This window comes from Centropristis striata, chromosome 19 (assembly GCF_030273125.1).
Source record: "Centropristis striata isolate RG_2023a ecotype Rhode Island chromosome 19, C.striata_1.0, whole genome shotgun sequence".
NCBI lineage: Eukaryota > Metazoa > Chordata > Actinopteri > Perciformes > Serranidae > Centropristis > Centropristis striata.
Window position 1 is genome coordinate 24065661 of NC_081535.1, and position 72089 is coordinate 24137749.

Below are 72089 nucleotides of genomic sequence, written 5' to 3' on the forward strand. Positions count from 1 at the left end.
TAACTCAATTTTGGCCAAACATGTAGTTACTGCAGTTAGACTTTGTAGGGCAGCATACACACCACTAAAAAAATAAATTGATGGAGTAAAATTACTTTTTTCTAATTTCACTTCATTGTCACATTTTACATATCAGGTTTCATCTAAATATAATTCAATTTACCAGTATATAACATTCAACATGAAACTGTTTCTTCAGGATCAGGATACAAAAAACAACCAAAGATAAAAACATGTAGGCTACAAATAAAAAACCTGATTGCAATAAAAGCCTAAAAGGGAATCGTCACTTCAAATGAGCTATTCTCTCTCAAAGCCAGAAACCATAGAAGTAACTTGTGATGTCATCAAGTATAATATGGAGCTAGGATGACTTTGGTACCTGTTCTATTATAGTGAATGAATCTAACCCAGGGATGGGCAACTGGAGGCCCGGGGGCCGCATACAGCCCGCAGCCTCCCTTGAAGTGGCCCTCAGTACAACAACATGCATTTGAGCATGAAATCTTAAGTGCTGTGTAAAAATGCACAAAATTACTTCTTGTAATTAATGTTGGTCTGCTGTTCTTGCACTGGAAAAAAAAAAAGAAATCACAGAAAGTGGTTATTTTTTATTTGTTTCAAATCTTTTGTATTCCTATTTATACTGTTATACACGCATTTGAGCATGAAATATGTGAAGTTACTGCACTGTAAACATATTTAGAATTGCAGTTTCATCATATCTGGTTAAGTGCACGGTCCTATATGTGGCCCTGTGGTAGTGTCCATGAAAAATTGTGGCCCCCTGCATCATTTAAGTTGCCCATCCCTGATCTAACCCATCATATCTGTGTTGTTTGCTTACATGGTCAACAGGCTGGAACATGGTACTGTCTGGCCTGGAACAAACCTTCTAAAGCTAAAAAAAATAAAGGAAAACAGCTTAGTTGATTCTTATTATGAAGATTAGATTAAACTTTTTTTGTCATGTCACATGTACATGTACAAGGACAACGGAAACAGAGAAAGCAACAAGGTTTATTTACAAACAATAAGCAGGCCAAGTGGTAAGTTATAAATGTCCAGGCTAGAAGTCCTTGGTTTAGTCTAAATGAGCTTTATTCATTTGTGGTGTTAATGTACACTTACTCAGAACATTCCCCTGGACGCTCCCACACTGTAAAAAAAAGAAATCAGTTAAATTTACGGTAAAATACCGGCAGCTGTGATTGCCAGAACTTTGCCGTAAAAAAAATACAGTGAGTGGGTTTTCTACCGTAAATTTAAATGTAAATATTATCAAAAACTGTACTTTTGACTGAATAGTCCCTTTATATTAAGGGTAATTGTGTCCTTGTGACAATATGGTATTTCTCCTTTAATTTTACATGAAAGAAACTGTGTTTCTACAGTTTAAAAGTGTTGTACTATTTCTTAAGTTATGGTAATTACAAGCATCTACTACGGTGATACTCAATTTTTAATTTTACGTCTACACTGTAAAAAAAAATCTGTTTAATTTATGGTAAAATACCAGCAGCTGTGGTTGCTAGAACTTTGTCGTAAAAAAATACAGTGAGGGGGTTTTCTACTGTAAATTTAAATGCAAATATTATCAAAAACTGTTATTTAGACTGAGTAGTCCCTTTATTTTTACGGTAATTGTGTCCTTGTGACAATATGGTATTTCTCTATTAATTTTACATGAACATTTTTATATTTTTACTGTAAAACTGTGTGTTTTCAAAGTTTTTCAAAAGTTTTGTACTATTCCTTGATTTATGGTAATTTAAGTGTCTATTATGGTGATATGCAATTTTTTATTTACGCCCTATTTCTCATGCAATTTGACAGTGTTTTACTGTAATTTCTACAAATATTTTTTACAGTGCAGTGTTGTCTCTCACACCTTCCTAAAATCACTGTCTATGGAGTATTTCAAGGTTTTATACTTGCGTTTAAGTTTTTGGATTTGGGAGAGAGTTGTTCATGTTTATTGATATTTTTGGACAGTCTGAGACCATAGGAATGACATATATGGCCGTTGAACTCAACAAAATGCACATATTCTGGAGCGAAACCCCCCCCAAAAAACATCTTTATTACTACAAAAAATGTGGTGACTTATATGTGTATGTTTGTGCTGAGTGGGTGTATGGGAACTCTCACCTGGACTACATGTTTATTATAGCAGGGGCTCATAGCTCATTGGCGACTGACTTCATGGTGTTAAAAGTAATGACATGTAATTAATCCCTAAAACCAAAGATATGATTGTTTGGTAACACTTTACAATAACCATCATTTATACATGGTAAACAGATAGTTTATTAATGTTTAATCATCATTTATATACCATATATAGGCTATTTAGAATGGTAAATACATCATTTATTAATGTTTAACTGACTATATAATTTATAAATGGCAAATAGATGGTTTATTAATGTAAGTTTATAGTTACTTTACCATTAACAAACAATTAAATTATAATTAATAGTTTATAAATAGTTTTAGTTGCAGTCATTTTAACGTTTTAACACCATATTAAGTATCCTAATGATTTTGAAATGATTCATATACCTTTAAGAAATTGGTTAAACATTTCAAGACTAAATATGTATAGCACTTTGTAAATGGTTAATAATTGGTCTATAAACCATCTATAAACATCACTTAGTTGGTTATTGTAAAGTGTTACCGATTTTAATTTGATAGTACAAAAATACTTATTCAAGTGTAAAAGAGGATGGGACGAGGCAGGCGTGGCATTTTGTAAAAATGGAAAAAAGGGTCCAATCATCTTACACTGTTCCTATGAATAAACATGTTTTTATGGTCATTTCTTCTGTATAGTTTTATGATATTTTAATTTTACTTTTATATGTTCATATTTGCAACCCATGTTTACATTTTTAAGGTCCGAAACATTTGAGCATATTTGTGATTTTTATTGTCATAAATAGTATACTTTTATTTCAGATTTCATGACTTTTGTGTATTTTCTGGCTCAATATGTTAATAAAGTGAAAAAATAATTGTCAGGTCATGTTGAAGTTGTGCTGAGAAAATACCAAATACCATATAACACAGAATATATTAACAACAAGATATTGTTGATATTTTGAAATACTCCCAACCCCAAACAACTTTTCTGTCACTTTTAAGTGTTATTTAATTGTTAAGTACCTTCTTTGGGTACAGGGTCAATTGGGGTAAGAGTGAATTAATGCTTGTAAAATTAGAAGACTATGATTGGCTCAAATCACTTCCCTTTAAAGTGGCAATGTATAAATTCACCTATCTGGGGATTGTAGTTACGGACAAGTATAACTCCTAAACATTCAGTTCTAGAGGACTCTTCCAATTTCATTGAGGGCAGGGTAAATATCATCAAGATGGTCTTCCTTCCCAATTGCGCCATGATTCTCAAAATATACCAACATTTCTGACTAAATCTTTTTTTTCTTTTAAAGAAATTAGACTCAGTCATTCTCCCATTTGTATGGAATTATAAATCTCACACGGTAAAGAGAGATCATCTCTGTTGGCACAACTTACATGGAGGAGTTGCTTTACTTCATTTTATATACTACTATTGGGCTGTCACTATACCTTCTTTTGCCTCCATCATAGACGACACTGCTTTGCTTCCTAGTGGGCTAGAGATGGGGTGGGAAGACTGCCATACTCTATAGCAAATCATTCTATAACAACCCCACACTTCATAGAACAATGTACCACCATTGGCCAGTAGTGATGGTGAGTGTAGAGTGGACCAGGAGAGGAGCATTCCCATCTGGGGCCCAACAAGATCCACAGCAGTGAGACCAGCAGGAGTGATGCCGAGCAGGACCACAGCTCCACACCCTGTGAAAGAGAGAGCAAAGAAAAGTGCGAGTAGTCTGAGAAAGTACAAGCTTGTGACATGTATTATTGGGACATCAGAGAGAGAGGAAAAAAGAGGGACCCGGTGTATCATGTCCCCCAACACATTGGGCCTATAGCGGCATAACTAGGGGCTGGTCCAAGGCCTCAGCCAGCCTTAACTATAGGCTTTGTCAAAAAGGAAAGTTTTAAGTTTACTCTTAAATAAAAAGAGGGTGTCTGCCTGCCGTACTGAGACTGGGAGATAATTCCACAAGAGAGGAGCTTGATAACTGAAGGCTCTGGCTCCCAATCTAGTTTTAAGGACTTTAGGAACCACAAGTAACATAGAATTTTGTGAGCGTAGTGCTCTAGAAGGGTAATATGGCACTATGAGGTCTTTAAGATATGATGGTGCCTGACCATTTAGAGCTTTGTAAGTAAGAAGGATTTTAAACTAAATTCTGGATTTTACAGGGAGCTAGTGCAACAAAGCTAGAACAGGAGAAATATGATCTCTTTTCTTGGTTCTTGTCAGTACACGAGCCGCAGCATTCTGGACCAACTGAAGAGTTTTAAGGGATTTATTGGCGCAGCCTGACAGTAAGGAACTAGAAAATTTCCTCTGGGGAAATTCTGAAAGGGTCACGGAGGCTACTGCCGGTGTGTGTACACTATGATGAGATTCTTCAGAGATTTCAAACTATGCCCTTTAACCTGTAAAGGGCGAAAATCACATAAAGTTACCTGTGTGTGTGTTTGAAGCATGTATGCGTGTGTGCGTGTGTATCTGTAACTGTAATCACATCAAAGATCAAAAGCAATCAACAGAATTAACTGCCACCTTTTCCGGCATAGTGACAGCAGAGGTAGACAGACTGGAATTTCTGGCCTCGAACAGAAAGCATTTTTGGCAAAACCATAATAAATATCATTGATCCGACTTCACTTTGAGCGTCCTGAGTTCTTCCTGAACGTCTACATATGGGGTTTTTTTTAAGAAAAATGAAAAAATAGCTTTGTTAGTGATCTAAAAAATCGAATGTTTTCTAATGATATTACCTAGAGGGAGCATATAAAGGGTGAATAAAATAAAATATGTACATGTACACCTTCCTCAGTTTAAGACTGCAGGACCAGATAGGTTAGATGAATGTTTCATCAGGCCTTCAGGGTCTGTCCATGCAATTTTATACATTGCATTCCCTTCAGGGAATTAGTAGCCCAACTACAACCACCATAAAGACAAATGGGAGAAATAGCTAGGCATTGAGAGACATGATGACATAGAATGAAAGTCTATATTATATACATGCACTGTTTAATTGAATTTAAAACCATGAACAGATTACAATATTCCAAAGAAAATACATATTATATACAATATTTCCAGAACTCTCTCCATTGTATGAAAAATGTGATACAGCAGAGAGTAATTGTCTTTATTCAAAAATAAAACACGACTGGAAGGATATCTTAGCATTTCTGTCAATTGCAATGGGTGTTCAGTTAGACCCTGACCTGGTTTTAATAATTCTGGGGGGAAGACTGTACCCTATATTCTACTAAAGAATTAGAAGTGATAGCTTTTACCTCAGTTATTGCTAAACGTCACCTCCTTCTGAATTGGAAATCCACAACAGCTCCTTCCGGCACGCAGTGGGTTAAAGAGGCTACGTCCTTTTTAAAAGTAGAGAAAATTAGATATTCAAGAAGGGGAAACTTGAGCAAATTCTACAATCAATGGCAACTGTTTATGGACTTTTTTGTGACGAAGTAACAAACCCCCCCCCCCCCCCCCCCCCCCCCACACACACACACACACACACTCCTTTGTCTAAATATCTAAATTTTGTATAGTTTATTTGGTTTCATTTCATGTGACCGTTGTTTGTTCTTAAAATTATACAAATTTAAATCTAAGGATGTGTACAACATGTTTAATGTCGACACCAATGTACCCTGTTATAGGTATGTCCCTCTGTTGTTATGTATACACATCAATTAAAATATGAAACACAATAATTCTGGGGATATCCAGCGATATAGGAAAACAGTCACAACAACCCTTTCTGCCATAAAAACGTATTACTGCTTAAAAAACTACTACTATTTTTTATTTTTACTAAAACGAAAGAAGTTTGAAACTATGGCTCTCTGAACTGGTGAATATACTACGTGAGGATAGCATGGGCGGGGTAGCGGGTAACTAAAAATTAACCCCTTGATGTCTGTTTTATCTTGACATGACGTGACAAAGTAAGATTTTGATTTTCAAATTTGAAATTTAAGATTTCAATTTTGCTTTATTTCAGAGAAATGTAATTACACTTACCACGGTCTGCTTTGGATATATATACTAATTTAAACATAAAAATAATAGATTAATAAATTATATGTTTATTTGAAAGGCAAATTATTATCTAGATAGTGATTAAGTAAAAAAGTGAGATAAAATTATATTAAGACTAAAATATAACATTTCTTTATAATATTAAGTCTAAAATACAAAAATCTTTGAATATAGTTGTTAAACATTTATAATAAAAAAACATACATTTATAACAAAATCAATTTGAAAATGTTTATTCACTGAAAACAAAATATAAAAGCTGAAAGAAGACGACAACATTGCTGTTACTGCACTCTGTTTTTGCATTATCATTAGAACCTTTTACAGCAAAATCAGAGTGCAGTAACTACATTTTTGGGGGTCAAAGGTAAAATAAATCATCATGATTTTGAGCAAAAAAATGAAATCATCAATACATGTAGAAATAAGTGTCATATCACTTACCTACCTATAACCCATTTGGCTGGCCAGTTAAAACACGTTAAAAAACTTTAACGCAGTTTTTCTCAGTTTTACCTTTTGCGTAGTTACTGCAGTTAGACTTTGCAGGGCAGTGTAATGAATATTAAAAAAAGAAGTGCAGTTTAACATACAGGTTATTGCAATTAAAATTAAAATGGCACAAAACACACAGTGTACATCTGACACAGACAGAGTAATTAGCAGCAATACAGGGTATTTAGCAGCATATATTTGTGCAGGTTGGTGAGTGATTGGGGTGATAGTGGTGGTTGGGAGGGATTCATAGGTAGATGTAATTGTCTGAGGGGATGAAACTGTTGAGTCTGGTGGAGGGTGCACAGATGATGAAGTGGATGTGGGAGGGGTGGCTGGGATCCTTCACGATGCTGAGGGCTGAGGTGCACCTTGCATCATAGATGACCTGGATGTAGGGATTTGCAGTCTGAGGCCTTGCAGGTCCCGTCCCAGATGATGCTGCTGCTGGTCAGGATGCTCTCTTAGGTGCCAATGCAGAATGTGGTGAGGACGGGTTGTGGAAGACTTACATTTACATTTACATTTTAGTCATTTAGCAGACGCTTTTATCCTCTGAAGAGCTGGGTCTTCAGGAGGTTTTTTGCCTTCTTCAGGCGCCGAGGCTTCTTGGACAGCGCAGTGACATGCGAGGACCAGGAGAGATCCTTTGTGATGTCATACCCTAGAAATACGTGCTGCTGGCTCTCTCCATGTCCATATTATCCATGGACAGGGGGAAGGGTTGGCACCAGTCTTTCAATCAATCAATCAATCAATCAATCAATCAATCAATGATGACCGCCTTGGTCTTCTTTATGTTAAGGGATAGGTTGATGAGCTTGCACCATGCTGTCAGTTGGTCTACCTCCTCTATCTACTGTAGTGTCAGCATACTTTATGATGAGTTCAGAAGTGGACTATGCTGTGCAGTCATTGGCCAGCATGGTGAAGAGCAGTGGACAGGTCATCATTAACCCTTGAGGCACCTTCAGGACCAAACATGTACATTCAGCTAATTATATGATTTTGATTCTTAATATTGGTCAGTTCAAAGGCTAATTGTATGAAACTTGGCCAGGGTTTGTTTTTTATTATAATTTTAAATAAATCCCAATCCCTCTTTTACAAGGTGAATAGAATAGGAGATACGCATGGCACTCACACTTTGACCCTTCGGGCCCGTTTTGGTCCCATTGACTCCCGTTATAAACACATATTTTTGATAAACTGTAATCCTGACATAATAGAATGCCTTTCCCATGAATACCTAATAAATCTAAGCTTCTCCCTTCAAAATACATGGAAAATGGGTTTTAGGTTTGATGACCCCCCTCAAACCACCAGGGTCAGCAGAGCTAAATCACATACAGTTTTAATGGAGGCCTGGTTCACTTACCATGCAAAATGCATGGCAATTAAAACACCTTAAAATGGTCTTGGTGTGTCGGGATTAATATAAAAGTAGTTATCAATTATTAACCTAGTCAAGGCTGTAATAACCTCACCCCAAATATTCCACTTTATTCCACCATATTTTTGAAAATATTGCATATTTTGTGTTTTTACACTTGAGAGAATCAGGGGTTCTTATGACAAAAAGGGCATTAAAAATAAAAAATAAAAATAAAAACATTTTTATATCTATGGTTAGATCGGAAGCTGCTTAAAGGTTTGATGCGGTGAAAGTGAAAACAAATATTTATACATCACATTTTTATGACACTTGTATTAGAGGAACCGTTTAGGGACCGGGTGTAAAGTGTAAGGTAATTTTAAAGAGGCCTTGAGGGTTAAGGGGGGGTAGTCTATTCCACCGGCACCTGGTTCAGTCTCTCAAACCTTGCTTAGCAGTCATCACAGGACTAGGGGGGTGGTTAGGGTTAGGGAGTGGGTGAGGGCCTGTATGCCCTTCCACAGGCGCTGTGTGTCTTTGCTGTCAGTGCATTGCTAGGTCCTCCACAGCTCTGACTTCTGTTGTTAGACATGGCTTCTGGTTGGTCCAAGAAGAGATGATTTTGATGACTGTGACGTCATCCATGCACTTTCTGGAGGCTCTGTGAATTCCTCAAAGTTGATGTGCTCACCAGGAGGAGGCTACCACTTAGAACATGCCCCAGTTAGTGCTTTTAAAGCAGTCCTGAAGAGCTAAGACAGACCAACCTGACCAGACTTCAATCTGTTTCAGAAATGGCCTGTATGCTGGAATTAGCTTAATGGTGATGTGGTCTGAGTTTCCAAAATGGGGGTGGGGCAATGCCGTGTATGCTTTTTTTCTCAGTGTAGACATAGTGTCAAAAGTGTGGAGAACTGCCTTTTACTGGATATTTTCTCTTTTTTTCAGACAATTCTCTGTAACCCTTAGATGATTGTGCATGAAAATGCCAGTAGTTCAGCAGTTTTTTTCTAAACACTGAGAACAGCCCGTCTGGCACCAACAGCCATGCCACTTCAAAGTCACTTAAATCACTTTCTTCCCCATTCTGATGCTCACTTTTAACTTCAAAAGGTCGTCTTCGCCATGTCTACATGCTTTAATGCTTAATGCATTGAGTTGCTGGCATGTGATTGGTTTTATATATATGTAATACATATAAAAAACAATATCATAATATAATATATAAAAACAATCTCCAGTCAGTCTAGCCCTCAACTCCAGCTCCTACGCAAATGTACAAAAGTATATTATAGAACATTAAAGTATAACGGTTGATTTAAGGTTAGCGAACATACACAAGCAAAAATGCAGCTTACCTCTCCCATTAACAGTGACAAAAGGAGAGAGGTCAGCGCGACAGCCCAATATATATTATATATATACAGTAGACAGACACACAAAAATGACGTGGGTTACAGGAGCTTAATGTAAAACATTCCACAAGCAGACTAAGTAAGAATAACATGTCAGGTAAGAACTATACAGATTTTGGTTAATTACAATACAAAAATCACAACTAAATAATTATTCTCTTATTTGCATTACTTCTTCACAATTAGCCTTGTTACACACACACACACATATATCATATATATATATATATATATATGATATGATATGAAAAAAGTTTTAAGCCCTTTTGTGTCAGACTGGGGTTGTGGTAGATGTTCAGGGGAGGATTTCATCAAATCCTAGTACTGCCCCTGCTTTAATAGGCTCAATAACTTGATGTAACACATTTCTTCCAATAGCTACCCCCATTCCCAATAGCTCGCCACCATCTCCCTTGTCCTATTGCACGGGTAGGCAATCTGAGGCTCCAGAGCCACACTTCAGGCTGTCCTCAGTGGCTCCCTGTGGCAAAATGAAATGTTTATTTCTTTACATTTTAAATTTAATTTAGCATTGGTGTAGGCCCAAAGCATTTTGTATTCTTCAAATGTAAAAATGTGTATATTATAATGGCAGTTAAAATGTTTTAAAAACATTTTAGTCCACTAATATGTGCATCATAGCTCTGGCCGGCACCTTAACCTCTAAATTTAGCCAACTTCAAGTTGAGTTTTCCTTGCTCTCCTGAGATATTTCTTCGGTTTCCAGCCTCTCATCTGCATTCTGACAAAATCATATGAATAAATGCTCATTATGACCTATTATTAATGTTAATCTAGACTTAGTTTTATGTCCATTCTAAGACTCAAAATAAGGTTTGTGGCTCCATTCCGACTGTTTTCTCCTATTTTGGCAGACAATGGCTCTTTTGTTAGTAAAGGTTGCCGACCCCTGGTCTATTGGGACTGAAGTATACATAGACTATCAAAGGAGACTCTAAATGTGATATTTGTTTTAATTTAAGATGATCTAACTTGTGTGCACACAAAATAAAAAAACATCTTACAGGAATTGTGGGATTGTCTTAATATCATTGTATTATTCCATGTGTTAATGTGCTCTGTAGAAGTATTGTTGTGTACCTGTATCGCTGCCAGATGTTCGCTGCTGATGCAGTGTCAAGAGGCGCACAGTCGTGACGTCACCGTCGGGGTTTCCTAGTGAAGTGAACCTACGGCGTCATGGCGGAGGCCGGTTGTCGGCTTGAAATGAAGCTTTCTACAATCGCAGTTTGACCAACGAGCACTTGACTTTGCTTACATCTAAATCGGGAAAGGGGAAGTACTTATTTTTGGAGGGAGAGGACCATTAACATTAGAAAAACTCCACCGAGCTGAAGCGTCCAGGGCTGCTCTCCCTCACTGGGAGATAGCTGCTAGCGTCAGGTAGCTAGCGCTAGCTATCGCAGCTGCTAGCTCGCTAGTTAAATAAAAGAAGAAAGAAGCTCTGGAGTGGAAAGGCGGATTTAAGCACCGAGTTCATTGGAGTTTGTCAGGTAATAAAAAAACCCAGGTTACATGCTGTGTGGTGTTACTTGTTCCCTAGTTGTCAGAGAGTAAAGTAAAGTGAGCTAAGGCTGCATGTTGATGTGGTAAAAGCCGCGAGAAGTGAGCGGAATGAAAACAAGATGGAAGAGGCTGAAGTTAGGTTAGCTCATTTGGCTTTGTGGCTTTTAATAATGAATACTAATATGGCTTAGCACTTCACTCTGGTTCACTGCTTGCATAAATATTTGCATTGGTAAATATTGTTGACTGCTGATGACTCAATATGGGCTCCAACCGGGAAGGTAACCTCCAGCGGCCCCTGCTAACACCAACTACCAACTACCGCTAGCGCAAAGTTTTCTCATTTGTTAGCTTCCGTGCTAGCCTCGTGCTTCATAACGTGAGCTAACGCTGCTTTCCTTGGCAACCTCAGTAAACTCTGTATGGGCTAACCTTATCACCACATCATTAACATAATCACATCCATGTAAAACAGAAAATACATGGCACTGTATTCACCTTTGATCCCACTGGATTGTGGAACATTTGGTAGAATTCTAACGCCGACTGGTGCTTTTATTGTTTTACTAGTCTTGTCTGGTGTGTCATAATACTAGCACAACACACACGAGCTAAAGTTAGCAAACACTAACTGATTATACATAGGGGGCACTTATTATCCTGTCCCAATAAAGTGGGCAGCATTTATAAAACCGGCGATGGTATTAGGATAATAGTGGTTGTTGTGTGATCTGAATAAAAAGTGTGTGCATACATTAGTCTTGTACCCCGCCAAGCGTTAGCCAATTTAGCCTCATTAGCCGGTGTTAGCTGGCTAGTTAGCTACAAGCCTAACTGGCTACATGAAGACTACACCTACAAGTATGACACATGACCGGTTACTATAAAACGTGTTTGGGGCTTGGCTAAGGTTAACGTGGTTATTGTAGTGATTGGAGTGGCCGTGGATCTTTGTGTGGATGTTGAAACACGCTGTTGCTGCTGCAGGCCTGATAGGCCTCTGCGGTGAGGAACAAATACAGCCAAGTTAACAGTAATGTAGCTGCAGACATCCGCACATCTCCTTCTGTTCTCCTTCAACATGATCTATTCCTAAACCAAGTGCTTAGGTTAACAATGGAGACGGGTAACCATTCTTAAACCATATATGACTATTAACTTGTATTATCGTTAAAGTATAATTGTGCAAGTGTATTGACAGCTTCACAAGGACAGTTGATTGGTTGAACTTGGATGCTGTAGCTAAAGTTGGCCAGGGCTGTTATTCAATAATAATAATAATATAATAATAATAATAATAATACATTTTATTTGTAAAGCACTTTTCATAAAGAAATCTCAAAGTGCTATAGAAACCAGAAACAAAATAAACAAGACCAAGAGCAATATCACACACGATCAAATCAGCAGTAGATAAATAAAACACAGGTAATAAAGTACATTAAGAAAACAGCTAATGGAGGAGATTATGGTGCAGAGACAATAATAAAAACATCTAGGGACAACCTAAAGATGCCTGCCTGAACAAAAAAGTTTTAAGCCCTTTTGTGTCAGACTGGGGTTGTGGTAGATGTTCAGGGGAGGAGTTCCAGATGTAGGAGGCAGCGGAGCAGAAGGCTCCGTCTCCCATGGTGCCGAGTCGTGTGCGGGGCTGATGGAGGAGGTTTATACTTGGGACTGGAGGTTACGGGTGGATGAGTGAGGGCTAAGGAGGTCTTTGAGGTATTGCGGGGCGTTGCTCTCGATGCAAATGTGGGTGATGAGGGCAATCTTGTATTGAATTCTTGAGGTTATGGGAAGCCAGTGTAGGTTCTGAAGAATGGGGGTGGTGTGGTCGTATTTGCGAGTTTTCATCAGAGTTCGGGCAGCACAGTTCTGAATGAATTGAAGTTTCTAAAGGTGTTTGTTGGATAAACCGATGAGCAGGCTGTTACAGTAATCAAGCCTAGAGGAGATACAGAGCTGCAAATGCATTTAAAAGCATGAAGATTTGTACCTGAAGTGTGTTTCTTTGCCATGTTATGCCGGATTTTGACAAGCACAGGTTTATTAGATCATCTTTTTACATACTGCAAGGAATGTTTAATGTTTTTGGAATTAGTCAGCTTTGATGTACACACAATCTAAGCATTTCCCAGACAGTATTTCTAATATTGTTAATGTGTATCTTCTGTATAGGTTAACAACGTGGAATATAATACAACAAATTGTCAGGGGGAAGTCTATATTTTGGACTTCAACATGGCGGAACGCAGTGAGGATGAAAGTGTAAGCAACAGCAGTGGAGAATCAAGGTAAATCAACTGATCATCAAAATCTTTTCTTTTTGTTGAAGTGTCATATCTGATGACACAGTTGATTATATAATGATAATAGTAACTGTATATTGCACCGTTGTGTTTACACATTAAGCTGGAGCAGAATACTTTCATATCTCACAGATGCGTTGGGTTGCATTGTGCAAGATTAACCTTTATTTTATACCATTCATCCCTTCCAAAGTTGTCTCATTGAAATAAATGATAAAGCAATCTATCATTGTCTAAATAGATAAGCTGTAAGCATGCAATACTTGCACAAAAATCGGTAAAGTTTTCCTTTAAGTGTCCATGTGCCAACATGTTTATCCGTGCACAAAGCCAGAATTAATGTTAATAAAGTTATGTTTTAAAAGAGTCCAGTTTGTGTAACTGATTTGCTTTGTTGATTATTCATGTATAAATTACTAATGTCCACATATGTGCTTTTATTATTATCTCTTCATGTGTGATAAAAAGTAATTCCGATGATGAATCCGGTTCTGGATCGGGCTCAGCATCAGGGTCTGCCTCAGGCTCCAGTTCCAGCTCCTCCAGCAGCAGCAGCCAATCAGGGAGCAGTGACTCAGGTAGTGGCTCGGACTCTGGTAGTCCGTCAGACTCTGACACAGAGAAATCAAAGGAGAAGATGGAACCGCCAAATAAGTCAAACATCGATGGAGCTGAGGTAAAGTAATGCAATTACAAAGAACTTTGCATAGATGGGCTCCTATCTTTTACTTGAACTGGGCATGTGGAAAAATGTGGATTAATTATTCTGACAAGAAAATACTCAATCATTAGGTGTTACCTAGAAAGCAGCTGTTATATAATCTGCATCAAAATGGACTCAACCTTTCCTTTTATCTCTGTAGCAACACGACATCTAATGTAGATAGAGTTCATATGGTTTGACCTTTGACCTTCAACCATGATTCAAAAAAGTTGGGACACTAAAACATGAATATAAAAGGAATGCGTGCAAATTCAGAGTGTATAGTTACAAAAACAAAAGTTAATCACGTTGAACATAAAATATACTGTCTTGGTAGAGTTTTCATATAATATTTTATATCACATTTCACAAAGGATTAGTAAACTCTCACATTTAGTGTTATTTAGGTTTTAGCTACATGGTTCTTTTGGGGTGTTTAACACGGTGATCAACTCTTGTCATGTGAAAGCTTTTTAAACTGTTAACACATTTTTGTGTTTTGTACTCTACTTCACTCATTGATTGCAGTTCTGGAAGTCCAACCCAAGTATCCTTGCAGTGCAAAGATCTGCTATGCTCAGGAAACAACAACAACAGCAGCAGCAGCAGAGACAAGGCTCTTCAAATAGTGGATCTGATGAGGTTTGTTTTGCATCTCCAATACACTTTTTCTGTGCTGTTGTACTGGAAACTAATCAACACAATTAGAAGATGTCATTACTTTACTTAACTGGACCGTCTGTATTTGGTGATGGACACAGAATTGAGATTCATTGTCTTGAATCTGATTACACGTGACCTTTCTATCTTTGATCTCTTTTAGGACTCGTCAAGCAGCGATGGATCGGACTCATCAAGTGAATCCAAAAAAAGAAGAAATTCAGGATCCTCTGACTCTGCATCTGGTTCTGGATCTGGAAGTGGTTCTGGATCGGACTCGTCAGCAGAAAACAACAGTGACGAAACAGCATCAGACTATGAGCCTAGTCACAAGATCAAAAGCAGAAAGCCTCCAACCAAGTAAGTCCTTAATAGATTCCTGGATAAATACTTTTTTACACTTTTGTAATAGTCACTCAATATGGCAACTGAGAATTTGGCTTTTTTTTTGTTGTCATATCTCAGGATGAATTTTCGAAATGGGAAGAAAAGCAACACTCAAAGAAAGAAATCCCAGAATTGTTCTTCTTCTGAGGATGAGAACGATAACTACAAGAAAGTGGCCTCAGCGGGGCCGCGGCGGCAGGCCACAGTCAACATCAGCTATAAGGAGGACGAGGAGCTGAAGACTGATTCAGATGACCTGGTGGAAGTTCTGGGTGAAGATGTCCCACAGCCTGAGGAAGACGAGTTTGAAACACTGGAGAGAGTGATGGACTGCAGGATAGGAAGGAAAAGAGGTAAGGAACATGGTGCTGAGATTAATGGTTGAACTGTGACTATGGACAGGTATTTATCCAGGTATGCATTGTCTGTGTTAGGAAGACAGGATTTACCAGGAAGACTGCTTAGAACTTTGTAACAATCACAGCTTGAACATTCTGTTTCTCTGTACAGTTCACCTTCAGAACAAAAACAATATTTTAACCCCGCTCTAAGGATGAATACAGAAAAAATGTATTTTTATTTTTTTGCTTTATTTTTTTCCCAAACAGCAACAGGAAGTGTAACCACTGTATACGCTGTAGAAGCAGACGGCGACCCCAATGCCAACTTCAGTTCCAACAAAGAGGCGGGTGAGATCCAGTATTTGATAAAGTGGAAGAACTGGGCTCATATCCACAACACATGGGAGACGGAGGAAACACTCAAGTTACAGAACGTTAAGGGCATGAAGAAACTGGACAATTTCAAGAAGAAAGACCAGGACAAAAAGAGATGGTGAGAGCTTTTTTTTTTTTTAAACAAAGAGCTTTTACTTCATTAAACTTGATCACAATATTACAAACCGTTTTACATACAGGAAAGCTGCCCCCCTCCTCTACTGAACAGGACAAATCTGGTGAAAAACTACATAACAGACAAAAGTAATCAAAGTCTTAGGCCCCGTTTACACGAGGACGCTTGCGGGTAAAAACGACAAAAATATTTTATGGGAAGTGTTTTTCATTTAGACGGTGACGGCGTTTTTGGGGCTTAAAAACACAAAAATCTAAAGCCACCCTCCAGAGTGTAAAACTGTAATCCGCTCCGCCGTAGCGTGTCCGTCTACACTGCCAAGACAATAAAACTCAGATCTGCTCACGTCACGTACACGTTTACGTCACATACATGCTCCAGTACAGGGAAATAAACAAACATGTGGGATTATTTCCATGCATGGGACCTTCAAGCTGCTCTGGCAGCTCTAATAAACTTCCAGGAGTCTTTCCACCAAATGTACAGGATATGTACACACACACACACTTTTGTGTCACCGTATGCATGCAGATTTCCTCCTGAAAACGCTCTTCTAAATGCGGAATACAAAGTGAAGACACAACGCCACTTTTGCGTCTTCTGTTCAGACCGTCATCATGTTAACGTAGCCTTAGTGGCCAGTCGTCCAATTGAGCTTATATTCAGTATGACTGGCATTGTAACTCATTGACGTTACCACCATGCCACAAGACCCCATGAACCTCTTTGTAAATAAAAATGGAATGGCCTAGTCTCTCCCCTTCTGAGGGACGACCATGGGACCTTATTTGGTAAAAAAGAAATGTATGGTAGATTGTGGCGAGAGACTTCTTTTTAATTCTTTGAATCCCTTCGAATTGCACCTGAACGTTTCAGTCACGGCACTGATACCTGGGCTTTGGCTAACAAAGTAATCAAAAACTAATATAAATTATTTGTCTCTTGCTGTTGGCTGCAGCACTTTTTTCCCCAATATAAGGTCTCATGAAGGATACCGGAATGGGGGACTTATCCTCTCTCTAGCCCTCAGCCCCTTGTTAGTGATGACATTGGTTAAGATGTTAATCACATTTGGTCCTGTAGTGTTTCCTGAGCATTTATTTCCACTTTAAACCGGTCATCATCTTGTGCAGATTAGAAATGGATACAGGCATTTGCTTATTATCTAATGCTTTTTGTCCTTTCCCCAGGTTAAAGGCGGCTTCACCAGAGGATATAGAGTATTTCAATTGTCAGGAAGAATTGATGGATGACCTGCACTCTCAGTACCAGCTTGTAGAGCGAATCATAGGTGCGCTTTTTACACACTGTATCCCTTGTTTGTATGAAGCATTTTACTCTGAATAAATTTGACGTCACTAAATTTGTCTAACCAAATATGTCCCTAAAATCCTTTGAGCAGGGCATTCAAACCAGAAGTCAGCGGCTGGTTACCCAGACTACCTTTGCAAGTGGCAGGGTTTACCATACTCGGAGTGCAGCTGGGAAGATGGTGCTCTGATTTCCAAAAAGTTCCAGAAATGCATCGATGACTACATGAGCAGAAATCAGTCTAAGACCATTCCATCCAGAGACTGCAAGGTAATGCAGTTCCCAAACTCTGCCATGCCAAGGACACACATTTAGCATTGGGGACCCCACTGTTACAACATGGTTTAAAGTAACCTCTACATTATGATGTAAATTTAAAAAATCAAACAAACAGCTTTTTAACAATTTCCTTATTTATTAAAAATGAATAATCAGTCTTTTGCTATAAACATTCCTTGTCATTTCTGCCAGTAATGTTATCGGTAAACATATTTTCTTTTAGAATTTTTCTCTTTGAGTCAGGACCCCCACTTTGAAGTACAGTGTATTATGATATATTGATTCTCAAGAAAACTATAGGATATTTGCTGAAATCCCAGTCTGCCATGATACAGTTTTTTGAGGATGCTGCATCCTCGGGTAACTTTCCATATTTCAGAGGCTGTAGCAGAGGTGGAGGGAAAGATGTATCATTACACCCCTTCACTGCAAAAAAGGTGTGTCTAAAAACGAGATAAAAACATTAAATCTGAGGGAAATTATCTTGCTGCATGGACAGATAATTTCACTTGACAAGATTTCTTAAATTAAGATTGTTAAATCTAGAAATAAGCATGTTGTACGTTTAAAATAATACATTAACTCTTAAAACAAGAAATTAAAGCTGAAAGCTGCAAGCAGCGATGAACTGGCTCGAGCAGAGTGCTCTGACAATTATTTATTTCTTACAAGATAAAAAAACTTTAGATATAAAAGAGTTAGATAATTTATCTTGTTTTAAGAGTTAATTTATTCTTTTAAGCGTTCAACATGCTTATTTCTAGATTTAACAATCTTTATTTAAGAAATCTCATCAAATGAAATTATCTGTCCATGCAGCAAGATCATTTCCCTGTTTTTATCTTGTTTTTAGACACACCTTTTTTGCAGTGTAGGCTCTGTTGGCAGCGGCAGTATGTTTGTAATGCGTTTTGAATTTAGTCTAGTTTGGTGTGAGCTCTTCTGTGTCCGTGAGTTTAGACTTAATCACTGAACTCACCTGTTCTTTCCTGCAGGTGCTCAAACAGAGACCCAGGTTCGCGCCTATGAAGAAACAGCCAACTTACATAGGAGGTGATGGACTGGAGCTCCGAGACTACCAGCTGGACAGTTTAAACTGGATGGCCCACTCCTGGTGCAAGTATGATTTAAGCAATACTTTATCCTTGTGTTTTGAATGTCCATTTTGTAATTGGGGGGTGGGGGCGATATCATAGTAATCCAGCATTTCCTGGATCCCAACAAAGCACCATCACTGGGGCTTGAAATGCTGTGTACGTGGGATTTTTAAAATGACATGCACCAAATGTTTTTACTTGCACCTACCTCATTTACTCCCCTGTTTGGTGTATTTGTTCCTGAAACCAAAGTTAAATATCCAATTAAAACTTATTTCATCACAGTGTGTCTGGCTTGACTGCAGTCTTTACATGGTGCTGCTGTTGCACTGTGTTCTATGTTGTTTGTTTGTGGGCTCTCGGTTTCCTCTTTCCATGTCACAATATTAGTACTTCTAAATTTGTTTTTCACTGTGTGACAACATGACAAAATTGTCGTGTGTATGTGACAGCTGATGTGGGAGACTTGGTAGCCCCATACAACGTATTTTCTGTACCATTTAAGGTGCACCGGTGCATGTATTAGTGGAAATTATGTGCACAGCTCCAATTTTATTTACACTTATGAGCATATGCATATTTTGAGCCCTGGCTGTTAGGGCTGCACGATTATGGCCAAAATGATAATCACAAATATTTGGATCAATATTGTAATCACAATTATTAATCATGATTATTCATCATATTAAGGAAATCATCTGTATTTTTATAGCACTACTTTTAAACAAACAATAGGAACAGTTTTTAGTGTGTGTACAGAGTGTCTGGAGCTTGTTGTAAACAAACAGAGATCGCTAAGTGAACACCTCCTGCAGCAGCAGCACATACACACTGTACTGCTACAGAGCTAACTGTTAGCCTGTTAGCAATTTGCAGACTGGATGCTAAGGGGTTAACATCCCCTCCGGCTCTGCAGCTGGGAGAGACTGCTGCAGGAGGACTGTGCCGCTTCGACTCGTTCTTACTCTTCTTAACGAGCCTCCGTCCCCCGTTAAGAGTAAGAACGAGTCTCCAAAAGTCTCCAATAACAGCAGAAAAAGTCGCTGGATTGGTCGCCAGTCGCTTTTTAAAAAAAATTGTTGCTAAGGGCGTCTGAAAAGTTGCTAAATATAGCAACAAACTTGCTAAATTGTCAACACTGCTTCGCCAGCTTTTACAAATGTCGCGTGTTGTTGTGGCGTTGAGTACTACATCACATCCTGCTTATCGCTTGCTCGTTATTTATTTAGGCAGCTACATGAAACCTTACCTATGCGTTCGCCCCCTGGTGGTTGGTGGACTACTGGTGTAGAAAGTGCTTGATTAGATATGCAGGAGAGCCGTATTTTAAAATGGAAATACCACCGAGGATAATTTAATCTTGGCAGCCAAAATCGTGATCACGATTAAAATTAGATTTATTGTGCAGCCCTACTGGCCATCACTCAGCAGTGTGTTGCAGGCCCTTAATCTGAGTTTTTTTTGTTTCTCTCTTTTGCCCTGTCTTCATTCATAGAGGAAACAGCTGTATTCTTGCTGATGAAATGGGTTTAGGGAAGACCATCCAGACAATCGGCTTCCTGAACTACATGTTTAACGAGCACCAGTTGTATGGACCCTTTTTGCTGGTTGTGCCCCTCTCTACACTAACCTCTTGGCAGAGAGAAATCCACCTCTGGACACCTCAGATGAATGTTGTGGTCTACCTGGGAGACATCAGCAGCAGGAACATGGTATGATGGTTCAGACACCTGTAGGGGGACAATCACTTTCTACCATGATATTTTTTACAATTTCCTAAGATTAAGATGTATGAATACAAGCAGAAAAGGCATCAGTTTACTAAGGACTGTCTTCACAGTTTTCATGTTTCCTTTTCCCCTGTCTTCTTATTTAATAGATCAGGACACATGAGTGGATGCATGTCCATAACAAGAGACTGAAATTTAACATCCTTCTCACAACATATGAGATTCTTCTCAAAGACAAGGTAAGCAGCTACTGCCCTTAATCTGCTGTTGCTGTTATTTATCACTTGACTGAACAATGTATTTAACGCACATTTCAAAGGTTAGGAAACCCTGTTGGTTCTAAATCTGTGCAGTATAACATTGCACATGTAAAACTAATAACATGTATGTGTCTCCAGTCATTTTTGGGCAGTGTTAACTGGGCCTTCATCGGTGTGGATGAGGCACACAGACTGAAAAACGATGACTCCCTCCTCTACAAGACCATGATTGACTTCAAGTCCAATCACAGGCTTCTGATTACAGGAACGCCGCTGCAGAACTCTCTGAAAGAGCTTTGGTCCCTGCTGCACTTCATTATGCCAGAGAAGTAGGTCATATCAACTATTATGCTTAAATACTAACTTGTCCTGAATTTCTAATGCTTTGTACAGCTTGGGTCAACTTGTGGTACCAGGTATTTTTCGAAATTTTGTTTTCAGCTGCAGATAGTCCCCCCTCAGTGTAGGTAGGATTCTTACGCGATTGTCATAGTAACACTGCGTAAAACTGCTGTGCATCAAGTTCAGTGTAACACAAACACAGGTTGTTGTCTTGCTGGATCCTTTTTTCTGCAACCAAAAAGGGAAACATCTTTACTTTAATTATATTCATCACAGCGCCTTGTTATTGGCTGCCATTTTTGAAAACCTTGATGGAATGAATAAAGAGGGAGACAGGGATCATATGAGTATGGATTTAAGATTATGAGTATGGATTTTTATTTTTTGAAAGTGACAGCTGACTCATAAATGTATCTAACGGTATTAAGTCTCTTTATAAACCACAATAAACTGCCATCTCACTCCCTCTTCCTCTTCTTGCACAGGGTAGCCACTGGGGTTTAAAAGGTATTAAAAGGTATTAAAAGGTAGAAAGTTAAATTAGCCAAACATAAGGCCATTAAAAAGTAATAAACGTCATTTGAGGAGGTATTACATTTTCGAACCATCCGCCGCAAAGTGCCAGCAGCAGCACCGTCCTAAACACCGCAAAGGGAGCCACACACAGCAAACTCTGTGCGCATCAACATTGGGAGCTGAGGTTCTGGAGTTTCCACTATACTCATTTGGTAGCAGTGACCCGCCACTGCTATATTATACCCTCTGCTACTTCAGAATAGGGGATTCTTTTATTTTTTTAGGTGCCCCTCATAAATTCTAATGTCTCTATTCCATCTTAATCATTGCATAGTTTAATGAATTATTGTAAAAGAGAATAAGGGTTCTGTTTTATTTAAGGCAACATATTTTGACAGTCTCATATCCATGTGCTCTTATTTTCAAAGCTACATGTGTTTGCTTTTATTTTGAGGCAAAAAGTGGAAAACAAGTGGAGAAAGAAACTAGAGTAATACTAACGGAGTGCTCGCACTGTAGCAGTTGTCACGACATATCTAGTGTTTGACGGCAGTGTTTCATCTACTCTTCCCCGCTGTGGGCTGCCACTACTAAATGAATATATCGGAAAGTGCATTAAATGGGTAAACATTAGATTTCTCATATGGTACGTGTCTGCTGAATGACTCAGGGAGGGTTTGCTGAGTGTGTTGTGCAGATTTACTCAACTTTTCTTTAACTGTAGTTGTGCTTGTGGATGTGGAGTCCCAATGTTTCACACATTCATACTCTTTCGTGTGGTTCGTTCCCAAGTGGTGGAACAGATTGTCGTTGAGCTGCTCTTTACAGCCGCAGTTTTTCAGCATATCTTGCAAATAATGTTATTTTGACGGATGTCATTTCTAGGCTAGTGAGGCAGACACGTCTCGCCACTAAATCATCTGGTGAAGTCATTTCTGAGACGTGAGATTCCTATTTCCTCCATGTGAGACTATCCATCATGGTGTTTTCTCTCACACACTGCGTGTGGGAGATCATGTGATCATCACATGACTGAATCCTGCCCACTGATTGGCTTCTGAGGCTCAGATTCAGCAAATGAAGACTTTCATTTCATTTGTTTTCTTTTTGAGATATTATAAATACTTGTCAAATCCCTGCAGAATACCACATTAAGACACCAAGACTTTTAGGACCACTGTAGAAAAATCCATGCTGATTTGAAAATGTACCATGTATGTAAAGAGGATACACATGGGTACCCACAGAACACATTTTTCCTTAGGTCTTTCATCTGTTCCAGTTTAATCAGATATCAATTCCTTCACTGTGATATTAAAACTGAGCCTGCTACATCGCCTGAAAGCCATAAAGTCAGCCGAGGACACAAGCGTCCTCAAGGAGTTGAAGAGGTTAACCCTTTAGTGCTTGCGGAACATTGGAACTTTTTTGCTGACTTTCTTCTTTCAGAGAATTTATATATAATGGCATTTAATTAAATTAGAGGCCAAGTAATCCATTGTTACCAACCATGTCATGATATCTTTTTGGGAAGGGGGTGAATTGTTCCTAAATTTTTATTTTATTTTTGTTTGTTGCTGCTGGAACTCTGGAAATTTTCCTGTTGGGACTAATAAAGAAAATCTTAATCTTAAATGGCAGTCCTAAGTTCGTAACTGCCAGGGACATTTTCGGGGGGGGGGGGGGGGACATGGACCTAGAGTTTTCTCTGAATGAAAATGGGTTCTTTTGGTACAGACGAGTCACCCCTTTACATTACAAGTCCTTTAATGTTAATCCCATTTTGAGGCAAAATCCATTTTGAATGTAGTTTTTCTCATGCAGTACAACTGTGTTTCCCTTGTTTATTGCATTTGATTATTAATTTTTTCTACTCAAGAAATGCCCAGTTTGTTTTCCTTACTGAACTGATTTTTATACAATAAAACGGCATATTAAAAGTCTATACAAAGTGGTTTTCCAATATATGAATATCAATTGCCTTATGATTGGAAAAACACTTTGTACAAAGTAAGAATAATGAAACGTGTAATGCTCCACCAAAACTGATGTGTGCTGTATGTCTCATTTCTCTAGGTTCCACTCTTGGGAGCAGTTTGAGGAGGCGCATGGTAAGGGCAGAGACTCGGGCTACGCCAGTCTGCACAAAGAGCTGGAACCTTTTTTACTACGCCGAGTCAAGAAGGATGTTGAGAAATCTCTTCCTGCTAAAGTGGAGCAGATCCTCAGAGTGGAGATGAGTGCTATCCAAAAACAGTATTACAAGTAAGAGCACTACCTTTTAAAATCAATCATTATTATAATAACACATTTTATTTTTAAATTGCATTTCATAGTACTCAAATACAATTTACAACATCTGAAATTATCAATTAGTTAAAACTAAAAATATATAGTAAAAAGAAAACATTGATCACGCATTAAAGCAATTCTGAAGAGATGAGTTTTGATTGATCACTAATATCTGATGCTGCTTTCTTTTACAACAACAACAAGAGCACAGACGGTTCATCTCAGGTCATTTAGTGAGTAACATGATAGTTAATGAATGATAAAAAAATATGTTGATATATGATGTATTTTCTACATCAGTTTACCTTGTGCCTTATTAAAATGTAGGGGGATCAGGGATATTGTACATCTGAAGAAATTGTTAATCTAATTTTGCTGCTAGAAAGTTTAGGAAGTGAGTTTGCTAGTTTAAATTAGTTTTTATTTTTTGAAAATGCTTAGTTTTAGTTTAGTTTTTATCAGTTTTAGTTTTTTTGTAATGGGGTATTTGTTGGGTGCCAGATTTTTTTTAAAAGTCACAAATGTTTCCTTAATTTCCTTTGTCTGATCCACCTCAGCCCCAATAAGTTTATTAAGTCATAAAACCAGATCGATGAAATAGATTTCATATCAACCAAAAAGGTGTATGTATGAAAAAAGTTGACAAAGATGAAAACGAAGGACATTTTCACTGTAATTTTAGTTAGTTTTAGTTAGTTTTGTAACCACAAAATACAGTTCCAATTAGTTATTTTTTTTATAAAAACTCTCGTTCTTATTTTTATTTCAAACTAAAATGTTTTTTTCAATTCTAGTTTTCGTTATTTCGTTAATTTTCATTTACTATAATAACCTTGGTGTGTGTCTGTGTGTGTCTGTGTGATCGATCAGATGGATCCTGACCAGGAACTACAAGGCTCTGAGTAAAGGTACCAAAGGCAGCACGTCAGGCTTCCTGAACATCATGATGGAGCTCAAAAAATGTTGTAACCACTGTTACCTTATCAAGCCCCCGGAGGACAACGAGTTCCTCAACAGAGCTGAAGCCTTACAGGTCTGTTAAAAGCACAGATTTTTTTGGAGTTGGAGATTTTCCAAATCTGTTTGTGGTGTTGTGAGAAAGGGGAAAACAATTTTTTTTGTCTTGCCTGCCATTATGTCCTTTATGATCCTTCAGAAATAAAGTAATGTTTTGGTCGGACGTGGCCAAAACTTTGCTGGTTCTCACCTTGCTAATGGAACTTTTTACATGTTTAAACATGAATGTACAGTTATCTTCTGCTATTTTGACGAACAGATTGATGCTGTGCTGTTGTTACATTTGTATCAAATCTGCACTAACTGAATCTTTTTATCTTGGCCATTCCGGGATGAGATAAACAAATTGTGAACACATTGAGATATATATATATATAACTTTCATGAAGCTGCTTTAATTTCAGACAATACTATTATTGAATTCTGTGCATGAGGTCACAGAAAAGTGTCTGTCTGTGTTATGCGGTTGTATGTTTGGATGATGGAGAAGGCTTGAATATATTTGTATCTGCAGAAGAAGAGCCTGATTGGTTCCTATTCTTGGAACAAATCACTCGATGTGTGTAGTTAACACCAGCAGTATACAATTTTTTATTGATCCATAATATTTCTTTTAGAGGATAGATCAGTGACCTTCTTTTTCTCCAACAGCATCTAATCCGCAGCAGTGGGAAATTGGTTCTGTTGGACAAGCTGTTGGTGCGTTTGAAGGAGCGAGGCCACAGAGTTCTCATCTTCTCCCAGATGGTACGGATGCTCGATATCCTGGCTGATTACCTGAGGAGCCGACAGTTCCTCTTTCAGGTATGTTCATGCTGTTCTTACAGAACAATTGGAAATACTGAGTTTACATTCAGTTTACATATGCTCCACAAAAGCGAACTATGTTTCTGCTCTAAATTTCTGAATTTGAAATGTTGTATCTTTGTGTAGAGACTAGATGGCTCCATCAAAGGGGAGATGAGGAAGCAGGCACTGGATCATTTTAATGCTGAGGGCTCAGAGGTACGTTTTCTGTTGTGTGTACAGTAAATGACATTGGACGGTATTTGAATATACTAGGACTTTAACATGAAGTTCTCCTTCATTTGTGCGCCCAGGATTTCTGCTTCTTGCTATCAACACGTGCAGGTGGTCTGGGTATCAATCTGGCCTCAGCTGACACCGTGGTCATCTTTGACTCAGACTGGAACCCCCAGAATGATCTCCAGGCCCAGGCAAGAGCCCACAGGATCGGACAGAAAAGACAGGTAAGCCACAACTGTCATGAGCCTCGACCCATTTTTACTTTGTTTGTTGTAATGTATTTTGTGGCAGTATGACAGCTGTTGCCTACAGAAGGCAACATGGAGTAGACAGTAGATATACTAAGCTCTCGTGCTTCGCAATAAATGCCTGACATTAGTTGGCCATTGAACACTGAAATTATGAAACAGTGACTAGAATTTTTTTTTCAGTATTTACGATAACTGCTTTACTCGAGTTAGAAAATGACGATCGAGAACTCATGTTCCACAATACGAACGTAAACCTCAGCACGTAGCATTAGACAGTTTTTTCAAATCAAACCATATACGAGAGGGGCAATATCTAAACTCTATGGAATCATACAGAATGTGAAAAACACATTGTCGGACACATTTAAAGAGGCTTGGGGGAGAGAATTGGATAGGGAAATTTCAGTTGAGATATGGGAGAATTGTATCAAGAATATTAATTCCATGGTAGCTCAATCAATGCAAGACATAATTTGATACAATTCCAGGTAGTACATAGACTACACTATTCTCCCTCCAGATTGCAGAAAATATTTCCGGGTGTCTCACCCCAATGTATTAGGTGTCGAGTGAAGAGGGAACACTGTCCTACTTATTCCTGTCATGTCATAAACTACAACCATTCTGGGGCTCATTGTTTGAGTTCTTCACTAAGGCCCTTAATCATCCATGTAACCAAGACCCATTCACCGTGTTGTTCAGGGTGGCCAATCCAGATGGTGTCAAAAGTAGTTGTGAAGCTATGGCTATCTCCCTTTCAACATTTCTATCCAGAAAGTTAATTTTACAGTCTTGGAAATCTGAAAGGGCTCCTACATTTGAAATGTGGTTGAGAGAGCTGGGAAATGTATTACACTTGGAGAAAATCAGGTACATTATATATGCTAAAGAGGATATCTTTTTAAAAATCTGGCAACCTTTTCTCGATTACATGTCTAAAAACTGAATTAGAGCTATTCTGTTGCTGTGCCATTTATTTTATACCCTTGTTTTGTTTCTCATGTCAAAAACTCTGCACGGTTCTGTGTAGCTCCACCAACTATTTCTAATTTGTATATATTTTTCTGTTATGAAAACAATAAAAATAAATACCCCAAAAAAGAAAATGACGAATGTTATCAGCAATGTCAGCTTATTACAGATGGAAATAATTGTTTGGTTAACATTGCAAGAAGAAGCGCTGTTGACTCTATGACGATATTCATGCAACAAGTAGCTGATGCAAGGCTGATGATAAGCCAGGCCTATAACTGGTTGATCCCGAACAAGCTCATCAACTTTGTAACCCTAGTTGATATAAATGATCTACTTTATCCAAAAGCACTGCCAGAACATGTTTACTATTCCATTGTTACACAAAGTAAACTGTATCTCACACTGTTTGCAGGTGAACATCTACCGTCTGGTCACAAAGAGCTCAGTGGAGGAGGAAATCATTGAGAGGGCAAAAAAGAAAATGGTGCTGGACCACCTTGTCATCCAGAGAATGGACACTACAGGGAAAACTGTCCTCCATACCGGTGCTGCTCCCTCCAGGCAAGCAACACCTACCCTTTCTCCTTTTAACTTTGTCCCTCTTGAACTAAAATTGACTTGAACTTTAATTAAATCCACCTTGTTATTGACAGATGAGTGCAGTTTTTTTTTTAAATCCCTAAAAATAAAATCGAGAGATATCTTTTAAAGCATACCGCGACACTTTTCTGTTATCTCACTTTAGTGTGTTTTATTACATACAGTTCAGCACCATTCAATAAGGAGGAGCTGTCTTCCATCCTGAAGTTCGGTGCTGAGGAGCTTTTCAAAGAGCCAGAGGGTGAGGAGCAGGAGCCTATGGTATGTACTTATGTTTTGTATAACGCACAGACAAATCAAATTTTTTGTTTGAAATACATTGGAGTAGCATGTCATTGCTTTTCTGCTTTGTAGGAAATGGACATTGATGAGATCCTCAAAAGAGCTGAGACCAGAGATAATGACCCCGGGCCCTCCACAGTGGGAGAAGAACTGCTCTCTCAGTTCAAGGTATAGAGTTTAACTTTAATTGAAATCACCTTGGGCCACCAGCCCTAAAAGGGTCTATATACACCACATTTAGAATTACTGCATGTCACACAAGAGCACCAGATTACAAGAAATCTCTGAGCTGAACCAGTGGCGTGGTGGGATGTGGCTCATCAACGAGGTTGTGGTGTCTCTTGCTGCCTTCAAATTAATTCATGAATCTTGGTTGAGATATGGGAAGGCATGTACACACAAGTATTTCAAGTGTGAAAACTCAGTTGCTAGGCCACAGCAAACATTTTCCTCATACATACTGTTAAATTAGGAAACTATGACTAAAATTACAATATTTTTAACTAGGGCCGGGACTTTAACACGTTAATTAAGATGAATTAATTACACAACAATGAACGCATTAAAAAAATTGACGCATTAAATCGCACTTATTTTTGCACCGCGGAACGGTTCTCACTGGATGAGTTTCAGGCGGACCGATTATACTGGAGCACCAACTAGCGTTCATGAGTTCAGACAACAACAAACCACACAGTGAACATGAAGGAAGAAGCTGATGAGAGCGCTTTGGTTGGCCCTGTGGATGATGGGACATTTTGTTACAAAAAACCAACGGATGGAAGCGTCGATAAGAGCATGGTTGTGTTGCTATGCAACAAGGAATTCACATATCACCACAGCACATCCAGCCTCAAGTATCACCTCAATTCAAAACATATAGCAGCTAGCGGCTAGTGTGGTAGCTAGCGTGGATTGTGTTTTACTTTTAAAAAAAAAAGTATTATAGTTTACAGAAGGTCTACCTACCTATAGGCTACCTGAATTTCTGAAATGTACTATATTTCTAAATATGCTATTGCTACACTTAATGGCAAAAATTGCACTGGTCTGTTGGACTTGAACAAAAATAAACAATATTTTTGTTGTTTAAGCTTATGTATTCAGTCATTATTCAATGGTATACTAAAAATCCATGTGAAAAAAATTACTTCTCACTGTTCTCAGGTCAAATATGCGATTAAAATGCGATTTAATTAATTACAAAGCCTCTAATTAATTAGATTAATTTTTTTAATCGAGTCCCGGCCCTATTTTTAACTTATCATACACCAAAAAATCAACATCTTTGCCCTTTGCCATTTCTAAAAACTTGAGCAAACATGTCTCAACTCATGAGTTTTTAATGTCCACTTGTGATGTTGTGAATACCAAAGGGAGGCTTTTGCTCTCTTCTGAACATGACCCGATTTGAAGGCACCATTTGTCCCAGTCCAGTGTGTGTGCAGTGATGGAGACCGTCCAGAGAATCTCGATATTTGGAGTTAAAGGAATCGAACACCTACTATTTTTTGTAATGCTGATGGAGAGCAAGAACATGAGATGGGTCACCTATGTTTACAGTAAAATAGTTCAGATAAGTGTGATAAATGGAGAAATGTGGAATCAAGAGGCTCTTCACAGTTGTTTCTGACCTGTGCAGGTGGCCAACTTCTCCATGATGGACGATGAGGATTTAGACATCGACTCTGAGCGTAGCCAGCGGAGTTGGGACGACATCATTCCTGAGGAGCAGAGGAGGAGGATGGAGGAGGAGGAGAGACAGAAGGAGCTGGAGGAAATCTACTTGCTGCCACGCATGAGGAATTGTGCCAAACAGGTACACAAGCAGTCATGCCAAATATAAGGACTTTAGATTTAATTTTTCTTTCTGGAAAAAATAGTCTCTAGGATCCGTGTGCTATTCAGTGCTACTACGTGTTTTGGGTTGTTAATGAACTTTCAGGCAACTTTCTGTGTTTGTGATAACAGATCAGCTTTAACTCCAGCGAGGGCCGGCAGAGCAGAAACAGGAGGTACTCTGGGTCTGACAGCGACTCGCCCTCAGATCGAAAAAGGCCAAAGAAACGAGGACGGCCTCGTACCATTCCACGAGAAAATATCAAGGGCTTCAGCGATGCTGAGATCCGGAGGTGACTAGTATAAATATTTTTGGGGGTTACTTGAAAAGTGCAATATAAATTGAAGTCATAATTTATACATATGATTTCCTATTGTCACTATCTCCTCCTCCTCACATTTTCCTGTTTCCATCTCCATGAACTACTTATAGGTTTGTCAAGAGTTACAAAAAGTTTGGAGGACCACTGGAAAGGTAAGCTGCATCAAATTTTAATGTTTTAACGATTAAGACTACAACATGGCACATAGTATGCTCAACATACCTTCATCTCTCAGATTGGATGCTATTGCTCGTGATGCTGAACTTGTGGATAAATCTGAACATGACCTGAAGCGACTGGCAGAGACGGTTCACAATGGCTGTGTTAGAACACTGCGAGAAAACCCCTGCGGACCAGAGAAGACTTCAGGTAATTAAACTTTATACTCATTAAAGATTCCATTTACGCATGATGGGAATGTTTTCTTTGTATATGTTCATTTGCTTTTACTAGAGCTGCAACAGTTAGTCAATCATCAGTTGTTGCTCGCATTGCATCACAGGATATTGCTGCATGCTGTAGTGCCACAGCCTAACAGGGAATATGTGAGAGTGGCCTGTAGCCTACATTCAGGCTAGATTACATGCAAAAAAGTGTTTTGCAAGTTTTAAATTAAACTGTACACTCTCTTTTTAAATGACCAATGTTGTGGAAGAATTGTCTAGTGAGTTGTGAGGTTCAAGATGAGTTAATCATTAGAGATTTAGAGTATAACATTTTATATGCAAGAATTTCTGCAACATAAAAGAATACATTAGTCGCACTGAAGCATACGATTATTTTATCAAATGTTTTTCATACATTTATAATTAATCAATTTAGTCAATCAGATAATTGTCAAATTCATAAGTTATCATTTCTCCTAGCCCAAAGGGATGTCTTCAAATTTATTCAATATATAATGATTTCTAACAGAAAAGGTGCGAGTGTCACTTTGAAGGGGGAAAAAAGCCCTTTTTTTTTTTAAATAAATGACTTGAAGAGTGCGGCACTTTACATATAAACACTACATTCAAGCCCTTGCCAAATAAGTTCACACACCGATGATCATCGCCAGGGAAAGCTCTGTATTTCACTGTATACCATGCTGTCTGTGGCGAGTTAATTGTGCTTGCACACCGTAACTTTGTTACTGCTCTTGAACAGGTTGGTATATCTAAAAAAAAAAGTAGGACACAAAACAGGCCGGTTAAAGAAGTATTTGCACAGGAACACCAGAAGAGAGCGCTCTTGGGGCACGGGAGATGCCCTCAAGATGGAAAGTCATGTTCAACACCCTAATATAGGGTTGGAAATTGGCACCTGCCACATGGTTAATGAAAGTAGTGCATTGTGATCTAATCCACAATGCAGACTGAATCGGGGGGGGTGCTTTGGTAGCCAAGCAACCAGGGCCAGGTGGCATCCACCAATCAGAGCAGAGCAATCAACTGCTGCTATGAAGCCAGTGGAAAAGAACGGAAAACAGGTGTAGAGAGTACCCCTCGAACAGAAAGCATTTTCTTTGGCCAAACTTTGGCTTTTATGATTGATCCGACTTCGCTTTGAGCATCCTGAGTTCTTCCTGAACGTTAACATATGTGTTTTGTGAAGAAAAATGAAGAAATGTTTTTTTAGAGCGATCAGAAGAAACTGGTACCTCTGCTTTCCTCCAGAAATTTTCCCTTCTTTTTGCGGCCTTTGACAAATTTTTCTCTCCCTCTGCATCCTAGCGATGATGTCATCACTCTAGCCTCTCCATAGAGTAACATTGGGGGGATTTCTTGGCGTGTTTTTGCCAAATAATTTGAAATCCGTTTGCCGAAACCCTTAGAACAGTCATAGCACACTTGTCATGGCCGAGCCGGTCAATTGATTGATACCTTTTTAGTGAATGGTATATGGTGCGCTTTTTCAAGCATACTCAATAATATTAAAACTGCATTTAAACAAATTAAAAAACAACCTTAAAAGGAGATGGTAGTAAAAGTAGTGACATTAAAACATCTAAATGTTATTCCTGGTTATGTCTCTAACAATTGCTAGAAAATGTAAATGATCCCTGGAAAAGAGTGGGAACCCTGGCAGTGTTGCTGTTTCCCAGACAGCAAATAAACTGGTTGGTACTCATAGCAGTAGGCCTATAATCCGTAGTGAAGTGAAAGATTTCTCAAGTGCTGTGTTTGGCAGCTTTTCTGGCTCAAAGTATGAAACATGGAAGTTCTTTATTGTTGATCTTCAGGGGGCAGAAGAGGAAAGGTGAAGGGCCCAACGTTTAGGATCTCTGGGGTCCAGGTGAATGCCAAGCTCGTTATCTCCCATGAGGAAGAACTGGCTCCACTTCACAAGGCCATTCCTGCTGATCCTGAGGAGAGAAAGAAGTAAGGTTCCCCATACACTCCATACTTTTTTTCTTATCAAGCAACCTTTACTAAGTTTGTCATGAATAAATATATTTAAATGTCTTTCTTATTTAAAGGTATATGATTCCATGCCACTCGAAGGCAGCACACTTTGACATTGAGTGGGGGAAGGAGGACGACTCAAGCCTCCTCATAGGAATCTATGAGTACGGTTATGGCAGCTGGGAGATGATCAAGATGGATCCAGACCTCAATCTCACACATAAGGTGAGTTCAGGCTCACCATATAGGGCTGTTTCCACTACCAGACGATGCCCAAACAATACCTGGAACGAGGCAGGTCTCACTTGCCGAAATGCCCCTAATTTGAATACAAGCAGTCCAGAGCCGGCTTTTGTCGGGACTCTTTTAGTCCCTGTTGAAGAGCAGGGTCTCCCCTGAAAACAGCCTGGTTACTGATTGGATAGATCGCTAAGCGGGATGTGACGTAGTACTCTACAGGGCAACAACACACGCCATTTGTAAAAGCAGACAAAAAATTTAGCAACTTTTCAGACCCCCTTAGGACTATTTTTCAAGAGGCTCGTTAGCGGCTCCTTAAGAAGAGTAAGAAGGAGTCGGCTTGTTAAGAAGAGCCACCGTTGGCGGCAGTTGGCTACAGTTAGCTCTGTAGCAGTACAGTGTGTATGTGCTGCTGCTGCAGGAGGTGTTCACTTAGCGATCTCTGTTTGTTTACAACAAGCACCAGATACTCTGTGCACAGTTAGTGATGTCGTTAACTCACAATCACTATGTTTATGATCAGCGGAGACTCTGTGCATAATTAGCCATGCTGCTTTCAGGTGCTGATGTTGTGCACAGTTAGGGATGGCGAAAACCATACGTCACCTCCAGAGTCTCTAAATCCCTCTGGGGGCTAACTTGTAGTGGAGACACGCAGAGTGAGTGGACTTTTGAGAGGGTGTGGCCTGAGACTTTCCCAGTGGCCACTTTCCCCCCCTAGTCGAAACACGGCTAATGTGTGAGATAAATTTCTCATCTCTGTGTGTATATTGTCCTACAGCCTTGTTCCTAATATGACACGTATGATGAAGTGTTTCCTTTATTCACCTGTATATTTGTGCAGGCCAGCCAGATAGATTTGCCTAAAAATATTTGTGTGATATTTTGTGCATATTTATTCCTTCCAAATATCAATAGAGAAGCAAAGGCAAGCATATGTAAGTGTGTGATGTCATTGTGTGCAGTTATTTATGAAGGTGTTTACCGTGTCCATTGTTGATAGCTCCTTCCAGACGACCCTGACAAGAAGCCACAGGCCAAACAGCTCCAGACCAGAGCAGACTACCTCATCAAGTTGCTAAGCAAGGACCTGGCCAAAAAAGAAGCCCAGAAACAAGCAGGGACAGTAAGTCTCACAGTAGCTCTACACATCAAGCTTCTTCTGCATCACCAACCAGAACGCTTGTGTGTTGTAAATGCTTTCATTTGATATGTGTGTATGTACATATCGGAATCTACCATGTCTCTTTGTATGCTTGCAGGCCAATTCACGGAAGAGGAAGCCAAGAAGTAAAAAGAGCAAAACTCTGAAGCCAGCTAAGACCGAAGAGGTGCTGAAGAGCGCCTCCTCAGATCCCCCTTCGGACAAGAGATCAGATGATGAGGATGACATTGAGGAGGAAAAGGTACCACTTGCACTTCTTTGCTTCAGCATGAAATATATGTTTACTGTTTTCAGTTTGGAGCTGATGCGTCAAGTATTTTGACCTTTTTCAGGAGGTCCCATCAGTGAAGGCAGCGAGCAGACGGGGCCGAGCAGACAGGGTGGTGGTGGTGAAGGAGGAGGAGGAGGAGGAGGAGGAGGACGACGACGACGACCCTGAGCAGGAGGAAGTTTCTTCATCAGGGGAGAGGGAGGTCAAAGAAAAGGAGATAAAAAAAGAAGTCAAAAAGGAGAAGGAAGAAAGTTCGGACACTAAAGAGACAAAGGAGCCAAAAGAGAAAAAAGAAACAAAGCTTCTGGAGGCAGTACATAAACAAGAGGAGTGTAATGAAAAGGTGAAATAATAATTCTTTGTGTGAAATATTCATGTACCTTGATTCACTAAATGATTGGACAATTATGTTTAATGTTGTCAGCATAAATTAGATTAGGAAAAAAAGATGAGTCTTTTGTCAGGAATTAATTTTGAAATTGCTTTCATCAGAATGAAGTAAAGTCTGAGGTACGAGAGCGAACAAAGAAAGCCTCTGATATGCCGGTTCATATAACAGCAAGTGGAGACAATGTGCCAGTGTCTGAGGAGTCTGAAGAACTGGACCAGAGGACCTTCAGTGTGGTATGTTTCACTGATTACTAAATATTCACAAAGAAACCTTAGTTAGTTTACATGTGTATTATATGGTGTACAGTGACTAAAGGAGTAGCCGGGTGATTCTCATGAAGCCAGTCTAAGTTATGTCTGTGAATATTATAAGGACATACTTCCATCCATCCATGCCCTGCTTAACCTGCTGTCCCCGCGACCCGGCCCCGGATAAGGACATACTTCATCAGACTAAATATATTTCACTTTTATATGAATGAACAATATAGCCATGATGAGGCACAATTCATTGTTTTGTGTTAAAAAAATGTTTTCTATATTTTTAAACATGTTTTTGTTTCACAAATTCATTACTGTAATGCATCAAGATAAAAATGTCACGGTTTCCCCACACTTGTATACAATAAATATTTGATAAATTTTATAAAAATATACATTTGTTTAAAAATGTATAATTTAACAGAATATAATCAAACATAATGGTTTTTAACAATGTATAAAGAACAAAATCGTAATAAAAATTGATGAGAAAAAAATGGTTAAATGTTACGTTAATGATAGTTGTTTGCATTAAAATATGTGTATATTTGAAATGAAATGAAATACCTTTTGGTGATACCCGCTACCCTTGAGCATATTTAAGTGCTTGCCAAGGAAAAAAAAGAGAGAAGAAAAAAACCTCCTTTTTATTTTATTTTAAATGTGGTACGGTAATGAATTTTGCTCAGTGTCTCTAAAAATGTCTGAAAATACCTTAACTTTTAAAATAGATTATAAATTCATATTAAACAGTGACTTCAGATTTTATGTTATAAAGGGTCAAAGAAAATATGTATTCAATGCTCTTGGATTTTTGCTATGAGCTGTAGCATGTTCATGAGAATCACCCAGCCGCATCATTTAAACAGACAAAGATGAGGTGAGAACATGTTGTGTCTGAATGATTGAATGAAGTTGTGGATTGGAGTTGACTTTAGTTTGAATGTTGCAGTGTAAGGAGAGGATGCGGCCGGTGAAAGCAGCGCTGAAGCAGCTGGACAGACCAGAGAAAGGGCTGTCGGAGCGGGAGCAGCTCGAACATACAAGACAGTGTCTCATAAAGATCGGGGATCACATCACTGAGTGTCTGAAGGAGTATTCAAATCCTGACCAGATCAAACAGTGGAGAAAGTAAGTACACACATACACACAAAGCCAAGCAGAGCATCAATGCAGATTGAACCCGGTTAACTGTCAGATTGTTTGAGTTATTGCTCAGATATTAAGCTGCTGGTGTTTGTCTTTACAGAAACCTGTGGATATTTGTTTCCAAATTCACTGAGTTTGATGCCAGAAAACTACATAAACTATATAAGCATGCAATCAAGAAAAGACAAGAGAACGCCCAGGTATGTGAAGTGCCTCTAGCAATTCTTGATTTGGATTACAGCATGACATCCTTCACTGACACTGATTCTTTCTTTTAGGCAATGGAGCAGAACACTAGAAGTATGAACACCCACGGCTACAAGCATGCAGGTACATTCAGTTTTCTTCTGTTGTATTTCGAGAATAAGATGAGCAAGTTGTTACTAGGGTTGTCAAAAGTATCGATACTCAAAAAAGTATCAATATTAAAACATTGTATCCGGATAGGATACTCATTTTCAAAAATATCGATCCAACAACTTATTAAACAGCTAAACCATACAACCTCAAAATATTGTTCTAATTAGGGCCACGGGGCAATCCACGGGGTCTTCCTCTTCCGGACGCAATTTCGTCCGGCTACTAGTCCTATAACTTGAAGAGTTGCAGGACATATTACATATCAAAACGTGTTGTTTGATCGGGATCGATGTGCTATTACTTTTCTCTACATAATACGAATTTTTCGCGACGTAAGTTGCGAAAAACTGCCCAAAATTTTGCATTGAAATGAATGGGACGGCTGAAAAAAATGAGCGAAAAAGAACAATAATTGGAGATTTTTAAACGTCTACTTCTCCGGCATAATTTCACCTAGAGACTTCATTTAAACTTTAAACAGTAGACACAAGTCTTGTGTATTGGTGTATTAATCCACATTTCGATAGGTTATATAGTTTTTTATCAATCAAAAATGACCATGATCATTTTTGGAGAAATTCTAAGATTATAATGGGTGTGTATTGCACGGAATGTTCGTGTCACAGTGTGTGACATCATCGCCAGAGTGTAGAGGGAGAGAAAAAATTGTCAAAAATAAATTTGAAGACTGCGCTCCAGGCCGCAAATTCCACTCTACAGAAATAATTTATACATAGAAACGTAGGAAAATTTGTCTTCTCACTCACAATCCTCTGGTAAAGCTGTCAGAGTTATAGTTTGGGTGTAGGACGCACAGATGCGCCACCAACACGCACCAACATCCTCATTGGCTCCCATATTAAAAACGCAGGGGGAGATTTAACAGTTTTTGTAGATCGCTCTAACAAAGCTATTTTTTCATTTTTCTTAAAAAAAAAACATATGTAGACGTTCAGGAAGAACTCAGGACGCTCAAAGTGAAGTCAGATCAATGATTGGTATTATGGTTTTGCCAAAAATGCTTTCCGTTCGAGGCCAGAGATGTCAGTCTGTCCAACTCCGCTGTCACTATGCCGGAACAGGTGTCAGTTAATTCTGTTGATTGCTTTGATCTGATTGCCTTTATGCGATTTCCGCTACACACACACACACACACACACACACACACACACACACACACATTTTGAGGTTAAAGGGCATAGTTTGAAATCTCTGAAGAACCTCATCATAGTGTACAGACACCGGCAGTAGCCCCCGTGGCCCTTTCAAAATTTCCCCAGAGGAAATTTTCTAGTTATTATTGTTTATTGTCTTTATTTATTTTTTGCACTACCTCAGACCTGAAGCTTGTTATCATAGTTGCAGTTCCTTTTTGCAGAACTGTTTTTATTTTAAATATTTAACCTGTGGTTCTGTTAATTTTTGCATGTTGCATTTTTCTTGTTAATTAAAACATTTCTGTTAAATTTTGGGGTCTTTGTTTTTATCCTTGTGGTATCGAAATTGGTATCGAGTATTGAATATTTTCCTGAGTATCGGTATTGAGTTGAAAATTGTAGTATCGTGACAACCCTACTGTGTACTGATGAATTTCTGGTCTTGGTCCTCAGATATCGAAAGGCTGAAGGACAACTCTCACCAGGATGATAGCAGCAGGGACAGCTACAGCTCAGACAGGCACCAGCCTTCAGCCCGACACCAAGAGAGCAGCAGCAGTAAGGAAAGACACAGCTCAGAGTCCCACAGGAAGACAACAGGAGAGTCCAGGAAAAGACCGTACTCCTCTTTCAGCAATGGCAAAGACCACAGAGACCACTACAGACCAGACAGCAGGGACAGGGAACGGGACAGAGACCGGGATCGGGACAGAGACAGAGACCGAGACAGAGACAGACAGGACAGGTAAGTGATGGGTGCCCTGTCCAAGAACTAAATAGACTGTTATAGTCACATTATCTATCCTCTGATATCAGCGGGGATTAAAATGCTCTGTTGCTATGGCAGATGTCCATCAGTGAGATTCCAGATAGGGTACAGGTGCCATCTTGGCTCAAAAGCAAATTAGTGCTGAAAAGTACTGATGGACTGTGTTCACCTACTGCACTTTAAAAACCTTTTCCAGGTTAGCCAGAATATAAAACCTTTCTAAAACAAAAATATGAACAGAAACATTACACTGTACAATTTTGTAATTGTCTTCATGGTTGCAGCTTGTTTAATGACGTTAAAAGAACAGTAAGTTTGGATAAACTGGCTTGTGTTCAGCGGCACTGGTAAATGTTTTTCTGTAAATCTAGAAATGTAATAAGTCTCGTTCTGTTCAAAGTGCTTAAGTTGAAGCTATTTGGTTTAGTTGAAGTGATTTAGCTTCATTCAGCCAGTTAACAGGTTGCAAGATCACGCCTGGTCTAAAGACCACTTTTTCAGAGGTTATTTTTTAAATCCCAGATTGCAGAGATTTCAATAAATAACCTGAGCTCTGAATCTTGTGATTATTTCCATGGTTCTATCAAATGAAATGCTGCACACTGCTGTACTATGTGACACTGGGCAGAAAGTTCAAGAAAGCAAAACCGAATGCTGGTTTGTTTTTAGCTCCTCTGTCCCTGGCTCACTCAATCTTTGAACTTCCACAGAAGTATCTAACAACCAATCACATTCAATATGAATATTTAAGTGTGAACAAAAGAAATGTACTATATTGTATGTTGTACTATATAATTGTGCAGAATATCTGCAAACACTTAGTATAGAACTGAAGAATGACCTGAAAGGCCAGATCATTGGTCACAGTTGTAAAGATGAACAATGCAATATATGTTTATAGTATGCATATGCACAATAGTATGATAGGTATGCAGACTATGTTTCAGAGTATAAAATGAATAATTTCTGCTCTAAAAATAGCTTTAATCCCCATCTCCCTGTGTTTGGTCCCTTAACCAAAGTCATGCCTTTTAGGGTATTAAATACCCAAAGAATGTGTCAGTCTGTCTCTTAATACTTTGGCTTGACTCTAACTAGGGTTGGGTACCAAACTTGGTACCCTTTTTTAAAGCTCCACACTGACAACGCTTGCTGCAATATACTGTAATAAAATGGGTGAGGGGCGAGCTGAAAGCACTTGCATGTACCTTTTAGTAGCCTTCTGGTGCAGCACAATATGCCCTGGTGACAGACTGACGGGCAGGTTAAATGACAGGGGGAGGGGTTTTATTTTGTGTGGTGTGTAGAATGTTTATAAATAATAATGTTGTAAATAACAATATTTTAAACATAACAATGTTGAAATTGTGAATTATCGGCTTAATTTTACAACTGAAATAACATTTTTATTATTACTGAGAGAGTAAAGTACTGAAAAAAAGTACTATCGGGTACCGGTATCAATAGGGCTGTTTCCACTACCGGGTAATAGCCGGAAAATACCTGGAATGAGGAGAGTCTCACCGCCGAAACGCCCCTAATTTGAATATGAGCAATCTGGAGCCGGCTTTTGTCGGGACTTTTTTAGTCCCTGTAGAAGAGCAGGGTCTTTTTTTCTCCCCTGAAAACAGCCTGGTTACTGATTGGATAGATCGCTAAGCAGGATGTGACGTAGTACTCTACACGACAACAACACACGCCATTTGTAAAAGCTGGCGAAGCAGTGTTCCCAACTTAGCGACTTTGTTGCTGAATTTAGCAACTTTTTAGACCCCCTTAGCGACTATTTTCAAGAAAGCGGCTGGAGACAAATCCAGCGACTCCTTACTCTTCTTAACGAGTTAGCCGTACAATACAGTGTGTATGTGCTGCTGCTACAGGAGGTGTTCACTTTGCGATCTCTGTTTGTTTACAACAAGCACCAGACACTCTGTGCACAGTTAGCAATGCCGGTTAATTCACAATCACTATGTTTATGACCAGTGAGACTCTCTGCATAATTAGCCATGCTGCTTTCAGCTGCTGATGTTTTGCACAGTTAGCGAAGGGGGAAACCATGCGTCACCTCCAGAGTCTCTAAATCCCTCTGGGGGCTAACTTGTAGTGGAGTCATGCAGAGTGAGTGGACTTTTGAGAGGGTGTGGCCTGAGACTCTCCTGGTGGACACTCCCTAACCCTAACCCTTTTTATGTGGAATTATGTCAAAATAAAAGATGTCTAGTTTCCATGTACAGATGTGGGGTGGATATTTGTTGATATTTATTAATGTCAGTAATGTTCATCATTGATGTTTCAGACTCAATTTATAAAAAGAGAAGAACCATGCAAATGAACCGAGAACATGTTAGCTACAAGCTTATAATTGTTTTGGATTTTTCATCAGTTTTAGTTTTAATTTCATTGTCAATTTTTGTTTTCAAATTCATTTTTATTTTTATTTTAGTTAACGAAAAATGTTTTTTCAATTCAAGTTTTCGTTAACTATAATAACCTTGCTGTCCACTCCCATTGAAAGTGCTCATTAGTTGTTGTGTGCTCTGTGGCTCTGTGTTTGTGCAGATACTACAATGACGGTAAGCACAGGAAGCTGGAAGAGTTCCGGCCCAGCAGAGACCACCGGTTGGATGTGAAGGATCATTCCCATTCAGACCACCGCTCCTCCTACCGCTACCACTCAGACTGGCAGACAGAACAGCGAGCCTCAGCCAGCGGGCCCCGCTCTCCCCGAGACCAACGATCACCCTACGACTCCCGCTCACCCATGGGACACCGCTCACCTTTTGACTACTCGTCAGACCACAAGAGCACACCAGAGCAGATCTGGAGCAGCCGCAAGACATAACAGGAGCTGCCTGGGTCTGCTAGTAGCAGCCATAGACTCAGCAACACAGCAGATGCCTTACAGGGACTGTGGACTCCAAGTGGAAGCTGTTTGAAGCACTGTGTATCAGTCAGTTCAGCATGGCTGTCATCTCCTCGCTTCAGCTGCAGCTCATCTCGGGAACCTGGGAGCTGAACGCCAGGGAGCGGCTCAAACTGGGCAGCAGATAAAAAGTCAAAGCATATTTTTGTATTAAAGAGTTTAAAGCTGCACCGTTGGGTTCAACAGCATGCGGCTACATTTTTGTTATTTTTATAAACTTTTTTTAACTCTGGAAACTGACACAATTGACCCTGAGTGCTGCCTCATATTCCCACCAACCAATGACACTGGATCCTGTTTATGACTGTTCTCTATGTTTGTCTGTCTGTCTCTGTCTCCCTATCATGCCTAATGTGATTACCTACCTTATTTAAGTGTTAACTCAGTCAGTTGTCACATGAATCGCATTACAAGTTGATGTAAAGGTGTCTGGTTGAATCCAGTCTGGGCTCAGGCTCACCACCTGAAGTACCTCATTTACAGCATTTCTCATTTCCTCAGCAGGTTTTCTTTTTTCCCCACCAGGCGTGAATTATTTAATAACATATCTTAGCTGTAAAAATAACCTGGATTGTTCTTCTGGAGAGCGAGGTGTATCATGTTTTTTCCTTCAGTAATACTGTTGTAAATTTTTGTAAAATAGTAAATCAGTGGTCTTTTTCCTCAGGCTTTTTGGATTTATTATGACTCTACTTTTCCCCATCAACTCAGGCTTTTTTGTTCTGTGAGTGAGTTTCTGTATAATAGTTCTTTCATGATAATGCTTCAGAATGTAACTTTTGGTAAAGGGAAAGTTGTTTAATGATAACCAGTTTTATTCACTAGAGCTTAGTTCTTTTGCTTCAGTGTGTCGAAATGGGTAAGTTGGAAGGAACTGACTTTTGAAATCAGTCTGAAAAAGACAGTTGTCTTTCAATAGAAGCACCTCTTAGATCTTAAAGAAATGACTTTTTACATATTTTTTTCTTTACCTTTCAGTTTTCTTTTCTATGTAGGCAATAATGTCAATGTTTCTATGCAGCCAAGTATATTTGTGGTGAACCACCCAACTGAATGAAGTCACTGTTACGGTTCGCACTGTACATAAATTTCCTCTATATTTCAAAATGAATTTACACTGAAAGTGCATGAATTTTTATGAACTGTTTTATATAGTTGTTTATGAAGCCATTAAAATCAATCACTGTACTCACTCGTACCAACTCTCTTCAACAAAGTGTCACATTTTTTTGATTTGCCCGAAGTCAGACATGTTTGGAGGACACCAGGTTGGTTGATGTCATCACACTATCAGAGGCCACTGGGCCTCATGCTGGAGGGGATTTACCAGCAAATGTCCTTTTATTTTTAAGTTTATTTTTCAAAATATTTTTGTCAATTTCCGGGCTGGACCCTAATCACGTGTGTGAAATTTGGGACAGATTGGAAAATGTGTGGTCATTTATATATAGTCTCGTGTTGTATGGCGAGGTGCCATATTTTGCCGCCATGTCACGCTCACATAGTGTGACGGTCAGTAAAGTTTTTGATAACGTTTGTTCCCAAAGGGCTTGTACTGACCAAGTTTGAAGTCAATAGGATTAAATCAGTTGGAGGAGTTTGTTAAAGTATGCAACATGCTCAATTTATGAAAGGGTGTGTGGATAAAATATAAGGGGCGGGGCTTTATGAAATATTGTTATTTAGAAGTGTTAAGGGCTCTGAGGAAGCATGAGAAGTTTGGAGCAGATTGTAGAAAGTATGGAAAAGTTACAACAAGCTTGTGTTTTATGGCGAGTACATACATTCCTGTGCGGGGGGGCGTAATTTTCTTGACTTTCGAGGGGGCGCTGTTTAGTCATTTTGCCACACCCATTCCCGGGACCACTGGAATACGTAAATTTCGGTGGAGATTTATGGGTAAAGACTCCAAAAAGGTGATTCATTTTTCTAAAAAAAAAAAGTATAACTAGGCCTGCAAGCAGGACTGAACGGGACCGAGCAGAGTGGAGCCGTCGGAGGAGGCCACGTCGGGCGCGGCGCTGTGGGCTCAGTCCCTATGCATCCCAAATGGTGTGTACCACATTTCATGTCTCAACGTGAAGCCTACTGCTAGGGCTAATTATAAAACATGCGACTACCTGTTGCCAGCGGGGGGCGCTCTGACTGAGTGTCAATATTGATATGTGGGTGTGTTCAGGGCTGGACCCTCATCACATATGAGAAATTTGGGACAGATTGGACAATGTATGGTCAAGTTATACGGTCTCGTGTGTTGTGGCGAGACGGCATAATTTGCCGCCATGCCACGCCCACATAGTGTGACGGTCAGTAAAGCATTTGATAACTTTTGATACCGAAGGCCTTGTGATGGTACTGACCAACTTTGAAGTCAATCAGGTTAAATCTGTAAGAGGAGTTCATTAAAATATGAAATGTGGTCATTTAATGAAAGTGGGCGTGGATATAGCATAAGGGGCGGGGCTTTATGAATTATTATGATTTAGATGTGTTAAGGGCTGGACTCTGATGAAGCATGAGACGTTTGGAGCAGATCGGACAAAGAATGAAGAAGTTATAACGATCTCGTGTTTTATGGCGAGACGCCATATTTTGGCGCCATGCCACGCCCACATAGTGTGACTCTCGGTAAAGATTTGAATAACTTTTGATCCCAAAGGCCTTGTGATGGTACTGACCAAGTTTGAAGTAAACTGATTAGGGTTAGGGTTAGGGTTGTGGCTAACCCTAACCCTAACCCTAATTAGGGTTAGGGTTAGGGTTAGGGTTAGCCGCAACCCTTACCCTAACCCTAACCCTAACCCTAATTAGGGTTAGGGTTAGGGTTAGCCGCAACCCTAACCCTAATTAGGGTTAGGGTTAGGGTTAGCCACAACCCTAACCCTAACCCTAATTAGGGTTAGGGTTAGCCACAACCCTAACCCTAACCCTAATTAGGGTTAGGGTTAGGGTTAGGGTTGCGGCTAACCCTAACCCTAACCCTAACCCTAACCCTAATTAGGGTTAGGGTTAGCCACGACCCTAACCCTAACCCTAATTAGGGTTAGGGTTAGGGTTAGTTTACTTCAAACTTGGTCAGTACCATCACAAGGCCTTTGGGATCAAAAGTTATTCAAATATTTACCGAAAGTCACACTATGTGGGCGTGGCATGGTGCCAAAATATGGCGTCTCGCCATAAAACACGAGATCGTTATAACTTTTCCATTCTTTGTCCCACCTGCCCCAAACTTCTCATGCTTCATCAGAGTACAGCCCTTAACACTTCTACATAACAATTTTTTCATAAAGCCCCGCCCCTTATGCTTTATCCACGCCCCCTTTCATAAAATGACCACATTGCATACTTTACATAACTTCAACAGATTTAATCCCATTGACTTCAAACTTGGTCAGTACCATCACAAGGCTTTGGGGAACACAATTTATCAACACCTTTACTGACCTTCACAATATGTGGGCGTGGCATGGCGCCAAAATATGGCATCTCGCCATAAAACACGAGATCGTTATAACTTTTCCATTCTTTGTCCCATCTGCTCCAAACTTCTCATGCTTCATCAGAGTACAGCCCTTAACACTTCTACATAACAATTTTTTCATAAAGCCCCGCCCCTTATGCTTTATCCACGCCCCCTTTCATAAAATGACCACATTGCATACTTTACATAACGTCTCCAACAGATTTAATCCCATTGACTTCAAACTTGGTCAGTACCATCACAAGGCTTTGGGGAACACAACTTATCAACACCTTTTCTGACCTTCACAATATGTGGGCGTGGCATGGTGCCAAAATATGGCGTCTCGCCATAAAACACGAGATCGTTATAACTTTTCCATTCTTTTCCCCATCTGCTCCAAACTTCTCATGCTTCATCAGAGTACAGCCCTTAACACTTCTACATAACAATTTTTTCATAAAGCCCCGCCCCTTATGCTTTATCCACGCCCCCTTTCATAAAATGACCACATTGCATACTTTACATAACTTCAACAGATTTAATCCCATTGACTTCAAACTTGGTCAGTACCATCACAAGGCTTTGGGGAACACAATTTATCAACACCTTTACTGACCTTCACAATATGTGGGCGTGGCATGGCGCCAAAATATGGCATCTCGCCATAAAACACGAGATCGTTATAACTTTTCCATTCTTTGTCCCATCTGCTCCAAACTTCTCATGCTTCATCAGAGTACAGCCCTTAACACTTCTACATAACAATTTTTTCATAAAGCCCCGCCCCTTATGCTTTATCCACGCCCCCTTTCATAAAATGACCACATTGCATACTTTACATAACTTCTCCAACAGATTTAATCCCATTGACTTCAAACTTGGTCAGTACCATCACAAGGCTTTGGGGAACACAACTTATCAACACCTTTTCTGACCTTCACAATATGTGGGCGTGGCATGGTGCCAAAATATGGCGTCTCGCCATAAAACACGAGATCGTTATAACTTTTCCATTCTTTTCCCCATCTGCTCCAAACTTCTCATGCTTCATCAGAGTACAGCCCTTAACACTTCTACATAACAATTTTTTCATAAAGCCCCGCCCCTTATGCTTTATCCACGCCCCCTTTCATAAAATGACCACATTGCATACTTTACATAACGTCTCCAACAGATTTAATCCCATTGACTTCAAACTTGGTCAGTACCATCACAAGGCTTTGGGGAACACAACTTATCAACACCTTTTCTGACCTTCACAATATGTGGGCGTGGCATGGTGCCAAAATATGGCGTCTCGCCATAAAACACGAGATCGTTATAACTTTTCCATTCTTTTCCCCATCTGCTCCAAACTTCTCATGCTTCATCAGAGTACAGCCCTTAACACTTCTACATAACAATTTTTTCATAAAGCCCCGCCCCTTATGCTTTATCCACGCCCCCTTTCATAAAATGACCACATTGCATACTTTACATAACTTCAACAGATTTAATCCCATTGACTTCAAACTTGGTCAGTACCATCACAAGGCTTTGGGGAACACAATTTATCAACACCTTTACTGACCTTCACAATATGTGGGCGTGGCATGGCGCCAAAATATGGCATCTCGCCATAAAACACGAGATCGTTATAACTTTTCCATTCTTTGTCCCATCTGCTCCAAACTTCTCATGCTTCATCAGAGTACAGCCCTTAACACTTCTACATAACAATTTTTTCATAAAGCCCCGCCCCTTATGCTTTATCCACGCCCCCTTTCATAAAATGACCACATTGCATACTTTACATAACTTCTCCAACAGATTTAATCCCATTGACTTCAAACTTGGTCAGTACCATCACAAGGCTTTGGGGAACACAACTTATCAACACCTTTTCTGACCTTCACAATATGTGGGCGTGGCATGGTGCCAAAATATGGCGTCTCGCCATAAAACACGAGATCGTTATAACTTTTCCATTCTTTTCCCCATCTGCTCCAAACTTCTCATGCTTCATCAGAGTACAGCCCTTAACACTTCTACATAACAATTTTTTCATAAAGCCCCGCCCCTTATGCTTTATCCACGCCCCCTTTCATAAAATGACCACATTGCATACTTTACATAACTTCTCCAACAGATTTAATCCCATTGACTTCAAACTTGGTCAGTACCATCACAAGGCTTTGGGGAACACAACTTATCAACACCTTTTCTGACCTTCACAATATGTGGGCGTGGCATGGTGCCAAAATATGGCGTCTCGCCATAAAACACGAGATCGTTATAACTTTTCCATTCTTTTCCCCATCTGCTCCAACTTCTCATGTTTCATCAGAGTACAGCCCTTAACACTTCTACATAACATTTTTTTCATAAAGCCCCGCCCCTTATGCCAAATCCACGCCCCCTTTCATAAAATGACCACATTGCATACTTTACATAACTTCAACAGATTTAATCCCATTGACTTCAAACTTGGTCAGTACCATCACAAGGCTTTGGGGAACACAATTTATCAACACCTTTACTGACCTTCACAATATGTGGGCGTGGCATGGCGCCAAAATATGGCATCTCGCCATAAAACACGAGATCGTTATAACTTTTCCATTCTTTGTCCCATCTGCTCCAAACTTCTCATGCTTCATCAGAGTACAGCCCTTAACACTTCTACATAACAATTTTTTCATAAAGCCCCGCCCCTTATGCTTTATCCACGCCCCCTTTCATAAAATGACCACATTGCATACTTTACATAACTTCTCCAACAGATTTAATCCCATTGACTTCAAACTTGGTCAGTACCATCACAAGGCTTTGGGGAACACAACTTATCAACACCTTTTCTGACCTTCACAATATGTGGGCGTGGCATGGTGCCAAAATATGGCGTCTCGCCATAAAACACGAGATCGTTATAACTTTTCCATTCTTTTCCCCATCTGCTCCAAACTTCTCATGCTTCATCAGAGTACAGCCCTTAACACTTCTACATAACAATTTCTTCATAAAGCCCCGCCCCTTATGCTTTATCCACGCCCCCTTTCATAAAATGACCACATTGCATACTTTACATAACTTCTCCAACAGATTTAATCCCATTGACTTCAAACTTGGTCAGTACCATCACAAGGCTTTGGGGAACACAACTTATCAACAGGGTTGTGGCTAACCCTAACCCTAACCCTATCTAACCGCCCAGTCGTCGGACGACGCGGGGGGAGTCATCGAGATAATTCTCACCATACCTAACCCTAACCCTAACCTTGACCCTAACCCTAATTAGGGTTAGGGTTGTGGCTAACCCTAACCCTAACCCTAATTAGTTATGTTAACTCCACACCGACCAGCCCTGTGGGTGTTGGAGGCGTGTCCCCAGCTCCATGTCCCCAACGCCCACAGGGCTGGTCGGTGTGGAGTTAACATGTTCTCCCCGTGTCCCCCAAGGTTCCCCTTACAAAAACATGCATCCTAGTCGCTATAGTGCCTAACTCTGGTCGGTCGGGGCGCCTGATGGGAGGGAGAGGAACCGGTGGGAATAACGTGATCCTCCCACGCGCTACGTCCTACCGGGGAATCTCCCCCTGTCAGTTGACAAGAAGCGTTCTGCTAACTGCTCATGTCTCGGAGGAAGCATGAGTCCAGTTCAGGGCTCTCCCCAGACTGACAGGGATGATATAGATCATGATATAGGAAAAACTGGGTGATAAATAAATGGGTTACAAAATCGTGGGATAAAAATTTAGTCAAAACATTCTGACATACACAGAATAGGTACTCGCTAACTACAGTTCCAAGTGCTCCAGGATAGGTCTCCATACACCATAGCATTTCTGTAAGTTGCCAGATATCTTGTATCTCAGTTTTTCAATGTGAAGGATTCCCACCATCTCTGAGCCAGGTTTCGAACTTAGGTGGTGAGTCAGATTTCCACCCCTTCAAAATGCATCTCTTTGCTATGACCATGCCGTAGTAACATTTTGACCCATGTTGTCCAAAGTGTTAGAGAAGCCAAGTAAAATGGTTTCAGGATCAGGGTCCAGGTTTACTTGAAGTGCATGGAAGTACTATCTGAAAACCGAACACCAGAAATTCTGAATCTCAGGGCATAGCAATAAGCTCGTGTGCAAGTGTGCTGTCTGATTTCTTGCATCTTTCACACGGGAGAAGTTTGGGGGAAGATTTTATGCAGCTTAACCTTTGAATAGTGTAACCTGTGTATGACTTTAAATTGAATCAACTGTAACCTAGCATTAACTGAGCAATGGTGAATATCATTTAAAGTTTGTTTCCATATTTCATATTTTGAATCATGATGTTAAGATCAGCCTCCCACATTTGTTTAAATTAAACGGCAGGTTGTGCAAGTTTGTGAGAGAAAGTACAAATTAAACCTTTTGCTTTTGGTGGGCCAAGTAAGAGCTTAAAATATTTCAACATCTGACTCCTTGCCAGAAGAAAGTACTATTTTTGTCCACATCCACAATTTGTTATTTTGTTAGTGTCATGAACCGGCTCATAGATCATGGCAAAACAAGGGAGACCACACATGTATTCAACTTATAAGAAAATAATGTTTATTTCATTAATTGAAAACACAAAGAAACTTAATTATTAGAGAGAGAGAGAGAGAGCGAGAGAGAGAGAGAGAGAGAGAGAACTGAGGCCTCAGCTCCTCTACATAGCCTCAGTGATTGAGACTGGATTCAGGTGTGCTTCTCCAGCCTCCTCCAGCCCCTGCAGATTGGAGGAGTGGCCTGACCTGTGGCTCCTCCTACAGAGGAAGGAAGACAAATAAAACATGCCACAACACACAGAGGGGGAGGGGGTCATCACAGTTAGTAAACATTGATTTCTGGGATTCACCCAATTTTTCAGCAAAATGTTATTTACATGCCAGCTTTTATAGTTGAGAGCACTCCAAGATAAATAAAAATAAAAATCCACATATCCACTAATTGTTTGTCCAACACAAGGAAACATCTTTATTTGAGGAACATAAAAAACAAATGTGCATAATTATCATGCAATCATTTAGATAATATATTCTAGACGGTTATTTTAATATATTGGAACATTACATGTTTCAGTACAGTTATATTAAACAGTTCTTGAGCATTGCACTGCACACACCTGACCTTGTATATTGTTTAGGGGGAGTTACCTCTGCTAATAAACTATTATGATCCAGTGGGATTTATCATTCAGCACACCTGAGGAAGATTACATTAGCTCAGATCATTTGATGCTCCTGAATCTGAGAGAGTTACTGAATGAGGCCTAATACCTGCATATCACTTCGGATAACACTGTCATGACATTTGTTTCAATAAAAACAGGAGATAGCTTTTGACTTCAGTGGTGCCTCCTACAAGGTCCTATAAATAGTAAATGGACTGCACTTATATAGAGCTTTTATCCAAAGAGCTTTACACTACACTGCCCTACAAAGTGTTAGAAAAATTGCATGAGGAAACCTTGAAAATTGACAATCTGTCACCGACAGAAAAAATCTGTCACCAACAGAAAAAACCTCACCATTTTTCTGCGCATTCATTGATGGGGAAATGAAGAGCTGGAGACGTCCAAGTTTCTCAGTTTAACAAAAGTTTTATTACAATACGTCAAAAAATGTGCACTTTACAGAGATCTCCGGGTTCAAAATTAACTCATGTCCCTGAATACAAACAGACGTGTTTCAGTTCGTGAAGTCTGAACCACGACTCCCTCCCTGGAACCCATTAAAATACTAACATTTGTTTACAAAACATGCTGGTCGATTTCTTCCAGGAAGTTCCGCCTTGTTGATCCGCTCATTCGCCAGTTTTAATGCATACAACGGCACGTCATGCCACCTGGTTGCTTGCTGCCGAAACCAGGCCTTGCCCTGACCTACTAACAAACTTGTTAGCACAGACATTTTTCCTTGTTATGACTTACAGAGATTCTCACACGGGATTTTCATTCGGCCTTCTGTGGTCTCCCCTCTCCAGACACACATACACACACACACACTCACAAATGCACATACACACACAGCAAAAACTGTGCATCAATATATCTGTATGTCATTCTTTGTGCTTTATAGAATCTTAATCAGTTTAAGCAAATGGCATATATGTAATTAAAGTAATCATAGTTTTCTTCATCAATATTAACACACAAACACAATCAATGTATCAAATCATATTGTCTGACTTAATATAAATGCATAGAGATATTTATTACAGTCAAGGTTTGACCTTTGATAGTGACCTGCGTTACTCACAGAGAACAAAGACAGAGAAGCAGAAATAAAGCATAAAATAATTTACCAATATAGAAAATAATCAATTATTTTAACAAAAGTCTTAATGCAGTAACTACATTTTTGGTCAAAATTGAGTTATAACTAAAAATGAACTCCTTGATGTCTGTTTTATCTTGTGACAAAGTTTTAGATTTCAATTTTGCTTTATTTCAGAGAGATAATTATATTAAAACCACAAAACCCAACTCAAAACCAAGCAGTAATTGCACTTACCAAGGTCTGCTTTGGATATATATACTAATTTAAACAGAAAAATAATAGAAATTATAAGTTTATTTGAAAGGGAAATTATTATCTTGATAGTGATGAAGTAAAAAAGTGAGATAAAATTATATTAAGACTAAAATATAACATTTACCTGCATAATATGCTAAATAGGAAAAAATGTAACAAGTTGTGTTTATTTCTGAGGATGTGTTTCTAATATTAGTGTTTGAAAACCTTTGACAACCACAATATTTCACATAAGAGGATTTACATAGAACTGAGATCCACTTGTAATGTAATCCACTTTGATGACAGGCTAACTCAAAGCATCACTGGATCAACTTTACACACACCGTTCTGAAAAAAGTTACAAAGCAACTAGGGAAAACTGATTATGACTGGAAAGTTAAGAAATCATAACTTACAGTGCTGAGACAACTGGCAGAAAATAGACACACACACACACACACACATATACCACAACATTAAATATAATAATTAATTAGTAGTAATTAATTCTAATCTAATTTGAAGATTGAATTATTTTCTGAAGAAATTAGAAATTTTGTATGTGTAAAGATCTTTAAATACAAAATACATATATAAATATAGTCTATAAATTATAATAATATCAGTAATAGTAATAATAATAATAATATAATAAGCAGAGGAGAAGGGGTAGGAATTTATAAGTGTACACTTCTTCTTACTCCCTTTTGAACATATATGATTTAATTTAACCTGTTAAGAGAAATGAACAACGGAGCTGTTGCATGTACAGGTTTGACCTGTTCTCTTTCTTTTTCTTTCTCTCATTGTATATTTCTTTTCTTTTATCATATTTTGTGTTTTTCTTGACTTTTACATGTTCGAAAATAATTTACATCACTAAATTCTACATTGCAATGTATCTGTTTCTGTAACCAAGTCAGATTCAAAGGAATAGTTCAGCATTCTCTTTATTATCAAGATCAATATTCCTGAAACCTCCTGCAAATGACCCAGAAACCTCATGATGATAATAAGACTCACACCATGTCAGTTCATTTATACCACTGATCCTGAATTGACTGAGGACTTGTGCATTCTTTCCACCTAACATTGCTGAATGATGTCAGTTGTCCTGGCTCATATTGAAGGTATCTGAGCTAAAGCTCTTCTAACACATTAATGATCTCCTTTATCTGTTCCACTTCCTCTACTGCTGTTTGTTCCTTCAAATTAAACAGTTTTTATATACTGTTGTTATACCGCTCTAGAACAGACGTGTTCTCTAGAACAGACGTGTTCTAGAGTGTTCATAATATTTATTCAGTGGTTTCAACCTTAAAATAAAGCAGTCAAGTTGGGTGTCTAGTTGGTGTAAATGATAATAACCTCAACAGGTCATAAGGTCAGTTGGTAATGCAGGACCCATCTTTGAATATATTGTGCTTGAGTGATGTGCAGCTGCTCTACAGTGGTACTAGTTCTGTGCAGGGGGCATTTATCCGTTTAAAAAAAATGTTGTCTTTGTACAGTTTTTAATTGAATATTTGTCACAGAAGATCATCTAGTTTTAATTACATTTTAGACAATATCCCAACTTATTTGGAAACTTGTTATCCTTTATACACATAACAAACAGGGGCTGCTTTGCCCCTCCCAGATCTCCTGCTCCTCTCTGTCTCTCTCTCAACCATCCCTCTATCCTCTCTCCCCCTTCAACCTCTGTCTCAGTGATGGGCAACTTAAATGCTGGAGGGGGCCACAATTTTTCATCAACACTACCACAGGGCCACGTATAGGACCGTGCACTTCACCAGATATGATGAAACTGCAATTTTAAATATGTTTACAGTGCAGTAACTTAACATATTTCATGCTCTAATGCATGTATAACAGTATAAATAGGAATACAAAAGGTTTGAAGCAAACAAAAAATAACCACTTACTGTGATTTCTTTTTTTTAGTGCAAGAACAGCAGACCAATATTAACTGAAATAAGTAATATTGTGCATTTTTACATGATTTTTACACTGCACTTTTAAGATTTCATGCTCAAATGCATGTAGTTGTACTGACGGCAACTTCCAGTGAGGGTGCGGGCCGTATGCGGCCCCTGGGCCTCCAGTTGCCCATCCCTGATCTATCTACTCTATTCTACTCTGTTGATCTGTCCTGTACAACGACATCTATTGCATGTCTGTCCGTCCTGGGAGATGGATCCCTCCTCTGTCTCTCCCTGAGGATTTTTTCTTCTTCCTCTTCCGGACACAATTTCGTCCCGCTACTAGTTGCAGGACAAATTATATATCAAAACGTGCTGTTTGATCGGGATCGGTGCGCTATTACTTTTCTCTACGGAAGACGAAAAACTGCCCAAAATTTTGCACTGAAGTGAATGGGACGGCCAAAAAAAATGAGCGAAAAAGAACAATAATTGGAGATTTTCAAACGTCTACTTCTCCAACATATTTTCACCTAGAGACTCCATTTGAACTTTAAACAGTAGACACAAGTCAGAGGGAGATCTGTCTCTCCCTGAGGTTTCTTCTTCTTTTTTCCCTGTTAAAAGGGTTTTTTGACAAGTTTTTCCCAGGACAGAGGGTGTCGTACCATGCACAGTCTGTAAAGCCCTTTGAGGCAAATCTGTGATTTTGGGCTCTATAAATAAAATTGAATTGAATTGAATTGAATTTTGTCCCCTGAAAATGAAGAGCCAGGTTGTTCTATTCAATGTGTAACTGTAACTGTCAGACACCATTTTGAAGCATGTCTTTTAATTGAAAATGCTTTCTACAGTTTGAAATGCTCCACTTGGAGATACCTACCTTACTGAACCTGATCTTGTAAGGAATCAGAGTTTAAGCACACAAAAGACTGAAAGAATCAACATAAACTTCAGCCAGTTTGTTTTTATTTGGTTCATAAAGAGCATCAGGGCCAGGATACAGTTGTCTTATAGCCCTCCAGAAGGCAAAGTTAAATAATTAAACTGACCTGTGAAATGGCTTTAATTTATACACGTAACACGTATAACATCTGATGAATATTAAGATTAAGTATTGAAATGGATCTGAGAAAGACAAACATTTTCAAGGCAACATTACTTCTGTAACACAGTTGGCTCCAGAGTCACTGGGACATGAAGCCTTCATCTTAAGAACTCTTCTTCTCCTCAAACATGATGTTTGCTGTGGCTCTCTTGGCTGTGGACAAATTACATACAGATGTCAGATATCTTTGTTATCTAGCATTTGACAGCTACAAGCACTGTTAACTTCAGCTTTGAGACATTTCTGTTCAATGCTAAACTGATGTGAGAGAAACTTCCTGCAGGTGTTTAACAATACAGGCCCAACAGAGAAGAGAGAAGAGCTGTTTGCACTGGAAGATAGATATCAAATAATATACCTTGTAAGGTTATAATAGTTTGGGATTTTTCATTAGTTTTAGTCTTAATTCCGTTGTGATTTTTTGTTTTCAAATTCAGTTCGTTTTAATTAGTTTTTAGAGTGAGTATGCTAGTTTTAATTTGTTTTTATTTTTCGTAAAATGCTTAGTTTTAGTTTAGTTTTTATTCGTTTTTTGTAATGGGGTACTTGTTGAAAGTCACAATAAATGTTTCCTTTTATTATCCATCTCAGCCCCAATAAGTTTATTAAGTCACAAAACCAGATAGATGAAATAGATTTCATATCAACCAAAAAGGTTTATGTATGAAAAAAGTTGACAAATATGAAAACGAAGGGCATTTTCACTATAATTTTAGTTCGTTTTAGTTCGTTTTGTGACCACAAAATACAGTTTCACTTAGTTATTGTTTTTTTTTTTTAAAACTCTTGTTTTTATTTTTATTTCAGTTATCGAAAATGTTTTTTCAATTCTAGTTATCGTTATTTCGTTAGTTTTCGTTAAATATAATAACCTTGGTACCTTGTGCTCTTTGCAGTTTAAGTGAATAATTAAGACCTTATGTTATTTACATACCAAATCTGGATTGCTAGCAAGTTGGTCACCAAACCATCTACACAGTCTTTACAATTTTCTCTTAATAAAATTGGACTGCAATTCAGATACTGAGAAATCTGCCTATTCTTTAAGAGACATTAGGGCAGCTATAACTTATGATTTTCTATATAGGTATATGACATTAGGAAACAAGGATTAACTAAGAGTGATGCACCGACTGAGAATTATTGGTTTACAAAGATTTACATTGATTTTCAGCAGGTTGTTCAGCTGTTAAACAGTTAAAGTGAGACAACACCAAATAATGTGGCTCATGGGCAGTGGTGGTTCTACACAGGGGCCTACGGGGGCCACTGCCCCTGTGAAGAAGCCCTTGGCTCCTGCTGTGGCCCCTTTGTCAAATTCATAACAAAATTATTGATTTCTAACGATGAACGACGGAAAAATTCTTACCTATTTTTTGTTCAAACAATATTTCATTGTACACAAAAGCAACTCAGAATGTGTTTGTTGTACAATAGTTTAATTGTGCAATAAAAGCTTGTGTATATAAAAAAACATAATTCTCACTGTACTACACTTTGAAAATAAAATAAAGTAATTGTGCACAAAAATGAGAAATGTCACTGTCGTAGAAAAATTGGTGGTGAGTCTCATTGTTTCTTCCAAATATACTTAAATGAGATTTTTAAAGAAGCTAAAATAAAGGTTTTCAATGCTTAAATATAATCTTTGCTGCTTTTTAATGTGCCCCTCTGATTAAACACTGGCCCCTCCTTGGCCCCCACAGTAAAACTGGTCTAGAACCGCCACTGCTTATGGGGAACCTGGGAGCTGAAAGCCAGGGAGCGGCTCAAACTGGGCAGCAGATAAAAAGTCAAAGCATATTTTTGTATAAAAGCTGCATCGTTGTGTTCAACAGGATGCGGCTACATTTTTATTATTTTTATAAACTTTTTTTAACTCTGGAAACTGACACAGTTGACCCCGAGTGCTGCCTTCACTTACCCTCGTCTTTGATCTTGTCAGCAGCTTCTGACGCCTTATCCTTGATGTTCTTCACCACGTCGTCAATCTTGGCTTCATTCTTGAGGAAAAATGGTCGAATGATGCGGTTATAGATGGTTACTGATCCGTTGGAGGCAGTTGGAGCCATGCACCACACCAAGAAGGCACACTAGGGAAAAAAGACAATAGCTCAGGACACACACATCACAATTACATGACAGGCTATACTACAGGTGTTTTTGATGCGACATTGGAGTTACTCAATCACATCAAATGAATCAAATCAAAATGACTTTATTTATCCCCGAGGGGAAATTATAATAGTAATTATAATAGTCTGATAACTCTGTTAGAATGAGACAGCCTGATGGCTGTAGGAGAGAAGGAAGGAGCCATCTGCTGCTGTTTTTTTTGGTCCATAAAGGTTTTGTGTAGCGGATGATCTGGGTATTTCAAGATGGACTCTAACATGTTGACAGGTCATCTCTCCACCACCTCCTCCAGTGTGTCCAACCTGGCTCCAACCACAGAACCAGCTCTTTAGACCAGTCTGTCCAACCGCCTTCATCTCTGTGTCTGATGCTGCCTCCCCAGCAGACTGCAGCATAAAACAACACACTACCACCACAGACTGATAAAACATCTGCAGCATCTTACTACAGATGTCAAGAGATCTGAGCTTCCTTAACCCTTTGATGCACAACATGGGTCTAAAGTGACCCAATAGAGTTTTTATGTTCTATATCTTTGCAATAAATATTTTTTATCATTCAGTATTCCAGGTTTTCCTCAATTAGTTTGTTTTTGATCATCATACATCCTAATTTTAATTTTTTCCTTTATTCATTTTTGAATAAAATCCCTTTTTGTGTCACTACCCTTCTAATGCACAACATGGGTCAAAAATGACCCATATCAATTTTTTAGCTAAGAAGCTTGCTTAGCTAACTACTTATCTAACTTCTTGGCTAAGTAGTTAGCTTAGCAAGCTACTTAGCCAAGTAGTTAGCTATGTAATAAAACAAAAAAAAATTTTCTTCATAAAGTATGAGAAGCAAAATGGAAATAATGATCAGTTGTTATCAAAAACAGGATATTTAAAGAATACTTGGAATATTCAATCATAAAATAAGTTGATATCAAAAGATAGAGCACAGAAACACACAGCAGCATTAAATAACATGGGAAATGAATGTGGGTCATTTTGGACCCATTTTGTGCATTAGATGGTGTGTCAATATGTTGTGCATCTACTTCCATTATTTATATACAGTCTATGACTAGACATGTTTCTTTCACACGGTCTCTCTCTCCCTCCCAGCCTGTCTGTCAGTCCTGTGTGAGGGTAAGGCGTCTCTCTGCTGCCTGGACTCTCAGATACTCTTTTATCATCAGTGTACTGTCCTCCACCCTCAACATGTGGTTAGTTTACTTAGCTGGGAAGAACTGAACATACAGTCCAGTGAGAAGAGTTCAGTGTGGGCAGAGTCCATTGTTTGACTCCACCCATATTTTGCTGCCTTCTTGTTTTTTTGTTTGTTTTATTTTTATGTCCATTTGACGCTTAAATCAAATGTCTAAACAAAAGCACATGTAAAATAGAAGTAGGAAGTTAACTACATCTTACAAGTAGATCTTAATAAAATACGTTCTGGGACAGCAATATAAAGTGAAACCATGTAAGTCTGTCATAATGCATAATTTGTAATGTCCCCGTTAGACCAGTGCACTATTGTAAATATACACTCATTCTTAATCTGAATTTGATACCTGCACATTCCAAAAAAGTGACATGATGATGATGCCATGGGCACTAACACATCACAGATTGCTTTTAAATTTTGCACTGGTATCAATCTGGTAATTTTCCTCTTGAGCCCAGAAGACACAATTTACAAAAACTAATTTAAATGTGGAGTTAGGATTTAAGTTTAAGGTTAGGCCTTGTAGAGAGAACTGTTTGGGGTTAAGGTCAACTTGGGCTCATGTTAACAACTTAAAGGAGGACTGGTTGGGGTCAGGGGTCAGGTTGGTGCAGGTTAAGGTAAGGGGGACACATATCGACGGGGGAACAGACTTTGACATAACACCGCTAAGACACCCGGCTTATAAAAGAGGCCGGCTTTTATTTACTAAAAATTGTTTTCACACCCGGTTACTAAATGAGGCTGGACATTAATAGGGGCCCGGCTTTAAATTGAGGAAATACGGTATGTAGCAAATGATCACATTTGCTACATATTATGTTTGCCCCAATGTTTCTATGCTTTGTTTCATGTATTCTGACTCTAAATGTGTGTATTGGGCAGGACGGGGCAGAAGCTGCTAAATGTGGGTAGATTCAACCATCACCCACTGCAGTGAGTGGCACTTGACTCTGGTGAGGTGCTGTCTAACAGGGAAGACAAAGTCATGAGGGGAAAGCTGCACACTCGACTCGATTTATTTTAGTTTTATAAATACATTTTTCAGCACATTGATTAAACACAAAAAAGCACAACAGAGCCCAGCTGGATTACCTTTCCGATGTAGTAGAATGGGAACCAGGAGAGGAAGATATCAGCAAAAAACTCTGCCACACTGAAGAGTCCGTACACCACCCAGTAGGTCAGCCATTTAGTATCATCGTCTTTGGTGGCACTTTCAATCGCCTTAATCCTGGAAAGAGAGAGGAACTTGTCAGAGAAATACTTTGATATATAAAGTCAACATTACTGTCTGGAAATATCACCTGGTCCAGCATGTCGGTTGTCTTTATTCCACTTGTTCTCTCCTTAAAGCCTTACATTTAAATGCCTTTTCCCTCCCATTTCTTTCCATTAAATGCCTAACTGTAAAATGAGACTGAATTGAGTCGTGCTACCTGAATGACAAAGTAGTGTGTCAATGACTTTGCATCACTCATCTGAATGTCTCCTGATCTGTCACCTCTGGCGTGACAGTTCTTGTGAGGAAATGACAGCTGTGGATTGATTGATGGGAACTAAAAAACAACCTCTGCTGAGTCACACAGTCAGAATACACAGTTATTTACACACATCAACACCATCCCAGAGGGCTTTAAACAGCATCCTGCTGCTGACACTTCTGCACTTCAATGTGAACATGAGTCAATGCTGCTGTTTTTCTGGTGAGGACACTTCTTCTCTGCAGAAAAACCCTCTCAGAGATCTATTACATTCAGTATTTTCAGCCAATAAAGCTCTTCTAATGTTTTATCTGTGGCAAGGACAGGTCGACTTCAATCACCAGCTTCTTTCATTGGAAAAAAAGAATCCTCTGAATGAAAATGCACCAAATTTGATGGTGAAATGATAGCAACTGGCAAAACTGTAACAATAAAACTAGTGTATGGACACTGACACTGCATGTTATGGTGTAAAGCATTAATAAAACTGTAGTGTCATACAGTTCTACATTAGTGTGTTTGTGTATTTGTCACTTTATTATATATATCCTTTATTTAACCAGGTAAAAGTCTTGTTGAGATTAAAAAATCTCATTTCTAAGAGAGACCTGGCCAAGAAAGAAGCATAAAAAGAGACAAGTTACAACATCTAAACACAGTGATCATAACAATTAAATACAATTAAATACAAATACAGCATCACAACTAGAGATAGACCGATATATCGGCCAGCTGTTATATATCGGCCGATATTTGCGTTTTTTACTTGTATCCAACTGTTAATATGTTTTGTTTGTTTTGTTAATAAATGTTTCTTTTTTGTTTAAATTGAGATTTGTGTAACATTTGTTATCATTCTGTCATTTTTATCATGTAAATGGAGGGAGAAAAGGCAATATCGGCTTCAAGAATCGGCCCAAAAAAATCGGCCCAAAAAAATCGGGGATCGGTTAAGACTGATGTCAAAATAATCGGTATCGGCATCTGCATTAAAAAACCCGTATCGGTCAACCACTAATCACAACAACATTGAAGGAGCCTCAGTAGAGACTTATAAGGAGCAGTCACACTGACCAAGGGAAATTATTTCTTTGTCCTTTAGAATCGATTTAAATTTACCGATTGTGATCAACTCAGACAATTTTAATTCATTTTGCAAATTGTTCCATGATAAGGGGCGTGACTAAAAGCTTTCTTACCTAATTCGGTTTTCACTCTTGGCACCAGCATCTGTACAATGATTTGTGATCGTAGACCATGTTTAGTTTGGCTTTGACACATGTATGTACACAGGTAAGAGGGAAGCCGCCCAAGAATACATTTATAGATAAAAACGAATCAATGAGACTGCCTGCGAACATTTCATAATGTGTTATAACAGGTTAATCCTGGTGTTTGAAAGTATAATTAATTACCATATCCATATTAGTATTTGAAAAAGATACAATAAACAGGTTAGATAACATTGTATAAAGCAGTGAGGCTTTAATTGTATCTGCATCATTTTAACTTCCTCTTCCTCTTCCTCTGTGTGTGTTGACTCTGTGTAAACAGTTGCCACAGTCTGCTACTTCTCCACACTTTGAATTTGACTTCCATAACAGCTGTACCTTCAGTTGTTTGATTGACCCCACCCTCTGTCAAGTCTCTCTACTGTGGTCAAACAGACAGAACACTGTGCAAACTCAGCTTCCACTTTTTTGACCACTCCCTCTTTTCTACTGTGAAAAAGACCTGCACTGACAAGTAATATGATATCATCCACACCTGTGCCTCTCCTTATTCAGTTCATGTTTAAGCTATCAACACGAGTTGTGCAAACTAGAAACTGTTAGCATATGCTTTAGCACATTTAGCATCCAAGCTTGACACTGCTGGCAGAATAAGACAATGGAGACAAGTTGGTATGTTCCTGACAGAAACTTCATTTATGATCCAATAATGAATCATGTGTGATAAATCATCAGATCACCTTGGTTGTGCAATCATGAAATTGTGCTGTATAATATTATTATAATAAATACCTGAAGTTAGTAAATTATTATTTGACATACATTTAGATACATATACATTTAGATCACCATCTGAAGTTCATTTCTGTTGCAGTACATTTTTCAGTGAAACGCTGCAGTGAACTAAACATTACTGCAATGTTTCTTACAATAATCTTATAAAGGTGTACTCCAAAGAGCTTTCATAACGTTGGGAGACTCACAGGGGACACGTTAGAAAAAGAATGGTCAAAATCAGAACAGCAGAGGCCGAAATATCCTGATTTGTAGTCCCTTGACATGGTGTAACCTAGGGCTGGTCGACATATCGATATAAAAAATATATCAATATATTTTTAAATGTGATATGGATTTTGACCATATCGGATATATCGATATAGTTCAATTTTTTTTCTTTCTTTTAATGCTGCCCTTAAAAAAGGGACTTCTGTACAGTATTAATGTTCACTTAAATCAACAGTGTCAATAAAACTACGTGTGACATGTCATATTTGGCTTTGACTTTGACTGAACATTTGCTCTTACTTTGCAATAAAAATATCAGGATATATATCGCATATCGATATTCAGCCTAAATATATCGGGATATGACTTTTGGTCCGTATCGCCCAGCCCTAATGTAACCTGACAGTTAGTGAATTAAAACTATTTTCAGGACATGGGTAAAGAAAGAGCACAGGGACAGCTTCCTGTGTGTTATTTGGTCCACTCTTTCCCCCTAATGATCAGACAGGCTGCCAACTTGGGCCGGCCATCTTTCTGTTTTTCAGAAGCTTAAGCAGGCTCGGTTTCCATTTACCAACTGGGCCATGATGATTTCAGAGGGAGGCTAAATTACGCTCCAAAATCAGACATGGTCCCTTGCCCTCTGACCTCATAATATCTCAATGCTTCTATGGGTACTCATGAGTCTATAGTACCATGCAGTTTGGGGCAAAATACCACGCAGTTTTTCTTGTGCATTCATTTTGTTTTTTTGCAGATTGTGTTTCTGAATTATCCCTAAACAGTCCTGTAACTGCATACATTGGATACCACTACACTGCAAAAAAGGTGTGTCTAAAAACAAGATAAAACCACTAAATCTGAGGGAAATGATCTTGCTGCATGGATAGATAATTTCACTTGACAATATTTCTTAAATTAAGATTATTAAATCTAGAAATTAGCATGTTGAACACTTAAAATAGGTCTTGAAACAAGATCAATTATCCAACACTTCTAAATCTAATTTTTTTTTTATCTTGGTAAGAAACAAATAATTTGCGGTGCACTCTGCTTGGGACAGTTCATCACTGCTTGCAGCTTTAATTTATCTCGTTTTATGAGTTAGTCTCTTATTTTAAGCGTACAACATACTTATTTCTAGATTTAACAATCTGAATTTAAGAAATCTTGTCAAGTGAAATTATCTGTCCATGCAGCAAGATCATTTCTCTCAGATTTAGTGTTTTTATCTTGTTTTTAGACACACCTTTTTTGTAGTGTGGAACTGCATACATTGGATATCACTAGAAAGCTGAGACTCATTCATGTATTATGTTGTTAGTCCGATTTGTAGCCTTTAATTGTATAGAGAGCTTTTTTTTTTTTTTCCAAACTTGACCTCACTGTATAAAATGACAACCAAAACTAGAGACACAGAGCATTCAAGCATTTATGGCTTTCCTCAATATATTAACAATGAGGGGGTTTCAGAGCAGGAATGGCCTATATATATGACTATCATGACTTAAAAGTGCTGTAAAAGACATTCACACTATATCTGTGGTTCAGAGTCTGAACCAGGATTGCCTTCACAAGGCCCACGCCCCTCCACATGCCCACGTTACTCAACTCGTTCTTGGCCAACACTGGGTTTCCCTATGTAACTTACATGCAATATGCTGTTTTGGCCTCAATGTTCTCCATGAAGTGATGTTGCTGGTGCGTTTATGTGGCGTGAGCTCCGGACTAAAAATTAGCCATTTAATAGCTACATTGTTTGTCAACAAGTGGTCATATGGTAACTTAAGAGACAATTTGGCCTTGTCTGTTCTCATAAATTTGATAAACCAGTCATAATTTAGTTTTAATGAAAACTCAACTGGTCCTGGTGGTCGTCACCATTGTTTTGGAGGAAGGAAATAACACATGTAACAGGCGAACCAGATTTAATAGTGTCATATTTGTCAGACAACACTGAGTCTTTATCTTTTCCTTAGTACAGAAGCTCCTTTCTGTTTCAGTCACATGTTTCCACAGTGTGTTAGCACAGCGGGCTGCCAGCTTTAATAGTCCAAATACCAGTACTGACACACAGCTTCACTGTGCACCAGGTCATCTCAACACCCTCTGTGGACCTCAAAACTCAGCAACCCATGCCTGGGTCTTTCAGGGTTTGGGGCTGTCTAGGCTCTGCTGGTGACATAACAAAGTCAGTAAAGATGTGGGAAGCAAACATCTGAGTGGTGAGCAAACACTAAGGCCTCTAGTTCATAGCAATGTGTATGGCAGTGTGTGCAGGCTGCAGACCAGCAGCACCATGTGCAAAGATGGTGGTAATTAAAAATAATGAGCTGTGTGGGTTGTCCCTCTGTCAGACATCACAGCTACTAATATCATCAAAACTTACAGCAGACCCACTAGCCCATTTAGGCCTAAAACGCCTGGAAAAAATGCCTGGAAAACCTTGTTTTTAAAACAACCCCCTCAAACCTGAAGTTTTTCTCGAAATTCAACATAAGTGTCAACGCTTCCTACTAAATTATAGACAGATTCAGCCTCTGTAGCAGATAGAAATGAAATTCAAAAAGTATTTGAGAGCTTATAGCTGTTATATCTGAGCTCCCTCCGCTATAGTCGTCTTCCGCCATGATTTCAAAGTTCTGGAAAAGTCCCATGTTACATTGCGACACTCCCACATGTATTCTGATGCATTTCATTGGCCAAGAGACCGAAAATAGGTGGAAAAAACTACAAATACTACAAAAAGAGTATCTGCTTTCCCTGCTTTAATGGTAGAATAACGCAACAGCGCCCCCAGTTTTAATGGTAAAAATGCGATAATGCTTTCCTGGCTTAAAAGGGCTAGTATTTAGCTCTAACTGGGGAGAGATATCTGAAAACAAACACTTACTTTATCAGTTGAAAATTTGTCAATTTCCTCAGTTATCATGTGGCTTATTTATCTACTTCCAATTCTGTGTGCATACAAATAGCAAGCCTAAATGTCCCATTTGTTAATGATTATGCCCAAAAATATGCAGGAAGGACATGTGATACTAGGCAGGACTGCATGGGAAAAAAACAGAAACCAGTACTGAATCAAAAGGGAAATAAATAAAACAAACACTTAAGTTAGACTCCTTAAACATTACTATGGAGTTTTAGAACATAAATGGTCCATTTAGTTAATTAGTGAGCTCAACACACATGTATGTAATTTAAAGCATCATAAAATATTTTCAAGATTTTTCTAGTGTCTTTTGATATTTTACTGTCATCATTATTGTTTTTATACACTGTGACTTTAGTCACATTCAACTTTTTATTGATCATATTGTAACATAGTACATATGCTCTACCATTGTCTACCAACACTGTTAACACTACAGCATTTAATGTCATGAAACCAGAGGTGGTTCTTATATTTTGTCAGGCCCATTTATAGATGTAGGTAGATTAAAAATTACAAACACTACACACCAATATCTACAAACTCCAATTTGAGTATAAAGTTCAGGGAAAGTGGCCACCAGGAAAGTCTCAGGCCACGCCCTCTCAAAAATCCGCTCACTCTGCGTGTGTCCACCACAAGTTAGACCTCAAAGGGATTTACAGACTCTGGAGGTGGCGTATGGTTTTCACTGTCACTAACTGTGCACAACATCAGCAGCTGAAAGCAGCATGGCTTATTATGCACAGAGTCTCCGCTGATCACAAAACATAGTGATTGTGAATTAATAGTATCGCTAACTGTGCACAGAGTGTCTGGTGCTTGTTGTAAACAAACAGAGATCACTAAGTGAACACCTCCTGCAGCAGCAGCACATACAGAGCACTACAGAGCTAACTGTAGCTAACTGCCGTTAACGGCGGCTCTTCTTAACAAGCCGACACCTTCTTACTCTTCTTAACAAGCTTGTTAAGAACAGTAAGAAGGACTTGCTGGATTTGTCTCCAGTGGCTTTCTTGAAAAATAGTTGCTAAGGGGGTCTGAAAAGTCGCTAAATTTAGCAACAAAGTCGATCAGTTGGGAACACTGCTTTGCCGGTTTTACAATAGCGTGTTGTTGTCGTGTAGGGTACTACGTCACATCCTGCTTACCGATCTATCCAATCAGTAACCAGGCTGTTTTCAGGGGAGAAAAAAGAACCTGCTCTTCCACAGGGACTAAAAAAGTCCAGACAAAAGCCGGCTCTGGACTGCTCGTATTCAAATTAGGGGCATTTCGGCGAGTGAGACCTGCCTCATTCTGGGAATTGTCCGGCCATTACCCGCTAGTGGAAACAGCCCTAAAGACAATTTGAACAAAAACTGAGCATTAGAACCATTATGAAGGGAGGAACGACTCTGGCCGTTTTAGTTTTACCACCAGAAAAAAAACCTAAAAACTAAACATCAACCAAATGTATTTCAGGAACTTACGAATATCATAAGCAATTCTAGAGCTCTCAGTCTAGTTTATTATTATCTTTGATACATTAAGCATGCTTTGTTTTTCTCCTCATTGAGAGACTTGTTCCTCAGCAGAGATCAAGTCATAAAACTAAACAAATAATGAATAAATACTTTTTATAAAATCTGTTAATCAGAGGATATATTTAGAGATAGTAAATTGAGACCGTGCCCTACACTGATGAAACTGGAATAACCAGGGTGTAACCACTGCTCAAGGCAAATACAATATGCATGACTGATGAAAAAGTTAATCAACTCAAATTGAATCACAAAAGTGAAAAGAGCCAAATATGAAACCAATTTTGTGTTTAAGCTTGTGCTCCTGTGAAACATGCTCTGCAACCATAAGACTCACTGATGACATGAAACTGCTCCAAAAGTAATCCAATTATCCACATAATTGTTTGAAAATTAAAGTAAACCTGGGAACCTGGCACAAACTGCCCACACTTTAATTTTTATTTAATACATTTTTGGGGAATTTTAGGCTTCATTTTGATACTGATGGAAACAGATCAGAGAGGAGAGACAGAAGGAAAGACATGCTGAAACAGACTGAAACCCAGGCCGCTGCGTCATGACCACAGCTGTAGTAGTACAGACGCTGCCAGTCAGCCACACCCTGCATATACCAGGTTGCAACCTCCGTGTGTGAGCATGAGGCAAACCAGGAAGTGCCTTAAGCTGCATTCTACCGAAAATTCCAGTAGGGGGCGCTAAGTTTGGCTGCAAAAATCTTTCTGTCCATTCATTTCAATGCAAAATGAAAAAACTTCTCACTTGATTTATTACCTCAGAATTTTTTTTAGGACAACACTATAGTCTCAATCACTAGTAAAATCTTATTCAAGACAATTTGATGTTAACCCTTTGATGCACAACATGGGTCTAAAGTGACCCAATAGAGTTTTTATGTTCTATATCTTTGCAATAAATTATTTTCATCATTCAGTATTCCAGGTTTTCCTCAATTTGTCCTTTATTCATTTTTGAATAAAATACCTTTTTGTGTCACTACCCTTCTAATGCACAACATGGGTCAAAAATGACCAATATCAATTTTTTAGCTAAGTAGCTTGTTAAGCTAAATACTTAGCTAACTTCTTGACAAAGTATTTGGCTAAGTAGCTTGCTAAGCTAACTACTTAGCTAACTTATTGGCTAAGTGGTTAGCTTAGCAAGCTACTTAGCCAAGAAGTTAGTTATGTAATAATACAAAAACTTTTTTTCTTCATAAAGTATGAGGAGCAAGATGGAAATAATGATCTGTTGTTATCAAAAACAAGATATTTAAAGAATACTTGGAATATTCAATCATAAAATAAGTTGATATCAAAAGATAGAGCACAGAAACACACAGCAAGCATTAAATAACATGGGGAATTAATGCGGGTCATTTTTGACCCATGTTGTGCATCAAAGGGTTAATAGTGTAAATAATGGCCCCATTTAGAAGAAAATAGAAGATAAAGAATCGTATGATTTGGGGCGTGGCTATCTTTGATTGACAGGTCACTAACAAGGCGAGCCGTCATCAGGAGAGAAGCAGAACAATGCGTATCCAATGGCAACGTGTCAATAAAGTTATATATAACGTTATATAGATATAAAAAAGGACGTTTAGGGGTTTGGTCTCATAACTTTGACCCTTTCACTGTATTTTCACTTAATGACAGTTTATTTGAACGTTTTGTTCAGTAAAAATGTCTTGTTCAGCGTTTGGTTGGACTAACAGACACTCCAAGGAGTCGCTGCTCAGTTTTCTGAGGTCAGTAACATTATTTATACAGTCTATGGCATATATCCATATATCCACATTTGAACGACAAATGTATTGATGCATTTTTAAACTGAAGAAAGCTTCAGAATTATGTCTTAATGCACAAATTGTCACATCCATTAAGTGAGTGCTTTGTGAAAAATATTTCCCAGGTAGTGACACATTAGTTTCAGTAAAAGGACAGCAGAATGAGAGAGATATAAAGAGATGTTTGTCTTCTATGGGAAACCAGCTGCAGCTTAGAATACTCAGCTGTTTGTTTACCTTTACAGTCATAAGTGCACGAGGCAAGCCTGAAATAAACTGGTAACTTATAAGAACTGAATTGAGGTTTAGAATAATATTTGTTATGTCATAAGAGGGATTTCTGTTTTTATCCATGCTCATGAAGATCGATGTGTTGACATAGGAGCTTAGATGCTTTAGGATTTTATCCACAAACAAGTGAGCAAGCGTCATCCGCAGATGAAAATCACATTTTACAGTTGAAAGCTCCAATAAAAGCAAGAGGGTCGATGACGAAACTCTTATTTAGAGTAAGTATGTATTATAACCCTACAGCTTTGTTTATATACATACTGGTTATTAGTTACAAATATTTCATGTGAAAAATATATACTAAGAATTGAAAACACATTTTCGTGTGATTGAATGTACCTCATGTCACTTAGAGTTGTTCCAATGCTCCGGTACTGCGAAAATGCTGGCATCTGTATCGGCGAGTACTGGAGTCCAGGCACCGATCCGATACCATGTAATTTATTAAAGTAGTAATCTATTTACTGGTTCGCTCCATAAAGCTAATATAGTGGCTGCATTTTAATTGAAATATATTTCTAGATTTATTTATTTAAGTTGATGTTGCACTACTGTTTTGTATACCGTTTTATTTTAAAATAAATGTAAAAATGAATGGCTTGAATCTGCTGTATTTATTCATGTTTTATAAAGGGTTTAACCTGAGCCAGGCCTTACTACAATGATAATTATATTACAGTCATGCAGGTGTAGTATGATATATATTTTTATAACATATTAGCATCAGCCAGTACCCACAGCACAAGTATCGGAATCGGTATCAGGAAAGAAAAAATGGTATCAGAACATCTCTAATGTCACTGCAACTGAATGTTGCACAACAGCATGCGGAAGGAAGCAGAGAGCTTGTGGTTCCTATGTCCTTGTAGTTCCGATATGCAGGAGAGCCGCAATTTTAAATGGAAATATCACAGACGATCAGGTTAATTTAATCGTGGCAGTCAAAATTGCGATCACGATTAAAATTTGATTAATTGTGCAGCCCTAATATATCATATATCGATATTTAGCCTAAATACATCGGGATTTGACTTTTGGTCCATATCGCCCAGCCCTATACCAAAAATAATGGGCCTAAAGACATTATTCGTAACAGTGACGACTCAAAACTCCCATCCCTAGTAAAAAAAAAATGATAATGACAAGCGTGTGCGTGCGCGCGCGCGCGCGTGTGTGTGTGTGTGTTGGGTGGGGGCACTGGGCAGGCCCCTCCTTATTGAAGTGCTCTAATAATAAAACACTTACGATATGTAGGCTGGATAAAGGAAGCCGATAAGGTTACACAGCAGGGAGGCTCCGTAGCCAAAGACCAAGTACACTGCGATGACACCGATGACAGCTGTAAAACACACACACACACACACACACACACACACACACACACACACACACACACACACACACACACACACACAGAACAGATGTTTGTCACGCTATTATCACAAATATAGTATCCTGAACGTACAGCACTGCAGGAAGCAGCAACAACAGACACATTATGGAGGAAGAGACATGAAGCTGTGTGACTCCGTCCTCTTCCTGTGATGTATCGCTACTCTCAGTTTTTCCATCCCGACTCTTACCCAGAGAGATGTACGTCCTGCTGACTCCGGTTCTGGCCTCGATCTTTGCCAGACAATCTGTCATGAGATTCTTCTCATGGAGAAACTTTTCAAATCTTTCTCTGAGCCCCTGCGCCATGGCTGCACTTCCTTCTTTTAGCGATGCTGATTACGAAATGACTGTGAAGCGAACTGCGACAGTAGACAGTAGACAGCCAACACGCCCTGAACCGCTGTTCTCCGTCTGTCAGCCGTCATCAGCCCGGATGTACAACACAGCCTCCCAGCACCAGCTTCAAAATAAAAGCACGGGGTCGATGTAATGCTGTCATTTAAAATCGTCATTTAGTTCATAAAAAGCAGATTCTCATCCCCCTACTAGAGCCCAGAGTAATATCTTAACCCTTGTGTACTCCTAAAAAAGTATAATACCCATCCTCCTCAGGGGTCAAAAAGGACATTAGACTGGTTTTAGGACATGTAGAAAAAAAATATGACTAACTTTTTTCCCCCACCTTTTAAGGCAACTCAAGACCAACACATTGATATATATATATATATTCATTATTATTGGTCAATTTTAGTCAAATATACAAAATTAGGGTGGGAAAAAAAGTTAGTAATAATTTTTTTCTACATGTCCTAAAACCAGTCTAATGTCATGGGGTCCTTTTTGACCCCTAAGGAGCACAGGTGTTTTTTTTTATTTTTTATTTTTGCTGACATCTAAAAATGAACAATGCTTTCAAAACATAAGTTTCACTAAAAGTTGACATAACCTACTCTGTGCATTCCCATCAAGAAATTATTATTTCACTATAACTATCACTATAACTTATATTTGACTAAAATTGACCAATAATAATGAAAAAAAGAAGGAAAATGAAATACCAATTTGTTGGCCATGAGTTGCCTTACATGTCCTACAACCATTCTAATGTCATGGGGTCCTTTTTGACCCCTAAGGACCACAGGTGCTATAAAAATGTATAAAACACGTAAAATTGTATGAAGAAAGTTGAAATTTATATTATCTATAAAGGATGCAGAGGAGCACATATGCTGAACATTTATATATGAAAGTTAACCTATATTAATCATATGTTGAAAATGACTTGGGGTCAAAAAGGAGTCTAAGAGTACAGGAGGGTTAAAAACACTTTCTTTTCCAACACCACCTGAAATTATGGCTTCATTTACGTAATGGAATAACAATTTATCAACATCAATTTGGTTTAAATAAGGGATATACATAATTATCATCAGTGGCTAATTATACGTCATTCACATTTATATTCATATCAAAGTAGTATTTCAGAAGTAAGATGAGGTATTGTTTAAAAAATATTATATCAGTACAATAACAAATAAATAAGAAGAACTTTATTTGATACCTTTTATTCTACTTAATTCGATAATTTAGTTGTGTCAAATACAGCACTATCGACAGCACAGCAGTCTATCTAATATTTGAGACGGTGACTGTACAGATGTGCACCGTTTCGACATTATGGAAACAACCAAGAAGCTGCTATTGCATCAGTCATGAACAAACAGAATAGTTTGTTTTTCATAAAAGACAATCAAAAAAACTTGCAGATATTGCAAAGGAAAAAAAATGAAATGGCCATTTCCAAAGCAGACCGTTTTCCTCTTTCTTGACCTTTCTGCGAGTACAAGTCTCCTCTTGCATGGCAACATAAATTGTGATATTGTGGTCTATTGTATTAAAATATTTTTGCATACGGGTCTCTAAAAAGTCATGACATTACATAATTTGGCCATCCAAATTTCCAAACTGTTTTGGAAAACAAATCCAAGTGTGGCTAAAAAAACACATAAAAAGCATGGAAATAGGCCTAATATACTCATAATGTTCTGAACCTTTACACACTTTCTAACATAATTTTCATCAATGAATTGATTGATTCAATCATTTCTATTACAGATTTATGACTAGAACAACTTGACACATGGTGCTGAGCTGCATTTGAAAATAATCATCAGGTGTCCAGCTTTCAGATGATTTACATCAGTGCTATGTGACATTTACTGACATTTATCTCCACCTAAAAAATCATTGCCCCCCATTTCTCATTAGAGGACGGTGTTAAACAAAGGCACAAAAAGTACAACCACATTTTCTGCTTTGCACTTCGCTTACAACTGATGTAAAATGAGAAATACACACACACACACACACACACACACAAACATATATATATATAACACACATATACTAATTGAATTGTCAATGTACTTTTGTAAAACTATGCACCCCACCTCCAGGGCAAAACATCAGAGATGACCTCATCAGATCTTTTCTGTCATCAAAAACAAACCATTTACAATGAAGAAGCGGTACAGGGTTCAGTGTGTAAGGAGAAGCGTTGAGCTGAAATGATACTTTCCATGTCAATGAGTACAAATGAATTCACTTGATGTAAATTTCACACACAGAGGGATTACATGGAGGCTCTGTGCAGACATCCATGCACTTTCAATTTTAACCCTGAATCCTAAAAAGTTTGGATGTTGTCTCAAACATAAATAAAGACTGTGATAATTTGCAAATTGTTGTTGACACATATTTGACTGAAAGCTGTAAGAAGACATTATATTTTATGGTTAACGGATAAACTTCTGATTGTGTAAGTGTCCACTGAGTATTCTGAATTTGATGCGACCTGTTTACCCAGCTTTTTTCAATCAAGGTTGTTGTTGCCACTATGCTACAAGTAGTAATATCGTGTGTAGTGCAACAGTGGACTGCATTCTC

General features: G+C 38.7%; 2 protein-coding genes across 3 annotated transcripts; one reads left to right on the forward strand and one right to left on the reverse strand.

The window, feature by feature from the left end:
- The first annotated feature begins 10534 nt into the window (after positions 1-10534).
- On the forward strand, positions 10535-42350 carry chd1 (chromodomain helicase DNA binding protein 1). Of its 2 annotated transcripts, none has more exons than XM_059357573.1 (36): positions 10535-11001; positions 13193-13308; positions 13792-13999; positions 14555-14668; positions 14850-15046; positions 15152-15426; positions 15682-15907; positions 17116-17216; positions 17328-17506; positions 18511-18635; positions 20108-20324; positions 20492-20581; positions 20741-20931; positions 23537-23725; positions 24623-24785; positions 25421-25573; positions 25703-25774; positions 25870-26019; positions 27434-27582; positions 27786-27882; positions 27976-28071; positions 29546-29722; positions 29875-30035; positions 30176-30217; positions 30301-30434; positions 32287-32425; positions 32524-32674; positions 33693-33815; positions 33952-34095; positions 34187-34468; positions 34618-34749; positions 35729-35907; positions 36026-36125; positions 36204-36255; positions 37896-38187; positions 40771-42350. In XM_059357573.1, the coding sequence occupies exons 2-36, from the start codon at positions 13256-13258 to the stop codon at positions 41051-41053; spliced, it is 5436 nt and encodes a 1811-aa protein (XP_059213556.1). In that variant the 5' UTR covers positions 10535-11001; positions 13193-13255; the 3' UTR covers positions 41054-42350. The 2 variants fall into 2 exon arrangements, with proteins under 2 accessions (XP_059213556.1, XP_059213557.1); XM_059357574.1 differs by lacking the exon at positions 10535-11001 and adding an exon at positions 11155-11295.
- An 11633-nt stretch (positions 42351-53983) lies between these two features.
- reep5 (receptor accessory protein 5) lies at positions 53984-69530 on the reverse strand. The gene is made up of 5 exons (XM_059358477.1): positions 69332-69530; positions 68994-69087; positions 58588-58726; positions 56069-56237; positions 53984-54297 (listed from the first exon to the last, which is right to left on the reverse strand). Exons 1-5 carry the CDS (start codon positions 69447-69449, stop codon positions 54248-54250), a joined length of 570 nt encoding a protein of 189 aa, XP_059214460.1. The 5' UTR covers positions 69450-69530; the 3' UTR covers positions 53984-54247.
- Between the last annotated feature and the right edge of the window lie 2559 nt (positions 69531-72089).

What these genes read in the sequence shown, in the direction of transcription:
- reep5 (XM_059358477.1), bottom strand. Translation starts at nt 69,449, where the DNA reads ATGGCGCAGGGGCTCAGAGAAAGATTTGAAAAGTTTCTCCATGAGAAG. An exon ending in CTTTATCCAGCCTACATATC is followed by an intron (nt 58,727 to 68,993) that starts GTAAGTGTTTTA and finishes CTCTCTTTCCAG; the next exon opens with GATTAAGGCGATTGAAAGTG. An exon ending in TGACAAGATCAAAGACGAGG is followed by an intron (nt 54,298 to 56,068) that starts GTAAGTGAAGGC and finishes ATTTGTCCACAG; the next exon opens with CCAAGAGAGCCACAGCAAAC.
- chd1 (XM_059357573.1), top strand. Translation starts at nt 13,256, where the DNA reads ATGGCGGAACGCAGTGAGGATGAAAGTGTAAGCAACAGCAGTGGAGAA. An exon ending in GATCCTGAGGAGAGAAAGAA is followed by an intron (nt 32,426 to 32,523) that starts GTAAGGTTCCCC and finishes TCTTATTTAAAG; the next exon opens with GTATATGATTCCATGCCACT. An exon ending in GACAGAGACAGACAGGACAG is followed by an intron (nt 38,188 to 40,770) that starts GTAAGTGATGGG and finishes GTGTTTGTGCAG; the next exon opens with ATACTACAATGACGGTAAGC.